Here is a 72,089-nt window from a genome sequence, read left to right as displayed (position 1 = left end):
TCCAGCCCTGCATGGCAGCAAGCTCTGGCAGTTTCTGTGGTGGCAGACCAGCTACTCCAGCTGCACAGTGGTGGAGCTGCTCCACCATCAGTGGGCTCCACCTGCTCCAGCCATATATGGTTGTAGGCTCCAGCAGCTTCTCCAACAGCAGCAGCATCTCTGGTGAGTCACCATCATTTTGGGGGATGGGGGCTCAGGGAGCCTGGCAGGGGTGGGTGGGCAGTAAACCCTCGTATTTAATGGATTTAAGAACATAAGAACATAAGAACATAAGAATGGCCATACTGGGTCAGACCAAAGGTCCATCAAGCCCAGCATCCCATCTGCCGACGGTGGCCAATGCCAGGTGCCCCAGAGAGGAGAACAGAAGACAAGTGATTTATCTCCTGCCATCCATCTCCTGCCCTTGTTATGAAGGCTAGGGCACCATACTTTATCCCTGGCTAATAGCCATTTATGGACCTGACCTGCAAAAATTTATCAAGCTCTTTTTTAAACCCTAATAGAGTCCTGGCCTTCACAGCCTCCTCGGGCAAGGAGTTCCACAGGTTGACTGTGCGCTGTGTGAAGAAAAATTTCCTTTTATTAGTTTTGAACCTACTACCCATCAATTTCATTTGGTGTCCCCTAGTTCTTGTATTATGGGAAAAGGTAAATAATTTTTCTATATTCACTTTCTCCACACCATTCATGATTTTATATACCTCTATCATATCGCCCCTCAATCGCCTCTTTTCCAAACTGAAAAGTCCCAGTCTCTCTAGCCTCTCCCCATATGGGACCCTTTCCAAGCCCCTAATCATCTTAGTCGCCCTTTTCTGAACCTTTTCTAATGCCAATATATCTTTTTTGAGGTGAGGAGACCACATCTGCACGCAGTACTCGAGATGTGGGCGTACCATAGTTTTATATAGGGGAAGTATGATATCTTTTGTCTTATTATCGATCCCTTTTTTAATAATTCCTAACATCCTATTTGCCTTACTAACTGCCGCTGCACACTGCGTGGATGTCTTCAGAGAACTATCCACTATAACTCCAAGATCCCTTTCCTGATCTGTCGTAGCTAAATTTGACCCCATCATGTAGTACGTGTAATTTGGGTTATTTTTTCCAACATGCATTACCTTACACTTACCCACATTAAATTTCATTTGCCATTTTGCTGCCCAATTACTCAGTTTGCTGAGATCTTTTTGTAGTTCTTCACAATCCCTTTTGCTTTTGACTGTCCTGAACAACTTGGTGTCATCTGCAAACTTTGCCACCTCACTGCTTACCTCATTTTCTAGATCATTGATGAACAAGTTGAACAGGATCGGTCCCAGGACTGAGCCCTGGGGAACACCACTAGTTACCCCCCTCCATTGTGAAAATTTACCATTTATTCCAACCCTTTGTTTTCTGTCTTTTAACCAATTCCCGATCCATGAAAGGACCTTTCCTCCTATCCCATGACCACCTAATTTACATAAAAGCCTTTGGTGTGGGACCGTGTCAAAGGCTTTCTGGAAATCTAGGTATATTATGTCCACTGGGTGCCCCTTGTCCGCATGTTTATTAACCCCTTCAAAGAATTCTAATAGATTAGACAGACACGACTTCCCTCTGCAGAAACCATGCTGACTTTTGCCCAACAATTCGTGCTCTTCTATGTGCCTTGCAATTTTACTCAGATTTCAGATTGAATGGAGATCCCTCCCCACATTAGTCCATTAAATTGAGGGTTTACTGTACACAAAGATGCCACAAGATGATCTCATTCAACTGCATTAACTAGTCTGCCCCCAAAACAATAGCAGCCGGGGAGATTGCCAGCCAGGGACAGGAAAAGCCGCCATCTTCAAGATCACCCTTCCTTTTCCCCCCACAAGAAGCAATGCCTATTCCGCTAAACTCTTTCAAATGAACAGAAAATGAAGTGAAGGGCTCTGAACATGCTTCTGGCTTTGTTGCTTATGTAGTTGCAGGGAAATATGCACAAATTGGGCCATAACTGAAAGCTGAAAGAGAACATGAATGGTCAGTCACATGCCAGATTACAGACAAATGTCTGCTGTTGACAGAGAAGCACTGTACCTACACAAAAGAAATGTCAACATTTTTTCTGGAGTTTATTTATCTTATGTTACCGATTTCATACAGTTAACTAACAGCATGATTTATTTTATGTCAACTGAAATGGTAGTAAGTTCCAAACAGATACCTGTAGAGTCTGCAGCATGATGTGTTCCCCAATTCAACCCTCTCCTAGTCCTGGAGTAGCTTCACGTTAGTGGAGAGAAAATATCACCCTTGGGTTAAAGCAGTGGCTAGTTCAGAGAAATGTCTACCCATTGTGGCAGATCAGGGGAGGAACAGTGAATCCATAAACGTGGAACAAAGTGGGGACTTTACACAGAATTTGGGTGGAACTTCCCTCTTCCATTTACTGGGATCTCTCGTCAAATCTGTGGTCACATACACTAATGCAAAACTAACCGGAGTCAGTGGGTTTGCATCATGGCAACTAAAAACAGAATTTGGCCCTCTAATTCTGTAAGTAGGCAGTATGTACAAAATTAAAGATTTAATTTACAATTCCAAGTTGGTAAATTCCTGTGCTTTAAAGGAAATGAGGAACGTGAAATGGTCAGAGTGTGGGAGCAGCCATTCTACGTGCCACGTTGTTCCAAAGAACCTGTGTAATTTCAGAAAACAAAACCTTGTGGGACTTAATGCCCCTTACAGTAGCATGAACTTCTGCTCTGTCTCTTCAGTCCCACTCAGGGAAGTAGAAATTTGCCTTATGACACCATGACTGTGGAACAAACTCTACAAAGGAGACTGAGGGATGGAAAGCAACACTGAGATGCAAACGAGTGTCTCTCTGCCCCAACCTCTCCTAGCTAGAGACAAAACAAACCAGCAGTCATGTAACACTTTAGAGACTAACAAAATAATTTATTAGGTTATGAGCTTTCATGGGGCAAACCCACTTCATCAGATCTGGAAATCTTATGAAATTTAATTGCTGTACTGGAAATGTTGTATCTCCAGATCTGAGGAAGTGGGTCTGCCCCACAAAAACTCATCACCTAATACATTATTTTGGTAGTCTTTTAGGTGCTACATGTGTGCTGGTTTGCTTTGTTAGACTACAAACTAACACAGCTACCTCTTGTTACTAGGTAGAGACAATATTTCTTGACGAATGATGGGCTGACTGGTCACTATGGCCATGTCTACACTGGCCCCCGCTTCCAGAAGGGGCATGGTAATGAGTGCAAGGGAATATGCAACATGTTATGCTTAAACGAAGCACACAAGCTCTTTTATGGGGAAAAGGCAGCACACTTCATATACTGTGAATACAACAGGAGCATATGCTTTTCAGTCATTTACAGACACCATGCACACAGCCCCTGAAGCCCAGAATCTGGCTCAATCTAGTGGCCAGCTAGATAGATCACAGACGGGGAGCAGGGCCTTGTCAGTCACAGTCCGATGGTCTCCTGGAGTTGGTGGCAAGACGAACCCAAAGTCCCATGGCAAAGCACCTGCTTTTATAATCCTTTTTGTCTGTTGAAGTCTACAGATTTTGCTGTCAGTCCATAATGGGTGTGTTGTCGTTTTGATATCAGTCATTCCCAAAACATCTCTGAAAGGCTCATCCTTAATCAATTGTCTTTAGGGATGCCTGCTCCATGCTTTAGAGTCATCAGTCTGCCAATCTGAACACTTCTTGTACTGATGATTCTTTTCTGACGCCGTTAGGTCTGTCTTCACCCATGCTTTGTCCCTCCTTTCTTGGCCATCTGGCCACCTTCACACCTTTATCTCAACACAGACACACCACTTTCACATACAAACAAAAATGTTGCAAGGACTTTCAAAGAAAAGCATTGTACCACAGTATCTCATATTGGGCAAAGCAAAGGGCGTTGTAAATCAAGCAATTAAGACCTCAGCCTTCAACAGTCCTTTAATCTCATTAACAGATACAATATTAAAACTCTGTCTCTTTACTTAATAAACTTACTAAACTAAACAAAGAGGCATATATTCAATTAAAGAACTTAATTAATAAAAGTAATAAGCTGCGAAATGTGTTGATGTTACTTTACATTGCTACATTATTGAATCTAAAATACGAACATAAAGAGAATAAAACTTTCAACTCTAACAAAATAAGGCACGGATTAAAATATCTCATGCCTCATTTGCATATTCCCATGAGATCTCACTTCCGGAAGATTCCTTTCTGGAAGCAAAAGCTGCCATGTAGGTGAGGTTCCTTTGGAAGGAAACGGGAGTTTGTGGAATAAGGGGTCTTCCGGAAGGGGGTTTCCTTTGGAAGGACCCCCATTTCCTTCTGAAGGAAGCCCGTCTACCTGGCAGCTTCTGCTTCCAGAAGGGGATCTTCCAGAAATGAGATCTTGCAGCAATATGCAAATGAAGCACAAGATATTTTAATCTGCACCTCATTTGCATCTTCTGCTGTACTCATTACCATGCCCCTTCCAGAAAGGGAGGGGGGGCAGTGTAGATGCAGACCATGATTCTTGTCTCTTAAACGTTATTCTTGATCCTCCTCTTAAAAGAAGAATGTTGGATTGCCCATGGATTTTTGTGTTTACCTAGAAGTACCTTGTTTCCTTCTCATGAGTTTTTCTGCAGGAGGGGAGCCTGACACCTTTCCTGTCACATGAGCACAAAATGCATTTAGTAAACATAAAATATCTATGGGTTTTGACAGCTATGCAACAAATCTGGCTTTACTTAGAAACAGATTTTCAACTGTGCAATCAAATCTTCAGAAAGCAAGTTAGTCAATCAAACAGGAAACAAAATAAGATAATATTTTCTTAAACAAGCTGAATTTTGTATTACAATGCGTAATATTCCGTATATGTTCCTTTTCTTTTAAAGCTTTTATGTAGTTACATGTATTTTTGTGAGAGTCCTGGGTCACACAATCTGACTAGTCTTCCTGCATTTGGATAGTCCTTTGGTCGAGCAACACTCTGAAACCTGTCCAATCTAGACAATTCCAGCACAACAGATTTCTGTAAAGAGATAGACATTGAAATGCAAATAAAGGCAGTTTAATAAGACATTTCCCGCTGTTTCCCCTCTTAAAACAGGCTGGTTATATTTATAGGTTAAATTACATTTCCATAAATAAATTTTAAGTAGTAGTTTCTGTATTTGTGAACACTAGCCATCTGGAGTGTCTGGAGCTCATTTTGATACAAATTATAAAAGATATGGATCATGTGTGCACAGGAGTTCAAACCATGTTAGAGCTAATAGATGTATGGTATGATAAAAAGGGTTTATCACTATGTTTTATCACTATGAATTTGAGACAGCTGTATTGTTCATCACTGGGGAGACAAAAAAAAAAGGGGCGGGGGGGTTAATTAAAACCTTGAGACCATATCATGTGTCACAATCTTAACAGAAAAAAAATCCTATTTAAAAAAAATGTTTTAAAGAATAATTTTAAAAGTTTCCCTTGGTGCGAGTTCTTCTATATAGTCAGACCAGAGGGAAAGGGATTAAGAAACAGTTTTTAAAGCACCAAAAATTGCTCAACTATGTAAAAACTATCATAAATATAAGAACAAATATTCTGACATCCTGGAAAATTTCAGGAATTTAAAAAAGTGCAGTGGGCCCAGTGGAAAGCTAGAGGCCACCTTTTCTAATGGTAGAAAACCTCCCATTTCTATCCTTTCAAAGCTCTGAGATATTGCGCCTTAAATCTAGACCTGGTTGTGGAGTGAATTTTGCCTGTTGTTGACCTTAGGCTGGTGTAATTTTACAGAGGAAATTCTATACTTGGGCAAAGAAGAAACATTTATCCGATAGAGGCTGGGTTTCTTCCTTTTAAGTGTCTTTCTGAAGTGCTTCAAATGTGTGGAATGTTAGATTATGTCCTGCCAAGATGGATTATTGGTAAGGTCCTACCAAATTCATGGTCATAGGATTTTAAAATTCATGATTTTCATGGTTTCAGGTATTTAAATCTGAAATGTCTTGGTTTTGTAACTGTAGAAGTTCTGACCCAAGATGGGGAAATGGGTGGGTGCCAGGGTTATTGTAGGGAGGTCATTGCTGGCAACAGCCCTGCCTTCAGTGCTGGACAGGGGATCTGATGGCCACAATGGACCACTGAGCAAGATGAAAGGGAAGTTGCATGCTCCTGGAACGGGAAGGGCTGAGGGCAGCTGGCCCTCAGCACTTTCCAGACTGTGATGCTGCCACCCACAGCCCTGCCTGGAGCATGCCATGAGGCATTGCCACCTCTCCAGACAGCCCCAGGAGCTACATGAAGTTCTGTGGCAATGCTCCAGCAGTGATTTAAAGGGCTCAGGGTACCACTGCAGCGGCAGCAGCCAGAGGCTTGGCACTTGTCAGTGGGCCTGGGACTGGATGGCTAGAGCGGGGCAGTTGCTGGCTGGGAACCCAGTTCTAAAGAGAGTGCCCTCACCAGCAGCAGCATAGAATTGAAGATGGCATGGTACAGTACTGCCACCCGTACTTCTGTGCAGCGGCTGCTTTCAGAGTTGGGCCCTCAGCCAGCAGCTGCTACCCTCTGGCTGCCCATTGCTACCTTTATTTCTGCACTGCTGCTGTCAGTGCCAGTGGGGCTGATAGCCACTGCTGGCCCTGGGGCAAGGTGGGAGGGGGACCCAGATCTGTGCCCCCAGAAAGGGTGGAGCCAAGGGTGAAAGGGGCAGGGCCTAGGGCAGTCAGCTCTTAGCGCCACCCTGGTGCCAGCACTGGCTTTCCCCCCGGTTCCAGCCGCGTGGAGTGATGGAGCAGTGCTGCTGTGGTTTTGGCCTTCGCCGCTTCCAAAGTAGCAGCAGTGGAAGCAAGAGCTCCAGGCCTCTCTGAAACACCAAGCCCCAGGGAAAATGACTCCCTTTCCCTTCTCCCCTCTCCCCCAGTTGACGGGCCTGGTCAGTTCTGTTGCCAGAGCTGAGCACTGGACCAGCAGCCACCATTTTCTGGTCTCCCAGATCTAAAGGCAGCACAGAAGTAAGGGTGGCAGTGTCACAACCCGCCCCTCACAGTAAGCGTGAAACCCTCCAGGACCTCTTTTTGCGTTGGGCTCCCCAGTGTGAGAAATGCTGGCTTCCCTTGTGAAAGAATGGAAGCACACAAAGGACCAGATTTCAAGGTGGAGACCAAACTTCATGGTCCATGATGTGTTTTTTCCCACCTGAGACTTTGGTAAGGACCTAATTATTGGGCCAAGCGTAAGCCCAATGGTGGTTAAAACTTCATGAGAAAAGCAGTCTCTCTCAAAGTGCCACAATTTCACACGATACTTTGGTGACATGTGGAACATGGTTTCGCAAAACAATGCTACAGAACAGATTTTACCTGCCCCCGTCAGGGTTAGGTAAATTAGTTCAGCACTCAGATAGCAAGAACTGTTTTAAAATACTGTTTAAACTCTAGAGGAAAGGCAAGGTTATTCTTCTATCATTTTCCCTTTTTGTGGGCAGCCTTTGAAAAACTAATTTCAGACAATGCTTAAATAAGAATACAGATGTCTGAAAAAATGGACTTCATTGGATGCTTGCAAAATTTTTGTACCAACAAAACATATTCCATCTGGGAATTACATGAAATTTATGCCTAAGTGAAAGAAAAACTCTTCCAGAATTCCAACTCTTTGAGTGAGCATTCACACCCTAATTTCTTGCATTGATGACAACAGATTTCACTATACAGCAAAATAAATATCTGACGTCCTTAAGGACAGTAGTGGGAACCTTTTGGCTGGCAGCAACCCAGCTCCCTTTTATGTTAATTGTACTTTGCACCTACTCTAAAGGCCTGATCCTTTCTGGGATTTCTGTCCGATTTAACAATGTTTTTCAGAGGTTCAAACATATATATACAATTATACATAAATGATGTGTATGTGGAGTGTCTAATAGAAAACAATTAGATAGATGAGATTTTCTGAACGTGTTATTTTTCTTAACTTTAAAAGATTCTTTAAAGTAAACTCTTCCACTTGTGATTCTGTTTTTCTTTTAATTTGATAGAGTCCTATATGGATACAAAATTAGTATCCACATTCATATCTGTGAAATTAACCCACAGATATCGGTATCCACCTCCACAGCACATCCCCACATCTGCAGGGTTCTAGATACAAAATTTGTAACCACATCTGCATCAGTGTCTGCATCTATATCCACAAAAATGAGCTGTGGGTATCTGCCTCCACATCTGCAGATGTGGCTACCTGTGGATATTAAGTGGATATCTGCGGATTTCCAAGGGTCTACTTTTTGGCTGACTCTGTTATAAAGAGCTGTGCCTATTTAACTTGCATAGTATTTTCCACACAGACAGACCCCAAATTGCTTGTCCATACAAATCACTTCACTACATTACTTAACTAGACATCTACAGGGCAGGAACAGATGGGGTAATAATATTATTTATGTAGAATTTTTATTGACAGTTGCTGAATCCTTACATTGTTTTAAATAATCATTTACTAATGACTCAGTAGTTAGAGCAAGGGAATGTAAATTATGGTTTACTCTCCATTCTGCAAATGGCTTTCTTTGCATTGGAAAAAGATTTAAATTCTCCGTGCCTCAGTTTGTTTTAATAAGTATAATACGTAGCTTCACAAGCATACCCGGGAAATTCTGTGTTACTGGCTTTAAAGCATTTTGGGATCCTTAGATAAAAGGTGCTGTGTAAGAGTTAAATATTAGCAGCCCTATTGTTATCACTAATATTAGCTGTTTAACAATGCATAACAACACCCCAACATGTTAAGACAGAAAGTGTAGGTGAACATTTATATTTGACACTTTAAGGGAGTAGTAACAGAAAGGTAGCTGCGTTAGTCTGTACTCCAACAAAACAGCAGAAATGTAGCACTTTAAAGACTAACAAAATGATTTATTTGGTGATGAGGTGGGTCTGTCCCACGAAAGCTCATCACCGAATAAATCATTTGTTAGTTTTTGAAGTGCTACTTTTCAGCTGTTTTGTTTTACTTCAAGGGAGATTTAGCTAAACCATAAATAGTGAGTCAGTCTGGATGTACCCATAGAATACTAAGAGCTTTAGGTTTACAGCACCCATTTTAGATTTGTATCCTACCATCACTGAAAAGTTCAGCATGACTGTGGAAACAAAGTTTGATACTAACAGAGAGGGAGCCCTGCTAGTTTATACAATATCAAAACAAAAAAAGTTTGATACTGTGTAACTCCAAACAAATCAGTAAATTATGCTGGCACAAAACAAGTATAATATGGGTTGTTAGGCATTTGTGTTTCACATAATTTAAAAATTCCCCTCATTTCAGAATATCAGCAAAATAGAATTAGTGTAGGATGTTAATAGTTTCCATAGCAGCAGGTGAATATTGCTTCATTGCTTTTGGTCTTCTAGTTTTTCTATCAGAAGGCTGGATTACGCAATCATTACTCACTGTTTAGACAATTCTTATATGGTAATCCCATTGTCTTTATCAACAGGTGAAATTTAACCATGTGTAGAAGGCTCACACAAGGATGATACCCTCAAAATGGGGCTTACACAATCTAGCCTGGACTGCACAGTGGTATGAGATTTCTGAGGCAAAACCACAGAAGTTAGAGATGTAAGCCTTTAACACAGAAAACATTTTTCAAATGAATGCAAGTCTAGCCACGTACACCTATATAGCGTTATGACACCTTGTTTTCAAGCATCAATTTGTAAGACTATATGAGACATTTCCTGTGTGCTTGAAATAGTTTATACATACAGGAAATTGCCTGCCAGATATATCTGGAGAAGTGTTGTCCTCTTCATAATCCACATAAGGAAAATGGCGCTTTTGATTGCCAAACTGGTTATGCTGAGAAGACTGGAAGCTGAAAGAACTATCTTTTGTTGGAATCGGTCTTCCTGATGGCTGTTGTGGTCTATAGCAAAATTAAATTAAGAGAATTTAAAAATATTTTCCATGCCTAATCAAAATATAAATAATTGTAAATGATCACACAGTATTTGTATGTGCTGTGTTAAAACAGTCATCATAAGCTTTTTTATTTTTGGCATTTCATTTCGTTCTTAGGTCACATTCCCGCCAACTCTTAAGCAAATAAGTACATTTATGGATGTAAGCAGGGCCGTTGGACTGTAAGCTTTTTGGAGAAGGGACAACATCTATCATATCTATCATATCATTTGGCACCCACCAAAATGAGGTTAAAATTACAGTTTTGGCCTGTGGATACTACCATAATATATGTTGGCGTGGACAATCTGTAGCTCACAAGCTCTTTTACAGTTAAAGTGTGGCTCACAAACCCCCCGCCGCACCCCAGTCAAGTAGGTAAAGAAGGGAGGGAGAAGCTTGGAGCCTCTGCCCTGTGGCAGGGTGGTAAGGCTATGGGCTTCTTCCAGAGACAATTGCTGCTAAAACACTCCCCAGAGCCGGACTGCAAAAATGCTCCAGCCATAGATGTCCCATAGGCCATGAGTTTGGGAACCCTGCATTATTCCAATTCGTGAGGAGAGAGACACTCTCAGGTTTCAAGGCAGGTGCCAACCCTGGCTGCGTAGGAGTAAATAGGAAACTTCCTTTTTGGACAGGTTTTTCCAAAACTGTGTACTATGGTTGGATTTTTTTTTTTTTAAATTCTGAAATATTTGGTATTGGCTACCATTGGAAATAGGGTATTCGACTCGACTGACTAATGATTTGATGGCAATTCCTAAATAATAAAGTCATATAGTGATTTTTAAACCCTCTAAGCCCAGGACCAAGACTGGAGGTAAAAGGGGAAAAGAAGATCTGACAAAAGTACAGCATACCCGACACCTTCTGCTTCACCTGATGACTGTAATTGCTCCAAATTTTGACGTGGCATGTGAACTACTGGCATTTTAATATTCTCTCTGGTCCTGTCATCCTGTGTAAGAAAGATAGGAAGGAAAGGCTCTACACAGCACAAGAGCACGTTTGTAAAACTAACTCGTCAGTTTAACACTGACAGTAATGACAATGCAGGTTTGCCATATGCTGCTTCTTGACAGGAATGCTGCAGGACTAGCATGGCAATAACACCACACCATAGAGGTATATTCATGTACATTAGGAGAGCGAAAAAGTAAATGAATAGGAAAATGCACCACTTAGCAACCTGAACTGACTCTTGTTAGAGGTCATCTTGAGGTGTACTGGCAGCTGATAGCATGGAACCTCACTACTGCTATCCACGCAGTACCTGTTCTGTAAATAAACCGAGGACATTAGACCCCAGAGCTACTTTTCACAAGCACTGTAGTCACACCTGCTGGATTAATTGCTCTTTGACTGCTGGCTTGTTTCCTCCTCTACCTACACTGGATGCAAGGCAGCATCAGGTACTGGGTGAATGAAGACAAATTGAGATTTTAAGCCTTGGTAGCTTGATTTACTGGCCTACAAAATGTATATACTTCTAGAAGTACCATTCACCAGTCCATTGAAGCATCACAACATCACATCCAATTTCCACTTGAACTGGGAGACTGTGACACAAGCTAGATGGCAAATATTACACTTTTTACCTTAGCCAACTGTGAATGAGAAACAGCTCCCAAGTTCTCCGCCACCTCAGAAACAAACACAGAGTTCTGTGACTCAAGTCTTCTTTGTCTTGCCTGTTTCCTAAATTTAAAAACAAAGCATGACGTGGAGTGCGTTCATGAACATGTTGTTTATGAAAAACTTCGGTCCTCCTCTTCTTCCATCTACCTTTACAATATTAACTCAAAAACCCCTCTTTATAACAACCCTCAGCTGCATAGCTTTGTATGTACCATGCCAACTAATCATGAGAAAAGTGTATTCAGTGGCCAAGGGTGTAACTAAAAACACTTGCTGAACTAAGTTGCAGATGTTGGGCCAAATTTTCATTTGCGTTCGTGCAACCTCACAGACGGGGCTGCAGAGGGTTAACTGAGGCCACAATAGCCCACTGTGCTGTGGAGTTACAGAATGTTGCATTAAGGCAAATCTCATCTCACTCCCCTCTTCTCCCACTTTCAGGACCTAGAACGGTCTCCCATCTTCTGTCTTAAGCTTCACAGATGCTCATTCTCATCACACTTCCTCATTCTCCCAAGTCAGCTCTACATTACCTCCTTTCCCTCAGCTTGTGGTTTCTCTTATCTCCCCTATATTAGAAATTCATCAGAGCAGATAACCTCTACAGTTTATAAAGCAGTGTGCGGGTCAGCAGCAATATACATGTAATAAGTAATATGGACCACATGCACTATGGGATCATATCACATGAAGTGTATAATTTATTTTTCCAACCCTCCTATTATCTGACATGCAGCCCACTTTCCCCCTTTGCTGTGCTTGCAGGTGTCTCCTGTATTGCATAGTTATCCACAGCAGGTTTTATTTTCTCTCACTGAAGTGGTGCAGCACTAACTGCCTACAAATTTGCTTTAACAATTTATAGTATTTTCTTTTCAGTGCAGGATAGGTAAGGCTTTTTTGGACTGACTTTTCCCACATCTCCTGAGGCCAGGGCTCCTGTACTGTAGTTTGCAAATATTCTGAGGATCTTCTGCAATGGGCTGTATTGCTCTGTAGTTTGGCATGGCAGCCATATAACAATTTTAGCTCTTGCATGTTATTGTGAGATTGTGTATTGCTATGGTTTGGGATGCAAATACATCTTAGTGACAGCAGGCATGGGCTGTCCCCATTTCCTCAAGGAAAATATGCCCCTCATTCTTTACGTGAGATGTGGGGGTTCTCACAGACAGTGCACTAAGTGTCGGAATGTGTACAGGTCACAAGCAGCTGCTCAAAGTGCCAGAGATGGGAAATAATAATGCTTATTTATCAAGATACAAATCAAATTTTCTCCTTAGTCTATTTGAGGTTGAAGAAAGGCAGCCAAGCCTTACAAGCATACTGTCATAAGTCAGGCAGGACAAATATCACAGACTCAGTTTGCCCTAGAGCGAGTCAGTGAAAGGACGTTAAAGAGCTTGCATTGTCAGTCCTGGGGAAGGGAGACAAAGTCCTTGTTCAACTCAAAGTAACTATGTTATGTACAATGTTGAATAACTATTAAATATTTTGAGTAGGTCTGTTGACTAATCACAGTCAACTAATTCAAAACAATTCCATTTGATTAAAATAATTATGCTTTATTGTAGTTTTCACCACAAAGTTATAAACTTTATTATCAATATTTTAGATGTTTTTCTACATTTTCAAATATATTGATTTCAATTAAAAACCAGAACACAAAGTGTACCATGCTCAACTTCATACTAATTTTATTATAAATATTTCCTGTAGAGAGATAAAATATTATTTTTTAATTCAGCTCACACAAGTACAGTAGCACTACTTCTTTATCACAAAAGCCTAACTTACAAATGTAGTTTTTTACATAATTTCACTCAAAAATAAAAAAATGCAAGCCTACTCAGCCCTACTTCTTGATCAGACAAAAAATGTCTCTAAGCTAGGGGGTCAGGCTGTACACTGGAGGGTAGGGATAGGGTGCACAGTGACCTAGGCTGATTGGGAGATTGGGCCAAATAAATTTGATGAGGTTCAACAAGGAGAAGTGCAGAGTCCTGCACTTGGGACAAAAGAATCCCAAACACTGTTACAGAATGGGGATCGACTGACTAAGTAGCAGTGCAGCAGAACAGAAACTGGGGGTTATAGTGGATGAGAGGCTGGATATGAGTCAACAGTGTGCCCTTGTAGCCACCAAGGCTAATGGCATATTGGGGTGCATTGGGACAAGCATTTCCAGCAGATCTAGAGACATTAATTATTCTCCTCTACTCGGCACTGGTGAGGCAGTGTCTGGAGTATTTTATCCAGTTCTGGGCCCCCCAGTAGAGAAAGGATGTGGACACATTGGAGCAGGTTCAGTGGAGGGCAAAAAAAACAAGTAAGGGGCTGGAGCACATGACCTGTGAGGAGACACTGAGAAATTTGGGCTTATTTAGTTTGCAGAACAGAAGACTGAGGGGCAATTTGATAGCAGCCTTCAATTTCCTGAAAGAGATCGCTAAAGAGGATGGAGTGAGAGTGTTCTCATTGGTGTCAGATAGCAGAACCAGGAGCAACGGTCTGAAATTACAGAAGGAGAGGTGTTGGTTGGATATTAGGAAAAACTACATCACCAGGAGGATGGTGAAGCACTGGAACGCAGTGCCTACGGAGGTGGTAGAATCTCCATCCCTGGAGGTTTTTAAGTTCTGGCTTGACATAGCCCTGGCTGGGATGATTTAGTTGGGATCGATCCTGCTTTAGGCAACGGCTGGACTCGATGACTTCCTGAGGTCCCTTCCAGCCCTGTGTTTCTGTGATGCTATGATTTATGGGAGATAATGCTGCCTGCTTCTTATTTACAATGTCAACTGAAAATGAGAACAGGCATTCACATGGCATTGTTAAGCTGCTGTTGCAATGTATTTGTGTGTCAGATATGCTAAACAGTCATATGTCCCTTCCTGCTTCATGGCAGAAGATATTTTTCTATGCTAAAGATCATTGAAAAAAATGTATTAATTAAACTTGTTACTGAACTCCTTGCGGGGAGAACTATGTTTTCTGCTCTCTGATTTTACCTACATTCTGCCATATATTTCATGTTATGGCAATCTCAGATGGTGGCACACCACTTTTTAAAATTTAAGAACACATGATAAATAGGTCGCATTACAGTAGTTGTGTGAGAACTGAAAAATACTACAATTTTTTTGAGTGCAAACATTTGTAATGAAAATAATATAGTGTACCTGTACACTTTGTATTCTGTATTGTCATTGAAATAAATATATTTAAAAATGTAGAAAACATCTAAAATATTGATGGCATTCTATTATTAACAGTGCAATTAAAACTGAGATTAATCACAATTTTAAAAACTCTTGCAATATATCACAATTCATTTAAGTACCACAGATGGCATATAAAATCCAAATGTCGAGATTTTGTTTTCACTTCAACACAAAGTTTGGGCAGTTCTTCCACGCTGTTCTTTTGAGTTGTTTTGTAAAGAATGATGATCCTCTGAAGTCATTCAATATAACTAGGAAATAAGTCGTTAATTATTTCTAGATTAATTTCTTTGATCAGCAAAAATTAATTATGTTACAAAACCTTACCTTGCTCTTTCAAAACTTTTATTTGACTTGCTCTTACAGTAGTAGATACACTGAATTATTATACCAACTAAGAAAGCCAGTGCCACTGCGGGAAGTACAGTTACTAAAATCAAGTCCAAAGTATTCCAGAGTTGTTTACATTTGTGGCCCATGTACCAGTAATCTCCCCATCGGCCTCGGTAGTAAGGACATCTGCCAATTTTTAAAAAAAAGTTTCTTAAAGGAACATTATTCTAATTAAAAAAAAACTTTTGATAATTCAGAAAAAGAAAACATTGTATTCTGTTACTGGGTGAAGTATGTCAGGGATCCAGAGAGCCATAATCTTTATGAAGCATTACCTACCTAAGTTTTATCCTGCTGTCTATTGCTATCATATCTGTGCACTTTCCATGGAAAATCAACTCTTCTGCCTTCACAGGGTAAAAGCCCTGCTTGGGCGTAGAGCAGACTTTTACATTTTTAAATTAATTTCCTTTTTTTTAAAAAGCTGGTTTATTTCAGAGTTTTATTTGCTATTTGCAAATTCTTCAGTAGGAGGTATATCCGTGAGATGAATGTCCTGCTTGTGGTAGCAAGGCCTTTCTGAAGAGTGTGCAGCATTTTATAATGAAAGTCAGACTCTGGATTTGCCTAATGTTCCCTGGAAGTTTTTTCTCTAGATAGATCCTCTCCACCAAGAGTGCTTTGCTTAGCCATACTTTTCAAAGTGGATTTGTATTTTGTATTATAAGTATCTATTTTCACCATGTAATAATCATATAGGCTGCATCAACACTAGAGAGTTTTGTAGGCAACACTGGGGTTTTGTAAACAAAACTTGCTGAGCGTCTACACAAAAAATTCATTTTGTCACCAGAAACTGTCGACAAAAAATCTGTGCAGATGCTCTGGAGGGCCCTTTTGTTGACAGCAGGGATCAAAAGCTTGATCTGCTTCCATGTGTAGATGTGATCTGCTGACAGAAGTTTTGTCGGAACATCTCTTCTGACAGTAACTTCTGTAGACAGATGCTTCAAGCGTAGACATAGCCACACGGTGTTGTTGTAGCCATGCTAGTACTAAGACATTAAAGAGACAAAGTGGGTGATGCAATATCTTTTACTGGACCAACTGCTGTTGGTGAGAAAAAAACAAACTTTGGAGCATACACAGAGCTCATCTTCAAGCAGAAGAAACATAAAATGTCACAGCTAAATAAAACGCGGAACAGACTGCTTAGCATACGTAGTTAACACATAGTTTACATATTTACCACTTATGCTAAACAATCTGTTCCACCTGGTGGGTCTTCCACCCTGTCTAACATCACATAGTCCTGCCACTGGCTCCATACAGGCAAACACTTGTACTTACTGTGATTTACAGTTCTTCATAGTTATAAAATTATTAACACCTCTCCTAAACAAGCAGAAATTTTGTACTGTTCATGACCAAGTTGTTAATTTTACTACAGTATCTCAGAAAGTTAAGACTGAACACGTGGCATTTGAAAGTTGGAGGTCAAGATTTTTAAATATATGAAATTAGGCTGCTATATGTACATTTGGGCTCCTAAATCAGTGGCCTAATTTTCAAAAATTCTGACCACTCAGCAACTTTGACTGAACCCAATGGCTGCTCTACACTTTTGGAAAATCCAACGTGTTGGTGGACCCTAAATGTGGATGTAGGTGCCTATTTTTTAAAGCTTTTGCCTTCAAATTCTACTATTTTTGAAATAGCCAGGTAGGGGGGAAAAAGCATCTTAAATTGTACCTAAACAGATTTTGGTCAAGCTTGGAAAAAAACCCTCCTTTGGATTGATATAAAACAAAAACATATTTGCAACAATTATTAGCATGAGAAAATGGAGTTATAATGGCCCATGTGTAACTTTAACTGTAAAGGTTATGGCTTACACACATTAACAGTGGCACCTGATTCTGATTCATGTAAACTGTCATCTGTGCCTAAATAGCACCCAAAAGAAGACAGGGGTTCACCTTTATGGATCGCATTACAGGGTCCCCCTTTACTTTATTAGCAATAATATATTGTATATGCCTCATTTACATTGTAAATTCAAAATACTTACTTGCAAAAAGGTTTGTTGTCTTTACACCCACAAGCAATATCATTTGGACAGAAGCCTTCTGTGTTACCCAAGCAATTTCCAAAGTCAGCAATGCCAGTGCAATTGGCTGTAAATTAAAAGACAAACACACTCAACATTTAGGCTGTGTCGACATTACACACAAATCTCAAAAGGGGGAACAACAAAAATCTAAATCGAAACAAGGGATTTCAAAACAATGTGGCTGCACACACAAAGTGGATCCCCGTACTGGTCTGCTATTTCAAAAGAGCCCCCTCGTCTTTTGAAAAGGAGCGTCCACACAGCAACACGAGCTCTTTTCGAAGAGCAAGCCAGGAAACACCACGCATGGGGTCATATGGCTGATAAGTCCTTCTGGGTCCCACAACCAGTGGCTCCCTTAAAGGGCCCCTCCCAAACACACCCACCTTACACACACAGAACACTGCAGAGCAGCAAACACACTGTGGGAACTGTGCTCTGGGAAAGCTGCTGGACATGGAGCAGCAGCAGCTGCCCAAGGCTGACATCTCCACTGTCACCAGGCCTCTGATGGTGGAAGCCCTGTGGCCCACTAACCCCACTACCAGGGTCCTGAAGGCCCTGGCCACAGGGCAACAGCCACATCCCATTCCCTGTCCCTTTTGGCACCTCTGGAGCCACCCCAGCAGTGGGGACTGGTGGGAGTGGCTGGTACTGGGCCAGTGGGACAACAAAATGTGGCTCCAGAACTTCCAAACGTCGAGGCAGACATTCATGGAGCTGTGCCAGTGGCTCACACCTGCCCTGCAGCACATGGACACCCACATGTGGCCTGCACTCCCAGTCGAGAAATGCATGGGGATCGCACTGTGGAAGCTGGCCATCCTGGGTAGCCTCTGTTTGGTGGGACACCAATTCATGGTGGGCAAGGTCACCTTTGGAGCCATCCTCCAGGAGGTAAGCCAGGCCGGGGCCCCACACACCATGGGAATGGGGGAGCGGGCCCCTGGGCAGGGAAGCCTTGCAGGGGAGGGTGGGGGGGTCCCTGAAGGGGTGGGGGACCCAGCAGGGGAGGGGCATGGAGGGCCACAGGGCTCCCTGATGCGCAGGCCCACATGTCAAAGCCCCACCTCATACAGGTTGTCCAGATGATCAATTGTGTGATCCCATGGAGGGCCATCTGCTTCAGGGACCTGGATGACGCCACAGAGGGATTCACAGCATCGGGTTTCCCAACTGCTTTGGTGCCCTTGATGGCACCCACATAACGATCTGTGCCCTGGACCACAGTGCAGGCCGCACCATAAACTGCAAGGGGTACCACTTAGTGGTGCTGCAAGCCCTCATTGACACCCGGGGCCGGTTCAGCAACACCAGCGTGGGCTGGTCTGGGTGAGCTCACAATGCCTGGGTATTCTGGAATGCCTGGCTGGGGTGCTGCATGGAGGAGGGCACGTACGTCCCTGCCCAGGAGCTCCCCATGGGGGACACCAAGATGTCACCATGCATGGTGGCTGAATGGGCATACCCATTGCAGCCATAGCTTATGCACCCCTACACAAGGCACATCACCGCCAGCCAGGACGCTTTTAACCTCCACCTCAACCATGCGTGCAATACTGTGGAGTGGGCCTTTGGACACCTAAAGGGCCGCTTCTGATGCCTCAACACGTGGCTGGACGGTCAGCCTGCCCAGCTTCCCCAGGGTGATCGCAGCCTGTTGTGCTCTGTACAAAATAGTGGAGGACAAGCACGAACACTTCATGTGGGGTGGGCTGCAGACGGCGGCCCCGGGTACAAGCAGCTGCCTGTGGCTCCATGCCACCAGGCACACAGGGATGGGGTTAGGGTCCGGGATGCCCTCTGGGAGGACTTTGACTGGGAGCCCCATTGACCCTCCCCCGGCTCCCTCCGGCCCACACCCACCCTGCATCATGGCCCGCGCACACACAGAGGACACCGGGGTGCACAACACAACGGTTTACTGAACATCACTTAACCAATACGTATGTAAATAAAGCTCACATGAACAAAAAGTGGTGTGGGGGTCATCGTAACTGGGAGATAGATATGGGGGGTAGCCAGGAAGAACTGTATACAAGGGGTGGGAGCACACCCCTGTAGATGGGGCCACAGGCACTTGCGGTCCTAGTCCTCCATGGGGGTGGAGGGGCAGGACCCTCAGCATCTGCAGGGGCCCCTGCTGCCACAGGTGCAGGGGCCCCGTTGGGGCTGGGATGGGGCTGGGACAACAGGGAGGTAGATTCGGGCAGGGGCTGGGGGCACCGCTGTGGCAGCGGGGCTGGGAATGGCAGGGGATTGGTGTGTAGGGAGGGGCAGGGGGTAGGATCCCCCTGGGTTGCACTGGCAATGAGCCAGCAGCCCAGTGAGACCCAGGTAGCTGGGGAGAGGGTGGCTGGGATAAGGGCAGTGAGTTCAGGGGCAGTAGGGGTGGGGAAGGGGGTGGAAGTGGAGACAGAGGGTGAGGTGGCAGGGGAAGCATGTGGGGCTTTACCCCAGACCTCCCTCCACCCGTTCCTGTCCTCCTGCTGCATCTGGAGCCACTCCCAGATGATGGCCCTCTTCTCCCAGATGGCAGCAGTGTGGGCCGCTGCAGCCTCCTCTGGGTCAAAGCAACGGCGATGGCAGGGCAGCGGCCTGGGCAGCGGTGACAGGGGTTCCCCAGCCCCTTTGGAAGGCAGGGCTGGTGTGCTGGTGGCCTGGATGGGACTGGTCTGGCCCTTGGAGGATGAGGCTGTGGAGACACAAGGGGAGAGGGACCACCCATCAGTGCTGCTGCCCAGCCCTGGGACACCCCCCCCACACTCCCCTGACCATTCTCTGACACAGTGTCTGCTCACCTGATTGGGGGGATCCAGTGTGGCTGCTGGGGCTGCATTCATGGGGTGCCCACTGGCAGTCTGGCCCCCACATCCCTTCCTGTTTGGGAGGGTCAGGGTGCTGTCCAGGGGGCACAGGTGATGGATGCCGCCTCGCCTGGGTCTGGGACATGTCCGGGGGATGCAGGTCAGGGCACCCCCCCTCACAGTGCCCGATCCACCCGTTACCTACCTGGGCTCCGGAGAACAGATATGGGACACCGGTCTTGAGGGAGCCTGGCTGGAGATGCTGGAGCTGACTCTGGTGACAAGGGGGCCTTCATCCTCTGAGCTGATCCCTGGATCCACCACCCCAGTCTGGCCTGATGGTCCTGGCCAGTTGCGTAACTCTGCATCGGGGCCCAAGTCAGGGCTGGCTGTGTCAACCAAGGCTACTGGCTTAGGGGTGTCCTTTGGGCCAAGGAACTGGTCCAGCGTGTGGTAGTGAAGGCACCTTGGGGTGGCCCCTGCCCCCGATCACCTCCAGGCATCCCTGGCCCAGCTATAGGTCTGCCTCAGCTCCTTTACTTTTGAGCGCACTGGATCAGCTGTGCGCCTGGGGTGATCCCGCTTCCGCAGCCTTAGCGACAGCCGTTCGAAGGCCACTGCATTTTGGGGCTGCCCTGTGGTGTGCAACAGCATGTTCTCCTCTGCCCAGAGGCCACGTAGATCTTTAATCTCAGCCTCTCTCCAGGAGAGGCACCTTCTCTTCTGGCCTTAGCTTGCCTCCAGCGTCACCACAGGCTGGGAGGAGGAGGCCTCCTGGGGGACCCTGGGTATGCAGGGCCTCGCCAACCGGCTGGTGGGCTGAGTGGCAGTGGTGTCTGTGCTGCGGGAGCGTGTGCCAGGCACAGCTTGTGCTCCTGAGGCTCTGGGCATGCTCTCAGCTTCCTGCACAGGGTATCCAGGGCCGTTCAGCTTTAAGAGATTGGCCCCGGAGGCCACAGAGCCCCACTGGGGCTTGCTAGAGCGTCTCTGCACTCCTTGCGGCCGCTGTCATGGAGGACCTGTTATTTCAATACAGCATCCCAGAGCATCTACACATGCCCTATTTTTGAAATTCAATTTCAAAAGGGGCCGCTCTTCCTGAAATTGGATGGGAAGAGCGATTTTGAAATTCGCACCCCTTTTCGCCAAAAACAATTTTGAAATAGGCCATTATGAGTGTGGATGCTCCAAGGCTTCTTTTGAAATCGGGCCGCCTTTTGAAATTAATTTAGAGACATGGGGCTAGTGCAGACGCACCCTTAAAGTGTAAGGTAATGCAGATGAACATGCTGCATATTTGTCTGCATCCAAAACTCATCATTTGTGTGAAATAATCTTTGAAGCAGAAATCCTATCTCCCAGTGAATAAGGACTACTGTCTGACGGGTCTGAGACACTCTGAAGCCTCATTATTTTCTCCTTTGAAACATAAATCTCTACCCTCAAAAGTTATTTTACCTTCTAATTCATTTGCTGTACCCATCAAAGGTAAGCATTATGATTTAATAGCTGAACATTGCCACAACCAAATTTCTCTCAACATGTATTGGAGGGGTAGTGGTGTTAGTCTGTATCTGCAGAAACAACAAGAAGTCCTGTGGCACCTTAGAGACTAACAGGTATTTTGGAGCATAAGCTTTTGTGGGCCAACACCTGTTTTATCAAAGCGGGTCTTGGCCCATGAAAGCTTATACTCCAAAATACCTGTTGGTCTATGTTGCCACAGGACTTCTTGTTCTCTCAACATGGTCGTTTAAATCTTGTTAGACAACTGAAATCATGAGGCCTTTCAAACATGTTAGATGTATTTAGTATGCAGTTGCAATGCCTGGATTTTATCAGCTGTCAGCCAAAACTCTAACAGAAAACATTTTGTAATAAATATAAAAAAATCTGATCCTCTGACTATATACTCAGTGGCAGGAAGTGATGTCACAACAAGACTGACTACTTAGGGTACATCTTGACTGCAGAAGTAGCGGTGTCATGAGCTATCACCCTCATTGCCACACAGGCCCTCCCTCTTGTTAACGCTGGGGATTAGCTTGAGACGAACACCCAGGTCCATTATCTGCAGACTGACACTTTTTTCTGTTCTGGCCCCTGGCACCTCTCTGAATTCCCAGAACTGCAGCCTCCTTCTGGTGACTCAGCCCTCAGACTATTTCATCATCCTGGTTTCCTGCAGAGGTGCCCCCCATTGGAGGGGAGGAGGCCACTTCCTCATGGCCACAGCAGCTTCTGTGCCCTTACCCAAGGCACTAGGCTGCTCAGTCCCAGCAGCCAGCCAGGAGCTCCCAGTCAGTTCCCCAGTCTCTGCTAGAAGCTGCTCTTTCCAAGGTGCTTGGTTCATTCCACCCTCCAGGGAAACAGACTTTATTCCCTGGGATCCTAGCAACAAATGACTCTGCCCCACAGCTCCTTTTCAGCTGAGCCTGCCAGACCTGATGGGTTGTTCCCTACAACTCTTCCCTGTTGGGCTGTGCTTCATGCAGCCTCTCTGGGCCACTCAAAGGACTCACCTCCATGGCTCCTTCTGGGTCAGGGCACAATTACACTAATCTATGTCTGTGTGGGGTAGGCACTTGGGCTTTTACCCCACACTTGGGCTTTTACCCCAAGTTATTATTTCAAGGTGTGAACCACTTCATGTCTGGCCAAGCATGGTGCAGTGCACTGACCCACACAGCCTAGCATGTCCATCAATCCATTTCTGGCACGCAGACGTCTGAAAACCCTTTCTACATTCCTAAATCAATCAGGAGACTAGTAGGGGAACTCAGGCATGCCCTCTCCACTTGGCTCCTGCTCAGACCCTTGAGCTAGGAAAGCAGAATAAAGATTCTTTGACTCTGACCTCCCCTCTTCTGGAGGTCTGCTCACACTGTCAGTCAGTTTGTCCCCTTCTGGTCTGCTGGTTCTGGACAGCTCTGTAGAAGCTTGGTGGCAACAGTTCCCTTCTCCAGCCTGCTCACTCTTCTGGTAAGCCACATGCCCCTCTGCTTCCCAGCCCTTTTATCCTCCGAGCTGTTGTAAGGCTTCCACTCAGCAGTGGCCAGAAGTACACATATTAACCCTGGGCCAGAGTGGGGTACATAAACCTCATAACACAGGGATATTAGCAGTCTTCACCAACTGCGGGTGAAGCACGCATTAATCAGCTACAACAACAGTGGTCTAACAAACCTCCATCACCCCACCACCAATCATTGGTGTAACACACTTGAACGTCTTCAGTCCGGCAACCCTGGAAAACAGGGTAAACTCAGTGATTAAAGACTGTTCCAGGACAGGGAAGGCACTGCAGGGTCAGGGCATAGGGGGATGATGGTAGGACTCTTACCTGGCACCCTGCTCCCTGGGGCATGCCTGGCTTGCTGCTACCAGGCATTGTCCTCTGCTGGTATGGAAGTGGCAGGTAAAAGCCTCAGGCAAAATCCATTGCTGCGCTGCCACTACCTCAGGTCGAGGTGGGGGTGGGAGGGGCGGGGGGGTGCGTGGAGCGTCTGGACAGAAGGGGAGCAGCAGTGCCTAAAACTGCTCTCTTCTTCCCCTGCTAGGGACCATACCACAGGTGTTCCCAGACTGGGGAACACCTGGAGTACAGAGGTTCAACTGTACCATCTGGTTAGCCAGCAGTCTGTAGCAGTCTTGTAGCTGACTGGGACAGCCTGCTTCCAGTGCCAAGAACAACCCACTTTTGGAGTGGTAGGGATGCCCCCATCTGTGTGCTCTGGCTATAAAGTGTCAGGGCAAACTCCTATTATAGCTCCATGAAGGTGTCCTTCCTTATGCAAAAGTTCTAGAGCCACTTCTGGTCATCCCCGTATGCATGACAAGATAGTCCCAACACTCTGTGAATCTTAGAAGACTAGGACTGGGAGAGACCTATGGAAGTCATGTAGTCCAGCCCCTAGCTCAAAGCAGGACCAACCCCAACTAAATCACCCCAGTGTCATCAGCTGCAAATTTTTCCACCTTACTATCACCAGCTATTAAGCTTGCATTAGATGTCTCTGCTCCACCACGTCTGCATGATCTCCTAACAAAAACCTGCTGCCTTCTTCTCAGTCAACAAGTCCTAGCTGAAATGCCTTCTCTCTGCATCCAGTTGGAGAAATAGGAGTTGCATTGATGCATGCAGATAGAACAGGTACTGCTCCTGAGCTGGAGAATCTGCTGGAATGGTGGCTGCGGACAGAATAAGGACCATATAGAAGTGGAAGTACTTTAATTTATTGCATTAGTGGGCTAAGAACACGCATGAAGGTGAGCCCAGAGAGAATACAACGCCTCTCACAATACACTGGCAAAAACTGAGCATTTAACCTGGGGTTGTGCAGTGCCAGTGTGGACATGGATACCTAGGTATTAATTGTCACATAGCAGTGTGGACACATCATGTCCAGACTTCCCAAACCTTGCTATTCAGGTCAACTGCAGTGAAGACATATCCTTAGATTCCAGTCTCCATGTATCCAATAAAAACATTCATCCCATTGCTTTAGGGAGAGTATGAAGGAAATTAGGAAAGGGACATAAAATATCATGGGGAGAGGCAAAGGAAAGGCAGGGCTCTGTATCAAAGTACAATTCTTTCATCAGATCAGAAATTTATCATCAAAGATCACAGAGAAGAGCAGGATGTAATTTGGGAGCATTTGAATTACAAGGAGAAGACTAATACTGTTTCTACAGCAAACTTATATGAGCTCACAGCACAAACAGAGGCTACTGGTAGAGAACAGAAAAAGCTAAAATTATATGCTGGATTTTTTTCTTCAGAGATCCCATGAGAGTTAAACAAGCTAACAAACACACTGATTTGCAATTCCATTAGCGTGTCAATAGAGGTGAGTTGGGTTCCCTTTAAAATCAAATGTATAAGTACTTTGCTAGACTGGGTACCATGAGTGCTTTTTTGTGCCAGTACTTGGTAGTACTGAGTACCTGCACCTCAGCAGCCCCAGGTGCAGGATTGGCTGAGGGTGGGGAGCTGGCTGAGTACCAGCTCTTTCCTTCCAAAAAAGGCACTGGGTACTTTAGTACTGAGAATTTTTATAAGACTTAGGCCAATATCAGTGCATAAATAATAACTTCCTTTTGGGAGGCCAGAGGGCCAAATAGCATAGGTACACCACTGCCTTCTTGCAGAGTAGAAGAAGCTCAGATCACAGTTATCTTTACCAGGAAAATAAAAACTGTAATTGCTTTATGCCATTTACTATTAGGAAGCAATTCAATAATTATTTGTAGCAATGATGAATAAAAATAATTCTTTTAATTAAAAATAATTGTTAAAATGATTCTCTCCAACATTACACTTTAAAGGAATGTTGACATTGCAATATCACTTAACTACTCATGCTTAATAAACTTTCTCCAAAAACGTGATTTTCATGGTGTAAACCCTGAACACTTTCCCTCTTCAAATTATTTTATCTTCCATTTTAATTAGGATTCTGCACATTTTATAGTGAAATATTAAATATAAAAATATAAATATGACTGGCCAACTGAAGTCTATCTGATTCATGGGGAAAAAGGTATAGTTTAACTGTAGTGCACATAATTGTAAACTTTGTTGACAAGCCCAGAAAGAAGCAAGTAAAGTCGAATAAGGCTATGCCTACATTGCAGACTTTATAGCAGCACAGCTGTACCACTACCACTGTAAAGCTTCCTGTTTAGCCACTCTCCCAACAACAAAAATAAACCATCCCTTATGAATGGCAGTAGTTATCTCAGAGAGAGATAGTCTCCTGTCACTGCACTGTCCCTGCTGGTTCTCTTTTTGACAAAATTTTTATCAGTTAGTGATGCATTTTTTCCACGCTTCTGACCAGCAAAAATTTTACCAATAAAAGTGCCAGGATAGCCATATCCTTAGATAGTCTCACATGCCCACTTTTCCACAGATCATCATCTTGGCATTGCAGAAAACTCTAGAATGTCTAATAAAAGCACATCAACATCATTAGTTATTATGAAAGCATTTTTACATCTTCTCTTTTTTCCTATTTAAACATCATTTCTACAAGCACAAGAGAAGATTATTGTCCACTGGGACAAGGTTTGAATAAATAAGCAAGACATTACTTTAAAACATCATTTTTCTGTATTGCAAAGAAGCCCAAATATTTCTTACGTTCTGAAGCCTGTTCAGTCAGAAAAACATTCAACAATAACACAATGAGAGGTAAGAAGTCGCTGAAATTGGCCATTATGAAGCTGTTATAGTCACAGATGACTTAAATTCTTCTCCTTGATTAGCTGAGCAGCTGTTAACAGAAACAGGTATATCTTTTGCTTTTGTCATAGCACATTAAAGATCTTGGATTTTGAACTGGGTTTATAGCATAATTCCCTGCAAATAATTACTAATTAACCTGCCTGTTGTACCGTAATAACATTTTATCTAGCATATACATCTTCTATGGTGACCAAATATAACTATAAAAGTCTCTGCTACTAGCCCTTTCTTTCTGAACTCTTGTAAGCCGTGTCTACACGTGCCAGCTACTTCGAAGTAGCCGCGCCAACTTCGAAATAGCGCCCGCCACGTCTACACATGGCAAACGCTATTTCGAAGTTGAAATCGACATAAGGTGGCGAGACGTCGAAGTCGCTACCCTCATGAGGAGATGGGAATAGCGCCCTACTTCGACGTTCAACGTCGAAGTAGGGAACGTGTAGCCGATCTGCGTCCCGCAACATCGAAATAGCAGGGTCCGCCATGGCGGCCATCAGCTGAGGGGTTGAGAGACGCTCTCTCCAGCCCCTGCGGGGCTCTATGGTCACCGTATGCAGCAGCCCTCAGCCCAGGGCTTCTGGCTGCTGCTGCTGCAGCTGGGGATCCATGCTGCATGCACAGGGTCTGCAACCAGTTGTCGGCTCTGTGGATCTTGTGCTGTTTAGTGCAAGTGTGTCTGGGAGGGGCCCTTTAAGGGAGTGGCTTGCTGTTGAGTCCACCCTGTGACCCTGTCTGCAGCTGTTCCTGGCACCCTTATTTCGATGTGGGCCGCTTTGGTGTGTAGATGCTCCCCTGCAGCACCTACTTCGATGTAGTGCTGCCCAACGTCGACGTTGAATGTCGATGGCACCAGCCCTGGAGGACGTGTAGACGTTATTCATCGAAATACGCTATTTCGATGTAGCATGCACGTGTAGACATAGCTGTAGTAAAAATCACATTAGTGGCATAAAGGGTTAAAGAGATTCCTTACCCCGCTTGAAGCAGGGGACTGGACTAGATGACCTCCTGAGGTCCCTTCCAGCCCTATGATTCTATGATTATGAACATTCATTTGTTTAGCTCTGTTTCTTCCTATCATGCAGCCTTTCAAAACAATTTAATTTTCTGACGATCAAAATACTGCAGGCTCCCTATATTTATGTGTGTGAAATTTAATGGCCCGTGATAAGCAGGAGATCAGAGTAGGTTATCTAATGGTCCCTTCTGGCCTTAAACATACAAAATCTATGAAACTGAAGCCTTATTAATAGTATGAATATAAAGCATTTCATAAGTAAACATTTTTAGAATTAACAAAAACAGATATAATGACTGTAGAAAAAAATCCTCCCTTTTTCCTGTTTGGCACAACTATCTTGTAACAAAGTTATCAAATAGGACAAAACAAAAAGGAAAGACAAAAATGTCAAATCTAAATATTCAGTAACACGTGTGTCCAATATTTAAATTTTATAATTAATGTCTGAATGCCAAAAATGCATCTTACTTCCCTGACAAAAAGGGACCAAAAAGTCAGTAATATTTCATTCAGACAGTGGAATTAGTTGCTTTGAAAGGCACTGACTCTGAGAAGTGTGGAGGATATAGTGGACAGTTCTGCTGTGATGGGGTTCCATCATTGCAGTGGAGTGACAGATGGAATGCACATCCATATCCTGGCACCAGATCACTTTGCCACAGACTACAAAAACCACAAGGGGTACTTTTCCATGGTGTTGCAGTTGTTGGTGATCACATTGGCTGTCTCACCAACAGCAGTGTGGGATGGTTGGGAAAGGTGCGTGATGATCTGTTCAGAAAGCTGCAGAATGGAACTTTCTTCCCAGACATGAAATCACCATTGGAGATGTGGAGAGGGTGGTTCTGGGTGATCCAGCTTACCCCTTGCTTCCTTGTCTCATGAAGCCATACACAGGTAGCTTGGACCACAGTAAGAAACAGTTCAATTACAGGCTCAGCAAGTGCAGAATGGTAGTAGAATGTGCCTTTGGATGTTTAAAAAACAGGTTCTGGAGCCTCTTGACGTGGTTAGACCTCATTGAAGGCAACATTCCCCTCGTGGTAGCAGCCTGAGTAGCAGAGTGAAATATGCTAATGAGGCAGGGATGCAAACAGGCTCCAGAACCTGTTTTTTAAACATCCAAAGGCACATTCTACTACCATTCTGCACTTGCTGAGCAAGGTGTGCTTCATAATTTATGGCTGTTTCTACACAGGTCACTTCCTATGGAAGTGGCATGCTAATACACAGAGTGAAAGATGCTAATGAGGCAGGGATGCAAATTCCCCACACTTCATTAGCATAACGTCATGTGATTTGGAGTCTGGAAGACCATTCTTCCGGACTCCAAAATGCCGCGTAGAACATGGCCCTCGGGGGCGGGGGGACTTCTGGAAGGAAGTCCTTCTTCCAGAGGCCCCTTTTTCCTGAAAATTGTTGGGAAGAAGGGGCCTTCGGAAGAAGCACATCCTTCTGGAAGCCCCCCCGGGGGCCACGCTTCTACATGGTGTTTTGAAGTCTGGAAGAACAGTCTTCCAGACTCCAAATCACATGATGTTATGCTTATGAGGTGCGGGGAACTTGCATCCACGCCTCATTAGCATCTTTTGCTCCGTGTATTAGCATGCCCCTTCTGAAGGAAGTGGCCTGTGTAGAAATGGCCTATGTGAGAGAAAAGGGGAAAATGTTGTGCCAGCCGGGAGGGCTGAGGCAAGTCATCTGCTCAGTAATTCTGAGCAGCCAGACACCAGGGCAATAAGCAGAACATAGTGAGGAGCACTGCTAATCAGGGAGGCTTTGAAAAACAGCTTTATGAATGACCAGATCGTGACATGACAGTCATGTCTGTTACACTTAAGTAGTGCCCGTGAATAATGTGTACTTGCCTCTAAAGCTTATAAACACACACACACACGCTGTGCAACACAAGAATAAAGACACTGACTTTGCAAACAATCATTTTTATTCAGGGGACACTAAAGTAGCTCATGGCAGGGGCTTTGGGGGTGGGTAAGCAAGGGCATTTTGCCATCACAGGTGAGGGAATCTCAGCCTTCTGCTCTCGGAAGAGTGCCTGGACGTGGAATGCAAGGCTACCCCTGACCTGACACCCTGCATTCTGGGTACTGATGGGGACAGGTTAGAGAACGTGGTGAGGGGGGCAGGTGGTTTAGCATTGTCTGCAGTGGAGCTCTGTGCTCCTGCACCAGGCACCACAGGAGCTCTGTTTGCTGCCTCATCAGCAACAACATCTGCTCCCGGGTCTCCAATTCATTGTCTGAGGTCTCTCGTTTTACCCTGATCAGCCTGTCTTTCCTCCAGAGTGGTTCTCCTCTATGCATTTCACTGTGCACTGTCCATGGGGCCTGCTTCCCTGTGCTCTTTGAACATGTCTTCCCACTTTCATTTTCTGCAGATTTATGCCAGTCTAACATTTGGAGGATTGTGGGGCAGAGGAAGGGGTGAGTGACGGTCAAAGAGCCCATTGTTGAGCACACTGCTATAAAGCACACATGAAAGCCAGACATTAAGGAGACACATTTGCTGTCCATGAAATAAGTTTAATGACATAAAGTATTTTATGAAAGAACCTCTGTGAAATCACAATAGGGACGTACTCTGTGCAAGAACAAATTGTGTCTTTTTTGGGTAAGTGGCTCTCTGGAGTGGGTGGGTGCCTGGGTTTGGGGGTTCTAGGCCTGGGTTTGTCTGTTTGTTTGGTGTTTGGAGTGCTGAGCTGTCTGTTTGTTTGTTTGAAAGGCCCTGTGCTCAGGCTGGCCATGTGTTCAGGCTGCGTGCCGATTGGCTGAGCAGTAGTCAGAGGGAGGGGCTCTCTCAGGTAGGCCAGAGCTCTAAAGCCCTGCTGGCAAGCGACCAGGGAGCATGCGAACAGGATGGTTGCTAACAGGAGGGAGTTTTGAGAGGGGAGTTTAGAGTGGGAGGTTAGAGGGAGCTAGTTACTACTTCAGGTGTGAGGAGCAGCATCATCCCCAACTGCTGGCTGGAGCCGAGGGACCCGCTGCAGCATGAGGAGCGGGGGAGGGGAGGGGGGGGGCGAGATCAAGGGATGTCAGTGGTGGGCAAGTGGTTTGGGGGCGACTGGTACGGCTGTGAGGATGGCAGCAGCTACGGAGGCTGCTTGCGGCATGCTGGCCAGATTGCATGGCTTCCAGGCCCAGTCCTGCGCTCCCTGCATGCACGCGCTGCACCAGATCTGTGGGACTCCAGGGACAGCCGTAGCCAGATGAAGAGTTGGTGCCTTTGGCTGGGACCCAGGGTGCAGCTGGGCTGCAAGATCGGCGCCTTCCTGGAGGACATGGGGCTGCAGCAGCATGTGGCCAGGTGCGGAGAGGCCAGGGGAAGGGGGACCTGGGGGCAACGAGAACTGATATGGGGCAGTGTGGTGCAGTCAGAAGACATGGGAGTGGATGGGGGAAAAGGGTACAGGGAGGGAGGATCTGGGGGGTGATGGTAGCCGATGAGAGGCAGAGGGGTGGGGAGGAGGGTCCTGGGGAGGCGAGGTGGTTGTCCTGGGGAGCTCTGGGGACATGTAGTCCCAGGGAGGTGCAAGAGGCAGTGGGACCATACCCACATTCTCCATGCCCCACTGCCTTGTGGGTTATCCTGGAAAGGAGCAAGTCTAAGGGAGTAAACCCTGACAGAAAATCCGGAGGAGAGTCCTAAGGTGGTTCTGTGCCAACTTCTGGCATTGACCTGGCAACTCCTCTAGCTGAGCTGGTACCAGATGTAGAGGTTATCCTCTCCTTTGGACTATATCAGTAAAGTTGAGAGGGGAACACTGGCGTCTGGGCAGCCCAGGGTCCCAATAATCGTCCAAGCTCACGCCTGGAGAGGTACTCCAGCATCGCTAACAGCGTTGAACCAACACGGGAGGTAAGAGATACCGGTTATAAGCTCTTGCTCGATTGGTGTAGAGAACGAGCACCAGGGGTTGCCTCCGATGGTGGGAGAGATCGTTGCATCTCACTGGACAGTCACCACCCACCTCAAGCGGGGCAGCCCCCAGCCAATAGGGTACTGTCCTGCCACAGATCACCTGCCTCACTGGGTGCGTGAGGCTTAAGGTTCCCAAACCTGACAAGTGACCTGAAAGCTGAGCACCAGGCAAACTAATAGGAAAATCAACAAGAAAAGGAAACCATCAAAGCTTTAAGCTTGCTTGCTGGAATGTGTGGACCACGCTGACAGGTCTGACTGAAGATCTTCAGGACATCAGCGACACCCGAAAGACCGCTGTCATCAATGAGGAACTGAAGAGGCTCCAAGCTGACATTGCTGCTCTGCAAGAGACACGTCTCGCAGATTCGGGATCTCTAAAGGAAAAGGACTACACCTTTTTCTGGCAGGGTAAAGCCTGAGAAGAACCCAGGGAGCATGGTGTTGGCTTCGCCATCAGAAACACCCTTCTACAAATAGTGGAATTAGTCATGGGTGGATCAGAAAGACTCCTTCAGGTCATACTTCAAACTTGTGCCGGTCCTGTCCACCTGATCAGCGCTTACGCCCCAACCCTGTACGCCGCACCAGAAGTAAAAGACAGGTTTTATGACATGCTTAGTGCTGCCATAGCACAAATACCTGCTCGCAAACAACTGTACATTCTGGGTGACTTCAATGCGAGAGTTGGAGCCGATCGTGACTTGTGGCCTTCCTGCTTAGGCCACTTTGGTGTGGGAAAAATGAATGAAAATGGTCAGTGTCTTCTCGAACCTTGCACGTACCACAATCTGTGCATCACAAACAAATTTTTCCAAACCAAGCCACAGCACAGAGTGTCATGGAGACACCCACGCTCAAAACACTGGCATCAACTAGAAGTGGTCATCGCTAGATGTGATAACCTCAAAAACATCCTTCTGACATGCAGCTATCATAGTGCTGACTGTGATACAGATCACTCGTTAGTTTGCTCCAAACTCGAGGTGATTCCCAAGAAGCTGCACAGCTCTAAACCAACTGGAAGGCCCTGCATCAATGGCAGAAAGACAGCTAACTCAGAGAGAGCTGAAAAGTTCAGCGCGACCCTCGAGGAGAATCTGCGCCGCAACCCTGGGGGTGCCGACGTGACATCCAGATGGCAGCATCTGAGGGGTACAATGTACAACACGGCCTTGTCGGTGTTTGGAAGAAGAGCTAGAAACACAAATGACTGGTTCAAAGCTAACTCCGATGAGATGATTCCAGCCATCGAAAAAAAGCGTGCTGCGCTCCTGGAGTACAAACGTTCGCCGAGCCAGAACACCCTGCAAGCGCTCAGAGCAGCCAGAAAAACAGTATAGCAGACGGCCAGGTGCTGTGCCAGCAACTACTGGCTCGAGCTATGCAGCAGCATCCAGACCAGTGCTGACATTGGTAACCTCACGGGAATGTACGAGAGCATCAAGAAGGCATTAGGACCCACCCAGAACAAGACGGCACCTCTGAAATCCAAATCTGGTGATGTCATCACTGACATAGCCAAACAGATGGAGCACTGGGTCAAGCACTACTCCGAGCTGTACTCACGCGAGAACATTGTGGTTGACTCAGCCCTCGATGCAGTCGAATTCCAGTAATGGACGAACTGGACCAGGAACCAACTGTGGATGAACTGAAGAAAGCCATTGACAGCATTGCAGTAGGAAAGGCCCCAGGCCAGGATGGTATGCGTCCAGATTACCACCAGAGGTAATCAAGTATGCCACAGACACCCTCCTGGAACCCCTACATGAGCTACTGTGCCTGTGCTGGAGAGCGGGAGAGGTTCCACAGGACATGCGCGACGCTAACATCATAACCTTGTATAAGAACAAAGGAGACAGAAGCGACTGCAACAATTACCATGGAGTCTCCCTCCTAAGCATCACTGGTAAACTGTTCGCTCGCGTCATCCTTGGCAGACTCCAGAAGATTGCTGAGAGGGTGTATCCTGAATCACAGTGCGAATTCCGCACAGAGAGATCTACTGTTGACATGGTCTTCTCTCTGAGGCAGCTGCAGGAGAAATGCAGGGAGCAGAGGAAGCCACTCTATATTGCCTTCATAGACATAACCAAGGCCTTTGACTTGGTCAGGAGGGATGGACTGTTCAAACTGCTCCACAAGATAGGATGTCCGCCAGGGTTACTCAAGATGATCCAGTCTTTCCACGAAGACATGAGAGGAACTGTCCAATATGACGGCACATTATCGGATGCTTTCAGCATCAGGAGCGGCGTCAAACAAGGATGCGTCCTTGCTCCAACACTGTTCGGGATCTTCTTCACACTCCTCCTTAAACACGCTTTTGGATCTTCAACAGAGGGCATCTTTCTGCACACAAGATCTGATGGGAAACTGTTTAATCTTGCAAGGCTGAAAGCTAAGTCTAAGGTGCGGGAAGTCCTCATCAGAGATATGCTGTTCGCAGATGAAGCTGCTGTCGTGTCACACAGAGAAGACCAGCTTCAGAAGCTGCTGGATCGGTTCTCCAAAGCATGCAAGGACTTTGGGCTCTCCATCAGCCTAAAGAAGACAAATGTACTTGCTCAGGACGTTGCTGTTTCTCTATCAATCAGCATTGACAACTATACGTTAGAGGTCGTCCACGAGTTCATTTACCTCGGGTCCACCATCACTGACACCCTGTCCTTGGAGACTGAGCTAAATAGGAGGATCGGTAAAGCAGCCACAACTCTGTCCAGACTCAACAAGAGAGTGTGGAATAACAACAAGCTGTACACTCACACCAAAATGCAAGTTTACAGAGCCTGCATCCTCAGCACCCTCCTTTATGGCAGCGAGACTTGGACCCTGTACGCTTGCCAGGAAAAGAGGCTGAACGTCTTCCACTTGTGCTGCCTCAGGTGCATCCTTGAAATATCGTGGAAGGACAGAGCATCTAACACTACCATCCTTGAGCAAGCTGGAATCCCAACTATGCACACCCTCCTCAGGCAGCGGCGGCTCCGCTGGCTTGGCCACGTCCACAGGATGAACAATGGAAGGATCCCAAAAGACATCCTGTATGGCGAGCTAGCCTCTGGCAAAAGACCCCCTGGACGCCCCCAGCTGCGCTACAAAGATGTTTGCAAGAGAGACCTCAGGGAAGCAGACGTCAAGCCAGACAGCTGGGAGGAGCTAGCAGACGATCGCAGGAGATGGAGGCAGGAACTATACAAGGGCCTTCAGAAGGGTGAGTTAAGGATCAGAGAGCTAGCAAAAGAGAAGCGAGCCCACAGAAAGCACAGCAAGGACCTGCCAGACACCCATGACATATGCAACAGATGCAGCAAGGACTGTCACTCTCATGTGGGTCTTCACAGTCACAGCCGATGCCGCAAATGAGGATGCCAAACGGAACTACGAAGGGTGCAATCCATAGCCTACGTAGACTGAAGGATGCTACTAATGCAGCAGGTACTACACAGAGATCTAAAGGGACCTACTTGACTCCATTTGCTTCCAGATTGAGGGCATGCTTTCAAGCCTGTGATTGCAAAAGCAGTTTGTGAAACTGTGCATACAAGTGAGTGTGTGTATATGTTTGTGGAGGGGGGTGAGGGGGGTTGGGTTAGTGGCAGTCACCATGTGCTTCTCTTTCTGTTTGCTGGGAAATTAAGTCTTTCCCTCTCCCCAGAGGCTGGTGGAAAGAAAGTGAGATGGTGGGCGGCAAGTATGGCAGTGCAGTTGTGCAATTGGGGCTTTGTGTTTCCTTTCCCCTCTCAGCCTGGAGAAGGCAGAGGGGTGGTCTGGGCATGGCAGAACAGCTTGTGCTTTCCTCCCTGCAGCTTTCGTGGAGCACATTGCCCTCCTGCTCTGTAAAAATTTCCCTTATCCTAGCAGCCAGGGGAAGGGAGAGGGTAGTCCAAGCATGGTGGAGCAGCTTGTGCTATCATATAGTAGTTTCATGTCCTTCCCCTGCTTCCTCTAGGTTGCAAAAAGAGATATTACTCTTCTTAGAATAAGAAAATTTGATAAGAAACAGATGTGGACTCCATGTATGCACAAGGCTGGTCATTATGCTGCACTGCTCTGTGGGCCATGGCTCCAGGTTACTTACTGATGGCTTGACATGGAAAAGTATCCTATTGAGGAGGTCAGAATAAGGCAGGCTTCCCCAGAAAGTTAGTGAGAAAAATTAAAGCATACCTGTCTGAGAGATTTGCAAAAAGACACCTTAACGATCTGTTCCAGGGGCCCCCAGGCTGCACCGATACAGTACCCACAATAGATCACACCCATTGGCTTAACTGACTTGTAGCATTATTAAAAATGAGAACTCACCAGAGGTGCCCTCCATGGCATCAGGGTCTAGCTGCAAAATATCCTGGGAGGAGGGGATGAGATCCAATGATACAATGTAGGAATGACTACAGCAGAAAGGGATCTGGGGTTATAGTGGCCCACAAGATAAATATGAGTCAACAGTGTGATGCTGTTGCAAAAAAAGCAAACATGATTCTGGGATGCATTAACAGCTGTGATGTGAACAAGACATGTGAAATCATTCTTCTGCTCTGCTCTGCTCAGGTTAGGCCTCAGCTGGAGTATTGTGTCCAGTTCTGGGCACCACAATCCAAGAAAGATGTGGAGAAATTTGAGAGGGTCCAGGAAAGAGCAATGAGAATGATTAAAGGTCTAGAGAATGTGACCTATGAAGAAAGGCTGAAAGAATTGGGCTTGTTTAGTTTGGAAAAGAGAAGATTAAGGGGAGACATGATAGTGATTTTCAGGTATCTAAAAGGGTGTCATAAGGAGGAGGGAGAAAACTTGTTCTTCTTGGCCTCTGAGGATAGAACAAGAGGCAATGGACTTAAACTGCAGCAAGGGAGGTTAAGGTTGGACATTAGGAAAAAGTTCCTAACTGTCAGGGTGGTCAAACAGTAGAATAAATTGCCAAGGAGATTGTGGAATCTCCATCACTGGAGATATTTAAGAACAGGTTAGATAGATGTCTATCAGGGATGGTTTAGACAGTACTTGGTTCTGCCATTGGGGTTTGTTCCTCTCATTCTCCCTTCCAGTCCTAGTGTTCTGTGATTCTACGAAAAAGTTCCTGGTTGTCAGTGAAATCAGCTGCTCCATTTGCCTGCTGACCATTGTCCTCCTCATCCTCTTCCTCAATCACGTCCTCCTTGTTGTTGCCAAAGGCTACCTGAGGAATATCTTTAGAAGTGTCCATAGACCGTTTGGGGACAGTGGTTGGGTCACTCCCTAGAATTCCATGTAGCTGCTTATAGAAGTGGCATGTTTGTGGTGATTACCCAGAATGTTTGTATGCTTCCTTTGTGTTATGTTATGCCTCCCTGAGCTCTTTATTTTCATGTGGCACTGCTGGACATTTCTGGTGTGCAATATTTACTCTACGCCCTGTGAGATCTTGGAGTATATGTCTGCATTTCTTTTGCTGCTTCATAGTTTTCCCAACAGAGATCTGCCCTCCCAGCAATGATATTCTAGATCTCTGTGCTGGAACTTGTCTGTGACCCTGGGAATTCATTGTCAGATGTGCTGCTGAGATGTGCTGCCTGCTCTGCTCACCATGTTGGCCAAACAGGAAATGACATTCAAATTTTCCATGGCTGCTTCCTGCAAACCTGGAGAACAGCAGATCCAAAAGTGATGGCCAGAGTGGTCACATTGGGACACATCCAGAAGGTTAAGAATGTCAAATTTCACAGCACTTTGTCTGCACAACCCAAAGGTTGGCCATGCAAGGTCGAATTGGCATTATTCCTCGATCCAGGAGTACAAAAGTTAACCTTAGGAACCCATAAAATCAACAGAATGGACCCTGTAGTAAGGTCAAATTTAAAAGGAATCAGTCCTAAGTCACCTAAATTTGAACTAATTTCCCATTGTAGACCAAGCCTGAAATAATGTTGTGGCCTAGTTCTATCAAGATAGTCTGATCTCAGTTAGCTATATAGCTAAAGCAAAGCCACTTATTGAGAAATATATGCACTATCATGCTGTCAGGCCAACAACGGCTTCCAAACATTTTCTCACTTGGAGCTTAGGAATGCTGAGGAAGTTTCATGTAACTTTACTGAAAGGAAGAGGGCTAGCTCTTTAAGTCCAATTGATCTCTGTTTTATGTAGTACCCAATGGAAATGAAGGTGGTTTTACTTTACTTTGAAATATATTCCTTCCAGTCTTGTGTTGGCTTAGGGTCATTTTGCTCCCCCAGAACAACTTTAAGCAGCACAAGGTTGTTCTTACAAGTACCTTAATGTAATGGTCCTTAAAGAACCTTTCTGGACACTAAACATTGCTTAAGTATAATAGCACTCCATGTATACCTCTTTCTCCTGGCAATACCTTAGTTTGGTTACAAAACATGTTCATGGCATGTTCAAACTTCTGTTATGATTTCTATGACAGACAGTATTTGCATTTTGATTTTATCACCACTTCTCCCAACATTTAAAATGAAACACCTCCATTTTTACTTTCTAAAGCAGTTGCTATTGTCCAGGTTTATACATCTTCAATTGTATTTCTGTAAGGAGGTATTTACAATTCCATGTTCTTTGCCCAAAAGTTTCCAGCAAGATTAGCTGATCATTCTTACAGTACAGCAATTTACCCTGAACTTTGTTCTTTCTGTAAATGAGGAAATAACTTCATATTTATTACAGACTGAACTGTAGTTTTCTTCAGATAAGGATTTATTATTGTATCAGCACAAAGTTACTTAAAGAGAATGTTTTCTATGAATAAATAGGGCCAAATTTTGGTCACAATCACTTCAGATGGAATAAACAAGGACCTTGCTCTTCGAATACATCTTTCATCCCATACGTTCATAGAAATATTTATCCAGTACTGAAACGTAGCCATGGTTTTAGCAGCAACCAAAGACTCTATGGTGGTCTGATGGAATCACAACACAAATGGGAATTTGACTGGATGTTTTGTAGACTGAGTTTGTTTTCTAAATTTATCAAATTAAGTCTCTCTAGAAGAAGAAAAATAGTTGATGGTGTAAATATCAGAAATACTTTAGCCAGATGATATAATCTGCTGTAACCAGGAAAGAAGGATTTTACTCATTTATCCAAACTTGGTAGAGACCCTTTGGTAGGCTGAAAAAACTCTTTAAGGGCAAAGTCCCATAATTAAAAAAAAGTTATAGAGATGTGCAAACTGCAGCAAGCTAAAAAAAACTGCACAGAGATTCATGGAAGATGTATACTTGGTTTGAAACAGAAAATACAGGAAAACAAGCAGAGAACTTTAAGACGGAAAAAAGCTAACTGCCTAATTATACTGCAGTAAGGAAAGACAGCTGTTGCATTGCCTTTATTGTCCATTTCCTCTTCGCACCTTCTGGCCAGCCACACTTCCCCCCTTCCATATGTACCCTCCTTTCTGAGCATTAGTGAATCATTTTGCACACCGAAGACTTCTGCTGCTCCCCCTCTCATGCCTAATACTTCCAACATATTGACATGGCTTCCAATTCTCTTATCTTTTGACAGAGTCCATCCATCTCCTACCCAAAGAAATGATAGGAGAACGCTGGGGACAGATCTCCGGTCTCTGCTTCCGGGCAGAGAACACAGAGCTGGTACAGTGGAAAGCAACTGCTCCACAAAAGTCAGCTGAGTTTAGGTCTCCTTCGTCTTTTTCTTTTTTCACTCTCAATGTCTGATTGCAGTAATCCAAACAGGCTGCTATGCCATGAATCTGAAGCAGGGGAAAGGTACACATTGTGATGCTGTTTCCCATTGTGACTCCGATCTGCTCAGCAGCTGCTGGTTTAAAAGAAAATTGTAGGTCACAAGGATAAGTAGGGGTAGCATGTAACTAAGGCAGAGGCAACGAGTGGAGGCTGAATTACCACTTTAGAGAAGGAAAGAGAGAGGAGGAGGAGAGGAGGAAGAAACATTTGTTTCTTCCCTTCCCCAAAGAGCTTTTTGAAATGGTGAACAAGAAAGAAGATCTTCTAAACGGTGGCCCAGCAGTGCTCCATCTCCCTCACTGGAAGTAATCAGTCCTCTGCTTCTGGCTCCTGGTTCCCACTGGCCTGGCCTTGGCGCTGGCGCCATGAGCTGTTTCAGAATTCGCCCAGCAGAGCCCCAGGACTGCTCTGAAATCCTGCGCCTCATCAAAGTAAGAGAGAGACAATGGCATGTGTGGACATATTTTCCCCAGTGTCTTTCCAAGTTTCCTTTTTTAAAGCCTACTACTATTTCCTCTGCTAGGCATAAACCTCAGTGAGTGTCTTTATGAATGAGCGCTCTTAAAGTGCTGGTAACACTCCTACAAGGCAAGTGACCTGTTAAGACTGAGGGAAAAAAATCACACTATAATCATGGAGCTACCAAGATATACAGCCTCATGCTAAACTTCACCATACACTCACACGTCTGTTCATTACATCCTATCCCTTACAGTGAGTAGTATATCTTTACACTGTCAAACTGTTTGCTTGTCTCTAGACACCTAGCACACTGTTAGTGCTGTATGCATTCTCTAATCAATTAAGAATAAAGAATGGGAAGAAGTTCAGTTTTTCCTGATTATGTCAGCAGTAGATGACATTTGCTTATGTTTATATGGAAGTTTGTTGAAATGTAAGTTGGCCTGTAAATATATTTCCTAAAAATAGCCTCAGTGATGGTTGGGCGCAGTCTGGTAAAATATGAGTGAAGAAAAGTGAGATAATTTAGAAAAGCAAAAGTTTTGGCCTAAACCTCGGTCATGTTGTAAACACATTTTGGTTCCAACTGCTTTTTACAAGTATTTTAGACAAAATATTGTTTGGAACAATGCTATTTCTTAGCATATTTAGTTACATAACCACTCTAAGCACATCATGTCATTTTAGAATGTGAGTGTAAATACAGTGTAGGGTTTGCTTAACTATTTCATTTTAAATAAAGGTTTTAATTTTATCACTCATGTTATCAGTCACAGTCCTCCACTAAATTATGTTTTCCTTAATCATTCTAGAGGCTTGAACCTTGAAGAATTCAGTTTGATTTTATTCCTTATTTTTAAATTACTAATTAGGAAAACATAAATCAAATGTTACACATGAGAATCACCATGTAACAGCCTCCCAAGGTAAGTAATAGAAACCTTATCATTTGGCATTTTAAAATGCAGCTAGATAAAGACCTTTGGATGGAATTAATTTCTTCCAGAATGACCTGTACAAACCCCTCTCTGCTGTCAACGTCCTGTGTTAATCCAGTGTGGGGATCACCTCTCTGTCCTCTGCATACCATGCAAACAGGCTTCTTGACAGCTCTAAACATACTGGAACAGAGAAGCAGTCTGGGCTTTTGGCATGCCTCTTGGATACACACTTATGTGAATCAGCAGACAGGACCAAACACTAAGTGCTAGCAGATCGAACTGCAGCTCTGAGTCTCATGTGCTGGAGGTTATGACAGATTTCATGTCCTCAATCTCAAACTAAGCTTCCCCCCAAAAAAACTTTACTCACCTTCTGCATTGTTTCTTCAAGACTATACAATATACTCATTTTAATTCAGAGCTAGAATTCTTTTGACTGCCTTTCCTAAGAAAGACACACACACACACAGACACACACACGCACACAGGTTTACCAACGCTGCAATAATATTTATCAGATAAAGTATTGCCCTTAAAAATATGTTCCACTTCCTACTTATTTGCTCCCTTTTCTTTTTGAATACTCCTGAACACATTTATTATGCCTGTGCTGCCCAACAAATTTCCCTTCAATTCATTCTCTGTGTCTTATTTCATGACACCGGCATTACTTCTCATATATGGTCAGAATTGCCTGCACCCTCTTCAAATACATCTTCAAAAAGTCTTTTTAATATGTTGAAAACTATGGTGTTCTTCTGACAGTCATAGTTAAATTCAAACACAACCAGTTCCCTTCTTGTTTCATATAATTTCCCATGCTTCAGATGCATATTTTCTCACCGAATTGCAAACTCTTTGGGAAGGACCTTATCTTCTTCCTCATCTGTAAAGTCTTGAGCACATTTTGGCTGATACATAATTAGTTAGTAATACTAGTATGGCTTTTAGGCATGGAGAGGTGAGTTTTGTGGCAGGTCCTGGCTGGTGCATTCAGAAGCGAGAACATGCAGACCCTCAACACCTGCTTTGTGCTCCTCTGGAAGGCTATCGTGGCTACCATAAACCACTGTGGGAAGAGCTGAGATGGGACACAACCATGTCCTTGTCTCTTCCTGACAGGTGAGTTGGCACACTGGTGGTGCAAAAACTTATCCTTCCCCATTTCAAAGATCAAAGCAACTTAAATTACAGTAACAGAGAGGAAGCCGTGCTAGTCTATACACTATCAAAACAAAAAGCAGTCAAGTAGCACTTTAAAGACTAGCAAAATGGTTTATTAGGTGAGCTTTCGTGGGACAGACACACTTCTTCAGACCATAGCCAGACCAGAACAGACTCAATATTTAAGGCACAGAGAACCAAAAACAGTAAGCAAGGAGGACAAATCAGAAAAAGATAATCAAGGTGAGCAAAACAGAGAGTGGAGGAGTTGGGGGGAAGGTCAAGAATTAGATTGAGCCAAGAACACCACTGGTCATCACCTATAGCCCCCAACTCAGACCACTGCAACGAATTATTAAAGACCTACAACCTATCCTTAATCAGGATGCCACACTCCAGAAGGCCCTGGGTGACATGCCTGTTCTCTCCTACAGACAACCTCCCAACCTCATGAGGATCCTCACTAACAGGCACAGGCTATACCCCAGGAACAAAGCCCACTGCCAGCTTTGTCCACATATCTTCTCTGGAAATACCATCACTGAACCTAATCAGGTTACTCACAGAATCACAGGCACTTTCTCATGCTCCTCTACTAACATCGTATGTGCTATCATGTGCCAACAATGCCCATATGCTTTGTATATTGGACAGACTTCTAACTCCCTTAGACAAAGGGTCAATGGGCACAAAACAGACATCAAAACATTCCAGATCCACAAACCAGTTACTCAACATTTTAATGGAATGGGGCATTCTGTCAGTGACCTAAAGGTATGTGTGTTACTGAAAAGGAATTATCGCACCGTTTTGGAAAGGGAAACAGCCGAGCTGGCTTTTATATTCAAATTCGGCACATTAACACATGGTTTAAATTGTGATGGGAACTTTCTGAGTCACTATAGGGGCTTGTCTGCGTACTTGGCTCAGTCTAATTCTTGACCTTCCCCCGCACCCCTTCACTCTCTGATTTGCTCACCTTGATTATCTTTTTCTGATTTGTCCTCCTTGCTTACTGTTTTTGGTTCTCTGTGCCTTAAATATTGAGTCTGTTCTGGTCTGGCTATGGTCTGAAGAAGTGGGTCTGTCCCATGAAAGCTCACCTAATAAACAATTTTGCTAGTCTTTAAAGTGCTACTTGACTGCTTTTTGTTTTAAATTACAGTGTGTGACATCCCAGAACCAGAGCTGGAGTCAGGTAGAATTTTCAGAGTGACAACCTACTGCGCAATAGCCCAAGTATAATCCACACAATCTGGCCAGTGGCTACAGCCACAATCTGGCCCCTACTAGTTTTATCCTTATCAGGTCTTTAAAGATATCCTCTTTTCTAGAGCTGTTGTATCCAAAACTTACATCTAGGGAAAAATACTGACCTTGTTCCCATACTGGGGTCCTGCAGTTGCTGTTTCAACTTCCTGTATTTATTCCCTGCCTTCTCTTTCTACTTTTTGACTGCATCTCACTTGCAAGCTAGGGAGGGTACTACATGAAGGGTTAGTAAGGTTAACATGCACAGTAGTGATATAGTAATCCTCTGGGCAGGAAATAATGCCTAGATACCTGTAGGCTAAGTTAATATGCTCTTACAGCTGTTGGAATAGTATTAAAGACTATATCAAGTTGCTGCAAGTGCTACAGCAATCCTTTCTGCAGGTAATATGTTCATAACCTGTACAAAAGGATCATTCCTCAATGGTCCAGGAAAAGAGTTTTCTAATTAATTTTGAAATTCAGGTCTTCTGCAGGGATAGCTAAAATGCTGCCATCTTCTTAAGTTAATTTCACTAATATGGCTTCAGTTTTCTGGAAGATACGGAGCCAGCCTTAAAAGCAGCTATTTTTCATTATCATTTGTAGAGTTCTGCTGATGTGACAAAAAGTGTACTATATGCTTCACAAAATACTTGGGAATGTTCTTTCTAATAATAAACAAAAAAGCAGCTTGGAGTTGGAGCAGATTAGTGGAAACTGGGACTCCTGTGTTCTGTTTTAGTTGTATTACAGATTCACTACATGACCCTGGGAAGGTAACAACTACTCCTTGCTTCCATTTACCTGAAGCATATGTGTTGTGAAGCACCTTTAGTCAAAGGGACATCACAACTTTAAAAAAAGCCAAAGTTTTTACCACCTAAATGTCATTCAAATGACAGCTACAGTTACTATAAAACTGACTAATATTCTCTGTTTTCCATGTAAAGTATAATCAGTATCACTATTTGTTACATCTTGTTCTCATTTAAACAAAAAAGCAGTCCAGTAGCAGTTTAAAGACTAACAAAATAATTTATTAGGTGATGAGCTTTCATGGGACAGACCCACTTCTTCAGATCATAGCCTTACCAGAACAGACTCAATATTTAAGGCAGAGAGACCAAAAATAGTAATCAAGGTTAACAAATCAGAAAAAGTATTATCAAGGGTGAGCAAATCAGAGAGCAGAGGGGCATCATGTGCTAACAAAGCCTACATGCTTTGTATATTGGACAGACTTCAAACTCCCTTAGACAAAGAATTGATGGGCATAAAACAGACATAAAAACACTCCTGATTCACAAACCTGTCAGCCAGCACTTTAATGGAGTGGGCCATTCTGTTAATGACCTGAAAGTCTGGGTTTTACTGAAAAGGAACTTTAGCAGCTGTTTGGAAAGAAAGGCTGCTGAACTATCTTTTATATTCAAATTCGACACATTAACATGTGGTTTGAACTGGAATGGCGATTTTCTAGTTCATTATAGGGGCTCTTTTACATACTTTGCTTTATCCAATTCTTGACTTCCCCGCCTCCTCCTTCTGCCCCTCTGCTCTCTGATTTGCTCACCTTGATAATAATTTTTCTGATTTGTCAACCTTGATTGCTATTTTTGGCTCTCTGTGCCTTAAATATTGAGTCTGTTCTGGTATGGCTATGATCTGAAGAAGTGGGTCTGTCCCATGAAAGCTCACCTAATAAATTATTTTGTTAGTCTTTAAAGTGCTACTGGACCGCCTTTTTGTTTTGATAATATATGGACTAACACAGCTATCTCTCTGTTACTAGTTCTCATTTGTTTTTGTCTTTCAAATAAAGGAGATTTTATTTAACAATAAAATAATCACAAAAATTGGAAGGACGATTTGAGATGGAATAGTCTATGAACCTACTTCTCTTTTTAAAGTTGACTAGGTTTCAAGCTGACAGCCTTTAATCATGAAAATTGCTTTGCTAGTCTCTGATAAAAAGGTGCTATGTAAGTATGAAAGTATTATTATAGTTAGATTGTGCTCAGTTTAGAAGATAATATGATGCACGTTCTTCTAGTTTCCATAGTGAATTAAACCATACAAGATACAGATCAGCAATTTCTGCCTACCTCACTTGCAGAGCTCATTGCAGAAATGGGGCCTAAGGTAGCATTTTGCATCAAAGTTTAGAACAAATAGTACTTTGTAAAAAAACACAACGACTGATGAAACCTCAGACTCCAATTTCTTCATCCCTCAGGAACTTGCTGCATATGAAAATATGCCAAATGCAGTAAAAGTAACAGAAAAAGGTAAGATTTTAAACTTGTATTTTTACTTTAAATAAACACACCTTACATTAGATTATAAAGTAAAACAGTGTTATGAAAACTAGAATTACGAACTGATTGGTGAGCCACATACGTCATTTTGAACTGGAAGTATGCAGACAGATAGCAGCAGAGACAAAAAAATAGGGTAGACAGTACTGCATTAAACTCCTTAAAAAAAAAGGGAAGTTTAAAAATGATTTGGCAAAGTAAGGAAACTGTTCTATGATAATTTCATTTAAATTAAGATGGATAAAAGCATTTTTTTTCTTCTGTGTAGCAAAGTTTCAAAGCTGTATTAAGTCAATGTTCAGTTGTAAACACTTGAAAGAATAATCCTAATATTTTATTCAGAGTTATGAACATTTCAGACTTACAAACAATTTCACTTCCCAAGGTGTTCATAACTCTGAAGCTGTACTGTATATTTTTGAAAGGGTATGATGCATATTGCTGTCAGAGGCAATGTGTTATAGTAGTTTTAGAGCATAAATTCCCATTTCTGCCACTGGCTTACTGACACTTGCAAGTTATACTTAGGCTACGTCTACATGGGCTGCGTCTGTTGACAGAAGTTACTGTCGACAGAGAAACCTCAGCAGTACTACTGTAGACAGATTGCATCTACACATAAAGCAGATCGAAACAGCAATCTGCTCTATTGACAGAGAGCAGCCAGACTGCCTTGCCCTCTCTCAATAGAATGGCTGACTGGAAACTCTGCAAACAGGTCTGCCCGGGGAAGCGGAAGCCCTGTCGACGGAGCTGGCTACACAGGCACTCTGTCGACAGAGATGCTAGTTCTGATCAGCAACAGGAATAACACTGCTGACTGACAAGCTGAGTTTTGTCAACAAACTCTCGACAGAGTGCTTTAGCCATGTAGGTGCTTGGTGCGTTTTGTCGACAAAAGGTCTGTTCTGATTATAGAAGCTGCCCATGTAGACACGGCTTAGATTATGTCTACGCTACCGCCTATATTGGCGAAACTTGTGTGCACAGAGGTGTGAATATTTCACCCCACTTGAGCTGTTACCTGGTTTTTTCAGAACTTCAGAGGTGTAAGGAATAAATTGACAGGAACTCTGATCAAGAAGTAATGCAAGTAAGCATGCTTTTGTCTAACACTACACACAGACATAAGCAATAGATTTAGAACACCTCAAATATTTACCTAATACATTACATCAGGCTCCACTTTTCATCCCTGCACTTTAGCAGCTCCCCCGTCCCCCTGCCTAAACCCATCTAATGTAATCCAAACAGGTGGAAATTTTGGTTATGTTCATTAAAAATTCTGCCTTTTGGCATGTGTGAGAAAATAAGTATGTAGATTGTAAAAACTGAATACATAGAATATGGCAACTTAACTCACACCAGCGTAAGCTGTAGTGTGCACAGGACTTCATTTGCAAATACTTCTCCCTCTGAAACCACCAAATATCAGGGATGATTTGATTTGTCAACAGAAAAGCTCTTTTCTAGCTGCATATAGTGGCTACGCAGAAAAACTTACAGCAGTGCAGCTGCATTGGTAAAGCTGTGCTGCAGTAAGCTCCTTAGTTTAGATATAACCTTAGAGTTACAGAATCTGTCTCCTAGGGTGTGTCTACACTTGCATTCCTCTTTTGAAAGATGCATGCAAATGGGGTGAATCAAAAGTGCAAATGAGGTATACATTTGCACATTTGGTGCCTCATTTGCATATTCTAGTTTGGAAAGAGCTTCTTTTGAAAGAAGAAAGCCAGTGTAGCTGCCGCTGTTTTGAAAGTAAACCCATCTTCAAAAGTAACAGAGATAGCCATGTTAGTGTGTATACTATCAAAACAAAAAAGCAGTCAAGTAGCACTTTAAAGACCAAAAAAAATGTTTTTAGGTGGTGGGGCAGACCCACTTCTTCAGACCATAGCGGGAAGAAGTATTTTTTCGAAGATGGGGTTTACTTTCGAAAGAGCAGCGTCTACACTGGCTTTCGTATTTCAAAAGAAGCTCTTTACAAATTAGAATATGCAAACGAGGGGCAAAATATGCAAATTTATACCTAATTTGCATTTTCAATTTACCTCATTTGCATACTTCTTTCAAAAGAGGAATGCAAGTGTAGATGCACCCCTAACCTGTTATAAGAGAAAAACACTTACCTCATTACCTCTTCAGCTGCAAGGCTATGGCCACACTTGGCCAAAACTTCAAAATGGCCCTTTTAAAGATTACTAATGGGCACTGAATTGAATATTCAGTGCCTTATTAGCATTAGGACGCTTCCAGCCGTGGCACTTTGAAAGTGCTGCTTTCGAACATGCATGGCTCAGTGCGGCTACACGGGGGTCCTTTTCAAAAGGACCCTGCACATTTCAAAATCCCCTTATTCCTCTCAGCTGAAGGGAATAAGGGGATTTCAAAATGTATGGGGTCCTTGCAAAAAGGACCCCTGCGTAGCCACATTAAGCCACGTGCATTTGAAAGCGGCGCTTTTGAAGCGCTGTGGCTGGAAGCATCCTAATGCTAATGAGGCGCTGAATGTTGAATTCAGCACCTCATTAGTAATCTTTGAAATGGCCATTTCGAAGTTTTGGCCAAGTGTGGCCACAGCCCAAGAGTCTTAAAAGTGTTGCATAATGTGAAATATTATTATTCCTTTCATGTACTTTTCTATTTGCAATTAGCTTTCTTTCCCTTGTCCTGCATCCTGAGAGAATGGTAAATATATTTATAAAAAGTTGCATGCTAACATTTAAAACACAGAAATTGAAGTTTTATACTGTGTGACAAATGGCTTTTTTCATCTTCCTCAGCCTAGTCATTTTTCATCCTGATTATAGAAGAGTACAACAAATTAGGGTTCTGATCTTGTAGCCTTTACTCACATGAGGAATTCTACTGAAGTCAGCAGGAATACTCACCTAAGCAGGGGCTGCAGGACCACACCCCTCAACAGAACACAGGTTTAGAAGTTGCTAACTGAAAACAATAGGTGAACTAGTTCAACTACTTTTAAAGCTTCCAGATCAGAAGTGAAGTGCAACATTTTCTATATTTAGCACTTCACTACCCAAAACCATGGCCCTTTAACATTCCTTTGGAGCAATGTAGAGGTAGAATAGCAATTGGTTATCATGGATCAGATCCCGTGAAGTCAACAGAAAGAATCGTATTTCCTTCAACAGGTTTTGGATCAGGTCTTGTGGAAGGGCCATGCAGGTCAGCTGGAAGTGATAGTTTCTCACATGTACGTTTTGGTAGTCCTATAGTAGATACATTTTCCCCCAAATAGTGTCTTTATTTTTTCTTTTGTTTTACACTTTTTCTCAATCAGTATCACTTACAGATTACTGCAAATACAATCTAGTGCAACCCAGGCCCTTAAATAGCTTTTATTTTCACACTGCCATACCTATTTCTTCTTCCTCTCATTCCAGGATACCACTTCTGAGCACTACATGCTTCCTTTTAGAAAAGGCTGATGGGCTCTAATTGCATAATCACAAATAGCCATTTCCAAGTACTCTTTCAAATGGAGAGCTACTTAAACATAGACCTATTTACTATTTTTAATGTGGTAAGCCTGCCGTTAGCAGATAGGTTTTAATTTTATTTTTAGATTTGCTTGAAGATGGCTTTGGAGAACATCCTTTCTACTACTGTCTAATAGCAGAAGTGCCAAAGGAGGGACAAACAGGAAGTAAGTTTAACACATTACAAATATTATCTATTAATTGCTTCAAGCAATCCCTGATTACACAAAGAACTACATATGGGATAACAATACTGAGGAGGGTGAAGCAGTCCCCATGGATACAGGCTGAATTATCTTTTCTAAAAGGTGCTCTCCACAGATCATCCCTGAAGCACACTGCTGATGTCAGCCACAAAGTATATTCCACTTTGTTGGTTTTTGGAGTGTGTCAAGAGTACCAGATTGTGGTATTAATTCCATCTATGTGATCAAATGGTAATAGAGAATAGACTATTGCTAGTTAGGCAAATACATTTCATCTGAAACCTTTTATGAAGAATCCCTTCATGTAGAACCTCAAGATAATTTTGCAAAATGCTTTTGATAGTACATTCTGCCTTCTTGAATACACCTTAGTATCTACCAGTAAGTATCTGTACTGGTAATGTTTCCTTCCTAATACCTCCAAATGTTACAAGTGTCTTCTCTGTGAAAAATACACAGGACTTAAAATCCTGCAGTTAGGAATGCATGTCTTCAATACTATTAAAACAAATATTGGCTTTGTGTTGCTTGTTTGGGCTGAAAATCTATGTCAGCTGCATTTTAACTTAGTTTAGTACACAGGAATTTTCACTGGCAATTACCTGCGTTTATATCAAAATTTTGCTTTAAAAGGCTGAAGTACAACTATAAAGAGTCATATTGATATTATACTTTATATTAGCTAGCTAGTTATTTCAATTTTTATGCTCTTTGTTTTCAGGTAGTTGCACAGTAGGCTATGCTATGTATTACTTTACATATGACCCCTGGATTGGCAAGTTACTTTACCTGGAAGACTTCTATGTCATGGAACCTTATAGAGGTAAACAAATAAACAAGCCTGTTAACAAACCTCATTCTAATTAAAAATATGAAATAATTACTCCTTTACTGTTCCAGTATGAGTCAGTTTCCAGCTCTTTTCAGACTTCATAGTAATATAGTTCTATAAAGAAATATCCTGCAAGTTTCATAACGGAAGAAAGCTTTGTCTACTGAACTTTGGACTAAAAGACTTTGTCTACTGAAACAATCTACTTGACCGCTATTACTTGTATATTCTGCTCATGATTTTGAGAACTCTTCCAAGAAATTATGTTGCATAATTTTGAAATGGTATAAGGTAAAGTTAATATTATTTTCTACTGTTAGTGAAATGAATATATTGTAATTTCTAAGAATAATCATGTTTAATAGTAACTTTTAATGTCTTTCTATTTCATTAAATAAAAGGATCAACAGTTTGACTTTCAACAGAAGTGATATTGACACAATACATAAAATTTACTTTTTTGTCTTTCAAATAAAGGAGATTTTGTTTAACAATAAAATAAAATAAAAATGAAATTGTAAAATCACGAAAACTGGAAGAGCAATGAAGGGTCCTGTGGCACCTTATAGACTAACAGAAAAATTTTGAGCATGGAAGGAGGATTTGAGATGGAATAGTCTATGAACCTACTTCTCTTTTTAAAGTTGACTAGGTTTCAAGCTGACAGCCTTTAATCATGAAAATTACTTTGCTAGTCTCTGATAAAAAGGTGATGGCTAGTGGTGTTCTGTTGGTCTCTCTCTTGGGCTTGCCACTAGCCATCACCTACAGTCCTCAGCTAAAACCTCTACAGCACATCATCAGGGATTTACAACCCATCCTGGACAATGATCCCCCACTTTCACAGGCCTTGGGAGGCAGACCAGTCCTTGCCCACAGACAACCTGCCAACCTGAAGCAAATCATAACCAGCAACTATACACTGCACCACAGTCACTCTAACTCAGGGACCCATCCATGCAACAAAACTTGTTGTCAGCTCTGCCCACATATCCACACCAGCAACACCATTACAGGACCTAACCAGATCAGCCACACCATCGTGGGTTCATTCAGCTGCACATCTACCAATATAATTTAAGCCATCATGTGCCAGCAATGCCCCTCTGCTATATACATTGGACAAACTGGACAGTCTGTACGTAAAAGAATAAACGCACACAAACCAGATATCAGAAATGGCAATATACAAAAACCCATAGGAGAGCACTTCAATCTCCCAGGCCACACAGTAGCAGACTTAAAAGTAGCTATCCTACAGCAAAAAAATTTAAGACCAGACTCCAAAGAGAAATTGCTGAGCTACAATTCATCTGCAAATTCGACACCCTCAGCTCAGGATTAAACAAAGACTGTGAATGGCTGGCTAAATACAAAAGCAGCTTCCCCTCCCTTGGTGTTCACACCTCCAGATCAACTGCTGGTAGTAAGCCTCATCCTTCCTGACTGAGCTAACCTTGTTAACCCCACCCTTGCTCTGGCTTATTTATACCTGGCTCTGCAGATTTCCATTACCAGCATCTGATGAAGTGACTCTGTGCTCACGAAAGTTCAGGCTCAAAACTTTTCTGTTAGTCTATAAGGTGTCACAGGACACTTTGTTGCTGTTAATGATTGTGGAATGCACCTTGAGATGTTAGTAAGCAAGGTTCAGATGTTTATTGACCCGTTTGGAGGTTTGTGAAGCTAATGTCCCCACCAATATTACAGAGTGCACTATTTTGCACAACATATGTGCATCAAGGTGGTAGACTTTCTTGTCTATGTGGAATTCTGAAGCACAGGCAATAGGCAGGGCTTACTTGTAGCCATCTACACTGTCATCCACCAGTAGCCATGCTCAGGCTGCAGCAACAAGAGACGCTTTAAGAAACAGCTTTATGACTGATCTGTAGTGCACGTTACCTATTTGTGTCTCTGCCATAATGCCAATAAATCATACAGTGCTGTAATGAATTAATGCTCTTAGTTGATGGGAGGGGGTTAGGTTGCAGTGAAAAGAATGCATTTGGCAGGCAGCTGTGCATTCAGCACCCCTCCTCCGCATCCTGCCCAGTGCCCTCAGCTGCATGTCTGCCATGGACCAGGGAGATTCACTGCCCAGTTGTGCCTTCAGCAGCACTCCCCCACCCACTTGTTTTGATTTGTGTCCCCCCCTACTCCTGCAGGACAAAAAAAAAAATCACACTGAGCTCAAAGGAATGAATTTATTTGGGGGTCAGGAGAGGTTTAAGTGGCTGGGAAAAGAAGCTTGTTCAAGGGTGCTTGAAGAGCCTTTTGCAGTGGTCGTTGGGGCTGGAGTGGCAGGGTACCTTTGCCCTCCTTCCCTGCATGTGGGGATCGTGATGATGGAGGGTGAGCGTCCTCACCTCAGGGGACTCTGGCCAGCGAGTATCAGCTTACGCACTGCTGGATTGGGAATCCCTCTGCAGCTGCAGCAGGGAGCCCAAGATCTCCATCTGCTCAGTAACGGCCATTATGAGCTTTGCCACGACCTCAGTCTGCTTTGCCACAGCCTTATTCATCTTTGACAATTGCTGATGCTGGAAGTCAAGCACTCTCCTGTTAAAGTTTACTTGACTTTCACGCCATTCAGCTGTACTGTGATGCAACTGAGCAGCGTCCTTTGTCAGGTTCTTGCCTCAAAGTTTTCCATGTGCTGCAGGATCAGATCTTTGCATTTCTTGTGTCTTCTGGTTTTCTGTGCAATGCTGGAAAAAGGAAGGTCAAAATTAAGATACAATTCACATAATGTGCTTTGAAGCACAATGAACGAGTCTTTGTGTGTACTATCACTGAAAGTATACCTTTGAAGGACATATGGTTTATTACGGATGGGACAGTAAGCATGCATTTGACAATACCTCATTTATCTAGCACATTGCTTTGTGGACATGGTAAGTTACATGCAATTGTCCTCCTTTGGTGTGAATGGGAAGGTTTGCAAAGCAGGGGCAGCCACCAGGTGTCCTGACTGGGTGTTCTGTGGCAGTGAAAAATGAATGGCTGCATATGGGGGTTCAATGCACAATAAAAATAATGTAAAGAAAAAAAAATCCAAAGAAAGGCTGGAGGTAAAGGGAGATGGGAGGGGAAAAGCACAGCAGAGGAATCTCCCATGTGGTGTGGGAAAAGACTCCTGAAAACAAATGGTGCTTGGAGAGGAACATGGGAGGGAAAAGCCCAGCAGAACCCAGCAGCTGCATGGTGCTGGAAGTCCTGCAAAATCAAAAGAAATGGTAAGGGAAAGGGGATTGCAAGCAAAAATGCTCAGCAGAGCCCAGCAGCCGTGGGGGTCCAGCAAAATGCAAATAAATGCTGGTGCAAAGGGACATGGCATGGGAAAAGCGCAGCAGAGCCCGGCAGTGGGAGAGTCCTAAAAAATGAAACGAAAAGAAACGCTGGAAAAGAAATCCTTGGGGAAGGGGACAGGGAATGGGAAAAGCACAGCAAAGCCTGACAACCCATGGCATCGGGGGGTCCTGCAAAATGCAAAGAAATGGTGGAAAAGAAATGCTGAAGGAAGGGGACATGGGATGGGAAAAACACAGCAGAGCTCAGCAGCAATGTGGCATGGGGGAGTCATAATAAATGAAAAGAAACGCTGGTTGGAAAGGGACGTGGGGGATGGAACCCCCAAAGAGCCTGCAACCCTCATTCTGGGGTGGGCAACGAGTGCCTGCCAGCAGCTGAAGGCCAATGTAAAGGAGCAGGAAGCATGTTTAAAAAACAAAACAAAACAATACAAAAAAAAAAAGCCAGATGTGAATTCCTGTGCTTCCGCAGGTTGCCAAAGAGGACATCACTTTCCTATAACTAACAAATATGGAGAAAGAACAGCTATTCCTGCTGTGTGACCAAAAGCCTGGAAAATTTGCTAAAATGCTGTGTGGTGCCATGACACCAGATCACTATCTGGTTGCCTGGCATGGCACGGTGTGCTACCATGGAAGCCGCAACCAGTCAGGCCTGCTCAAGAATCTCATGAAAAAAATATGAGTGTGCCTGGATGAGGCCTTCGAGGAGATGTCCAAAAGGCAGAAGCACTCCATCCCAAGAAACATTAACACGATGTTCTGAGGGGCACAGAAGCACAGCTAGTAAACCTGTACCTGTGCAAAACCCTATCACTATACCCACCCTCAACCTGCTTCTAACATGCAGAATAAAGACTCACTTGAACTGCTTGCTCCAGAGGGCTTGGGGACTGGCATGGAGGTAACTGGCATTGAGGGGACTGCAGTGGAGGGTCCCAGTGTGGAGAGAAACACCGTGGAGGGGGGACCAGTTGCAGGCTGATGGTGAAGAGCTCTGTGCTGTCTGGAACAACTTCCTCTGTCCCCTGCTCATTGTTCCCTTCCTCCTCCCCATTGCCCTCTTTCTCTGGGCCACCCTGCTCCTCTGGGCTCACCCCGAACTCCCTGGCAGGGCCTCCAGAAGTGTTGTAATTCAGTCCAGGCTCCATTGTGGGGTCGCTCCCCATCAGCATTTGGAGCTGTTGATAATAGCAGCAGGTCCGTGGACCCGTCCCTGACCGCTGGTTGGCTTCCCAGACTTTTTGATAGACCTGACGGAGTTCTTTAACCTTCACCTGGCACTGCATAGAGTCCTGGGAGTAACTTTGGGTGGCCATCTTGTGCGCCATCTGATCATCTCTACCCTGAGCGGTGATGATTGCAGGGCTACTGATAATTGCTATCCATGCAGTGTGATGGCTACCGATGCAGTGCGACGCAATGAGCAAAGAGATTTTTTCATAATGGACGCCCTTTATATGTGCAGGGCTGGGCTGCTAAATTGCAATTCAAATTTTCATTCAAATTCAAATTCAATCCAAACTTTGTGGACTTACTTTGACCTTCTTCCTGCACACCTGACAGCAGTGCACACCGATACGGCCATACTTGGAGGGTCACAGCATAGGTTTTTGGGATACATACGGGACACTTCTGGAGAAGAACAAATTTGAATTCAGGACATGGTGCTTCCACACTAGCCTTGATTTGAGATTTTAAATACAAAATAGATGCTACAGCCATCCCGTAATATCGATATTCTGTAATCGGCCTTATGGCTCAATAAATCAAATTAACAGAATTATGTACGAAGACAATTACATTTTAATAACGAGCTAAAGTCTTGGAATTTGAATTTATCTTATAGTGTAGATACAGCCTCAGTCTGCTCTTTTGACATTTTTGGAATTGGATCTGCATCTTTTCTGGAAAAAAATTTAAATGATTAATTGAATAGTAGAATGAGAAGACCTGAGAAGAACGTGTGAAACAAAATTTTAAAATGATTTTGAGCAAGATCCCATTTAAGTGTACAGACTTAGACTGTTCATCTGCAACAATTTCAGAGCCATCCATTGGTACTTTTAACAGCGGTGCAGCAACTAAACACTTTTTCAGACAGCAAAGTATCTGTAGCAAGAAAAAGATTTCAGTCAGCCACTAAAAGCACCATCATACATGGGTTTGTAGTAGGAATTAGCAAATTCAAACAAGACACCATATATGGAAAGACTGGTCAGTTCCTTTATGAAACAAATTCTCTTTTTTCATTGTAAACTATATACACCTTCATTGACATGGTTGAGTCCTTACACGCCATCTGGTGGAACAGAATGGAGGAAGGTTACTAGAAATAATGTATGAATAGTGACAGAGCAGTAGCTGTGTTAGTCTGTATTCTAACAAAACATGACTGCGGTTTGTTTTGTTAGAAATAATACATGAGAAGGAACTTGAACAATGTGCAAAAATACTGAGGGAAATTTGCCAGTTTATGCCTTGATAGCTACATCTACACGTGAAGTTACATCGAAGTAGCCTATTTCGATGTGGAGACATCGAAATAGGCTATTTCGATGAATAACGTCTACACGTCCTCCAGGGCTGGCAACGTCGATGTTCAACATCGACGTTGCGCAGCACCACATCGAAATAGGCGCAGCGAAGGAACATCTACACGCCAAAGTAGCACACATTGAAATAAGGGTGCCAGGAACAGCTGCAGACAGGGTCACAGGGCGGACTCAACAGCAAGCCGCTCCCTTAAAGGGCCCCTCCCAGACACACTTGCACTAAACAGCACAAGATCCACAGAGCCGACAACTGGTTGCAGACCCTGTGCATGCAGCACGGACCCCCAGCTGCAGCAGCAGCAGCAGCAGCAGCAGCAGCAGCAGCAGCAGCAGCAGCCAGAAGCCCTGGGCTAAGGGCTGCTGCACACGGTGACCATAGATCCCCGCAGGGGCTGGAGAGAGAGAGTCTCTCAACCCCTCAGCTGATGGCCACCATGGAGGACCCCGCAATTTCGATGTTGCGGGACGTGCAACGACTACATGTTCCCTACTTCAACGTTGAACGTCGAAGTAGGGCGCTATTCCCATCCCCTCATGGGGTTAGCGACTTCGACGTCTCGCCGCCTAACATCGATGTTAACATCGAAATAGCGCCCAACACGTGTAGCCGTGACGGGCGCTATTTCGAAGTTAGTGCCGCTACTTCGAAGTAGCGTGCACGTGTAGACACACCTGATGGGTGGTAAAATGTACAGTAAATTCTTTCATATCTGGCATTCTATCATCCAGAACTCTCAAATAACTGGCATTTTAACTATAAGTAAATTTTAGTTCTGTTTTCCATAGGAACAGTATAGTGAAAGTAAATACAAATGAATACAGCAAATACAGTATAAGCACACAGTGTACAATACTATCAAAACAAAAAAGCAGTCAAGTAGCACTTTAAAGACTAACAAAATAATTTATTAGGTGAGCTTTCGTGGGACAGGCCCACTTCTTCAGATCATAGCCATACCAAAACAGGCTCAATATTTAAGGCACAGAGAACCAAAAACAGTAATCAAGGTAGACAAATCAGAAAGAAATATCAAGGTGAGCAAATCAGAGAGTAGAGGGTTGTGGGGGGGAGTGTAGCTGGACAAAATCTCCCCACTACAGACCAGCTTTCGCCTCCCCTCTAAGGTGCCTCAGAGCACACAGGGCACTGAACAGCAGTTAAACAGCACAGTCTTTGATGTCTCTCACTGAGGCCCAGATGTGCTGGCTCATCGTGACCCTGAGAAACAGAAAAACACAGATAGAGGGCTAGCAGGCTAACTGTCAATAAGGGGGACCTCAGGAAATCACCCCAGCTGGCATTGATGGATTTGATGCCCACACAGCCATCCCAGAAGAGGAAATCTCCGCCCCTGCAAAAGAATGTCCTGTACTCCCAAATTGCTTATCTCCTGTCTTAAAAGTGCAAATTAAGTAAGAATTGCCCTTGTAAAAACTGGCGTCACAAAAGACAGATCAGTACGATCTGGCACCATAGATAAGAAAGAGAATACGTAACTGTTAGCCGGTGGCCAGGTAATGAGCAGTGAGGTACTCCCCTGGGTCCTAAACAACCCAGTTTTTTACTGTTAGAGCAGGCAGCTCCTAGCACACTCACCCACGGCCAGGCTGTAGTAACCAAACGGTTAAAGTTCTTTTGTTGTGCCGGCTGTGTTGCAGTGACAAAAGGGTTAACAAAATGGTTAGGCTCAGAGCTTAACTAGTTACAAGTTTATTTAAGCTACAGTTATAAGCGTGCGGTTACAAAAGGCTATTGTTTACTTCTTATATGCTAGCAAAGTACAGGTGTTAACAGGTTACGTTACAATCCAATACAAAGATATCTGTTACCATCTAACACAATGATATCTTGATACTAGTTACAGAGCTCTAATTCTTTAGCTGTGCACAAAAAAAAGTCAGAGACCTAGCATGGGTGTATCTTACCCTCTCTGCGTCTCTCGATACCAGCGTAGCCAAGCCGGATCGGTCACTCAATTCCGCGGAAAGACGAATACGAGGTTGGGCGTCCCCAGCTGTGGACCTCGGGAGGCAATCACCTGACCCGACCAGCAGGTAGTTGGTGGAGATGCACTCAAAGTTAGAGTTATGCTGGACTCATCTTTTATACCCCTTTTGGGTTATGTATTCTCTTTCTTATCTATGGTGCCAGATCATACTGGTCTGTCTTTGTGACGCCAGTTTGTTACAAGGGCATTTCTACTTAGTTTGCACTTGTAAGACAAGAGATAAGCAATTTAGGAGTACAGGACATTCTTTTGTGCGGGCGGGGCACGTCCCCTTCTGGGTGATTGTGTGTGTGCATCATATTGATCAATGCCAGCTGGGGTGATTTCTTGAGGGTTCCCCCCGCCTCATGTTGACAGTCTGGCCTGTTAGCCTTCTAGCTGTACTTTCTGCTTCTCAGGGTCACGATAAGTTAGCATATCTGGGCCTCAATGAGGGCATCAAAGACTGTGCTGTCAGCAGCCATTTCTGTGCCCTGTGTGCTCCTCAGTGGGGGGGGGGGCAACGAGCAAGCTGGCTTGTAAGGGGGAGACTCTGTCTGGCTACATTCCACCCCCTGATGCACCACACTACATCCCAGAACGCAAGGTGGTGGTGATGCCAGCACCTTTTGCCCTCCTTGGGGGAAGTCTAAAAGTGCCCAATGATCCAATCAGTATGTGGGGAATCGCGGAACTGGCTAGGATGACTTGTCAGCTCCATGTATCGGATTTGCGTGGAGGAGATAGCCACATCAGTCAGTCTCCTAACAATGCACAGTGTTATGCAAAACACAACTACTATGATAAGAACAATCAAAATAGTGGTTACAATAGAATGCAGGAATGGAGTAAGAGAAAATTCTAATTGTTGAGCTAACCATTTTAACCATGGGATCTTTCCATTCTTAGTTACAGCATGTAAGATTTTAACTGCATCTTTGATGGCAGATACATCCTGTTTAATCTGTTCTGAGTGTTTACCTAAAAGCAGTAAGATTGGTTAATTACAGCACAAACTCTTCCTTGTTGGGCCAGGACTACATACTTTGAGACCCACCCATCACTTGCTGACACTCAGACAGAGAACAATTAGACAGGAAGGCAGATGGGAATTATGGTCTAATCCAGAGAGTTCAAACCGGTTACTTCTACCCACACCAGCTTGGCTAGGAGGACGGGATGGAAGGGCCCAGCTTAACCTTGGAGCTTCCTCGCACGCGATGGCTTCCACTCCAAGGAATTACAAGCAAGACACTCAGTTCCACCCTCCCAGCACCCGGGACAACAAGGTTGTCAGGGACTCAAATCCCAGCAAGCCTCATCCCGTTACAGGGTACAATAACAAAACCAGAACCAGAACTTCCCACCAATCATTCAGGTTCAGAGGGACAAACTTAATTCCCAATGTGGTAGAGGAGTTCAGCAGGGTACACATCCAGCAATCCGTGGCACCAGCGGTGGAGACGATGGACTGGATGGCATTCCTGAGGGGATGCTTAGGCATGGCAAAGGTCAGCGAGGTTGTCAGGAAGATGACGAGGAGTTGAGGTGCCATGCTGTCAGCTGGGTTGAAGGTAGCTACAACACAACTAGGCCTGTAGCAATTACTGTCTGGCTGGCTACAGTACTACTGGCTACTGTCTGTCTGGCTACAGTAACCTAAGGGGGTATAAAGGTGGGCCCAGCAGAACTGTAACTCTGAGTGCATCTCCACCAACTACCTGCTGGTGGGGTCAGGTGATTGCCTCCCGAGGTCCGCAACTGGGGACGCCCAACCTTGTATTCGTCTTTCCGCGGAATTGAGTGACCGATCTGGCTTGGCTACGCTGGTATCGAGAGACGCAAGAAGGGTAAGATATACCCATGCTAAGGTCTCCTTTTTGGTGCACACAGTTAAAGATTTAGAGCTCTGTAACTAGATGTCGTTGTATTAAGATATCATTGTGTTAGATGATAACAGATAACTTTGTGTTGGATTGTAACGTAACCTCTTAACACCTGTACTTTGCTAGCATATAAGAAGTAGACAATAGCCTTTTGTAACCGCACGCTTATAACTGTAGCTTAAATAAACTTGTAACTAGTTAAGATCTAAGCCTGACTGCTGTCACTCTTTGTCACTGCAACACAGCCGGCACAATAAAAAGAACTTTAACTGTTTGGTTACCACAGCCTGGCCATAGGCGAGAGTGCTAGGAGCTCCCTGCTCCAGCAGTAAAAAACCGGGTTGTTTAGGACCCAGGGGAATCCATCAGCCTGGCTTGTCGCTGCCCGCAGCGACGAGCTCCGTGCCCTCGCAGTTAAAGACTCGGATGGTAACAAGGGCTTAGTTGGTACCTCACTGTACATTACCTGGCCACCGGCTAACAGTGAGTCAAGAATTAGATTAAGCCAAGAATGCAAAAGAGCCCCTATAATAACCCAGAAAGTTCACATCCCAGTTCAAACCATGTGTTAATGTGTCGAATTTGAATATAAAAAGAGCTCAGCAGCCTCTCTTTGAAGAGTGTTGTGAAAATTCCTCTTCAGTAAAACACAGACTTTTTAGTCATTAACAGAACATCCCACTCCATTATCCCTCCTCTACTTAAGGTACATTCATGACATCTTTATGATTTGGACCCATGGTATAGAGACTCTAGAAGAATTGCACGGAGACTTTAACAATCTGCACCCCACTATCAAGTTATGCCTCGATTACTCCATGTGAGAGATACATTTCCTGCACACTATAGTACAAATGAATGATGGCCTGATTGGTACCACACTCTACCGGAAACCCACTGATCGCTATACTTACTTACATGCTTCTAGCTTCCATCCTGCACACGTAACTAGATCCATTGTTTACAGTAAAGCCCTTAGGTACAATCGCATTTGCTCTGATCCTACTGACAGAGACCAAAAACTACAAGATCTTTATCAAATATTCATAAACCTGAAGTACCCATCAGGAGAAATAAAAAAACAAATCCACAAGGCCAGACAAATACCCAGGGACCAGCTACTCCACGTTAGGCCCAAAAAAGGCAAGAACAGCACACCACTGGTCATCACCTACAGCCCTCAAGTCCAGCCACTTGCATTATTAAAGACCTACAACCTATCCTTAATCAGGATGCCACACTCCAGAAGGCCCTAGGTGACAGGCCTGTTCTCTCCTACAGACCACGTCCCAACCTTATGAGGATTCTCACCAGCAACCACAGTCTATTTCACAGGAATACCGATCCTGGAACTTACCTTGCAACAAGACCTGTTGCCAACTTTGTCCACATACCTGTTCTGGACATACCATCAAGGGACCTAACCAGGTTATTCACAGAATCAATGGCACATTCTCATGTTCCTCAACTAACATCATACATGCCATCATGTGCCAACAATGCCCTGATGCTTTGTATATTGGACAGACTTTAAACTCTCTTAGGCACAGAGTTCATGGGCACAAAACAGACATCAAAACACTCCGCATCCACAAACCTGTTGGCCAGCATTTTAATGGAGTGGGACATTCTGTTAATGATTTAAAAGTCTGCGTTTTACTGAAGAGGATTTTCACAAGACTCTTCAAAGAGAGGCTGCTGAACTCTCTTTTATATTCAAATTTGACACATTAACACATGGTTTGAACCGAGATGTGAATTTTCTGGGTAATTGTAGGGGCTCTTTTGCATTCTTGGCTTAATCTAATTCTTGACTTCCCCCCACCTCTACCCCTCTACTGATTTGCTCACCTTGATATTTCTTTCTGATTTGTCAACCTTGATTACTATTTTTGTTTCTCTGTGCCTTAAATATTGAGTCTGTTCTGGTACGGCTATGATCCGGAGAAGTGGGTCTGTCCCTCGAAAGCTGACCTAATAAGTCATTTTGTTAGTCTTTAAAGTGCTACTTGACTGCTTTTTTGTTTTGATAGTATATAAACTAGCACAGCTTTCTCTTTGTTACTGTACAATACTACTGTTGTTGGTAAATGAAGTGCTCTACATACATCTTTGTTTGCTTTTTAATATCTAATCTTGTTTTTCTTTAGTGTTATGCATTGATGGATCTACCTCTCCGTTATGCAGAATATTTGAATATTCAGCAACCTCCTGGTCCTCGGGCTGCCAGATATGAAAGAGTTTACTGTACACAATGATCCAGTAATGTGTGTTTGTAAGACAACAGAAGATGAGGTTGCATATCTTGCAGAAATAATACATACACCAGGAAATGGTCACAGAACAGAATATTTATAAGTGACAGTGAAATCTGTAATAAACTATGGACAAAAAAATTCAACTGTCACATGCTGAATTTTGTCACAGCCAATGCTGCAAAACTGGCAAAGATGAGAGGATACTTAGAAGAAGAAATGGAAGTATGTGCCTTATCAACATATGGCTGCAGTGCCCATTTGATACATCTTTCAGTCAAAAACTTAAGTACATCTTCTCCAGGAAGTAAAAAAAAGAGTTGCTGAAGTCACAAAATACTTCTGAAAGAAACCATTTTGCTTCAGCTTCACAGGAGAGAGAAAGATCCAAATGAATTCTCTCTCAAAATTTTCAGTGGAATTCTGTTGTTCATTGTTTTGAACAATTTATTAAAATTTGGCCTATTCTTATAAAATTTTGTGAAGAAAAACTTGATTAAAATAGATGGAAGTATCCCATCTAACATTGGATTGAAGAGGATGTTGGAGGACGTGATCAGTGTACAGCTCATCTAACCTCTTACAGTCCCTGGCCAGAGTGAGAAATGCATCAAACTGAGCACCTTCCCCTTGCTCCCCGGCAAGGGGGCACAGCAATGCCTCGGAACAAATCTCGGGTGGGGGGAGCGTCGGCTCCCTCCCCTCCCTAAAGGGCATCTAGAGGGGTGGGAGGGTTGAGGCTTGGGCAGTCCTGGGGGCACACATGCCCTCAGCCACCCCTTTTCACCTGTCTGGTGATTAAAACAAAAAAGCAGTAAAGTAGCACTTTAAAGACTAACTAATTTATTAGGTGAGTTTCGTGGGACAGACCTACTTCTTCAGACCATAGCCAGACCAGAACAGACTCAATATTTAAGGCACAGAGAACCAAAAATAGTAATCAAGGTTAACAAATCAGAAAAAAACCACCCTTGATTACTATTTTTGGTTCTCTATGCTTTAAATATTGAGTCTGTTCTGGTATGGCTATGGTCTGAAGAACTGGGTCTATCCCACGAAAGCTCACCTAATAAATTATTTTGTTAATCTTTAAAGTGCTACTTGACTGCTTTTTTGTTTTGATAGTATGGCTATGTCTACACTAGCCAAAAACTTCGAAATGGCCATGCAAATGGCCATTTTGAAGTTTACTAATGAAGCGCTGAAATACATATTCAGCGCCTCATTAGCATGTGGGTGGCTGTGGCGCTTCGAAATTGACGTGGCTCACCCAGATGGGGATCCTTTTCGAAAGGACCCCACCTACTTCGAAGTCCCCTTATTCCCATCTGCTCGTATGAATAAGGGGACTTCGAAGTAGGTGGGGTCCTTTTGAAAAGGAGCCCCGTCTGGACGAGCCGTGCCAATTTCGAAGTGCCACGGCCGCCCGCATGCTAATGAGGTGCTGAATATGTATTTCAGCGCTTCATTAGTAAACTTCGAAATGGCCATTTGCATGGCCATTTTGAAGTTTTTGGATAGTGTAGACACGGCCTATATAGACTAGCTCGGCTTTCTCTCTGTTACTAATCAACATGTCTGGTGAGTGTCTCTCTTTTCTGTTTGGTTTTATTGGGAATCAATCCCACGCTAGGCACATCTCATTTTCTTGGCACAACCAAACCCTGCATTGCTTGAAGTTATGATAAAAGGAAGCTATACACCGAATTTGGTGGGTGTAGCTCTTACTGTTTAGATGGAGTTCTTGAACAAAAGACAGACAGATTCTCAAATATATATTAGATTTGCTAAAGTAAGAAGAATCAAGTTATTTAAAATAATTACACACTGTATATCCTCTTAGATGTAAAATTCTGTACTAAGTTTAAAATTAACATGTTTTAGTGATCCTATTTGCGCCATTAAGAAATATGTGAACACGTATCAATGGGAAACCTGATCTAAATAAATTATTTTTTCTTTGTGACTTAAATTGATTTAACTAAATCTGGCCTGTATTTTGTATTAAAATAGTAATTCCATTATCTTTCTATATACAAGTTAATTTAACTTCCAATTAAATATTTTAAATGCTTCTCTACTCTTCTGGATTTTTTTGGGGAAAAAATGCTTTTTATATAAAGTTGAGATAAGAGGGCTTGTCCCTTGAAATAACTCCAGCTCTGCAAAGAGTTCTGCTGCGCCCCCACCCTGCCCCCAGTCAAAAATGAAAGCGTGTGAACAAAGCACAGCTGTTATCAACTTCTGCGAATGCTCCTTTTGCAGTGCTGTGGCTGTAAATGTGAACGCTCCATTTCACAGTGCTGTGGCTGTGTGAATATGATTTTTCAATTTTACTTATTTCAACCTTGGGATGTTGAAAAAGATATGGTTGAGAAACACTTGTACTGTTGACACATCCTAATTGTCCAACTACAAGTCATTAAAATATATCTTGCTTCGAAACTGTGTGAGTGTACTGATATTTTTCATGTTTGACTTATTAAACAGGCTTGGGCATTGGCTCGGAAATCTTAAAGAGATTAAGCCAGGTATGTATAATTTAAAACAAAGACTTACAAACGCTGCATATTTTAATGGTAATTTCCCTCATTTTATGACCTAAGAGAGTATAAGATTTTGATTGATAAATTCACTGGACAGTGGGATTACTATTTATGATGAATTACTGTAACACAAACATGTAGACTTGTTTTCATATAGATTTCTTCGCCTGCCAGTGCAAGTCTGCTCTCTGAAAAATTTTCTCAAATGATTTTTTGTTTGGTCTAGTGGTAAATGGATGCAGAAGTTCTAAAGCAACAGGACTTTTACAGGGAAATTTTCCTCTTACTTCATAGGCTTTCACAGTTCAAGACAATCCTGATAGTTTGCTCATACTTCCTTACGCTCAATTTCATATGTTCACATGCCCCGTTGTATCTCTTTAGGAACACACTAAACAATTCTTCACTGGCCTTCATACTTACTTTCAAATAGTTAAGGGGAAAATATTGGCCCCTGCAGGCAGCAGAGCTTGTGTGATTATATTGGAATAGAAGAAGTTTTCCAAGGCATCTCCATTTATTGTGTTCCAAGGACCTAGGCTCCAAAACAAGAGGGTGCTTAGGCAGAGCAGGTGCAGCCTTTATATTGGTTTAATACTGTGGTCCCTAACCTGGGATCCAGGCAGTCTATGGAAAAAATAAAAGATAAAATGATGGTAGAAAATGAGTTTTAAATAAATTGCAAAGTTACAATCTATTATTATTTTTAAATTAAATATCCTCCAATAATGTTATTAATTGCATTCTGAAAACCTACTTTGTGGTTTCTTTTTTCATTTAACGACGTGTTCATAGAAGCTAGAATTGGCTTTTATGGGGGTCTGTGAACGGTTTTGGGAGGTGATTGGGGGTCCATACTGGTGAAAAGGTTGGGAACCACTGCTTCAGTAGACTGGGGTACGTGCCAAGGCTTATGTTGGGATATGTCTACTGTAGCCTGGAACAAGTCTCCAGCCTGAGTACACATGCTTGTACTAGTGGGGCTTGCACTAAAGTCCTAAAATAGTTGTATTGAGCTACGTCTACACTTAGGAAAAACTTCAAAATGGCCATGCTAATGGCCAAATCAAAGAATATTAATGAGGTGCTGAAATGAATATGCAGCACCTCATTAGCATGCTGCCAGCTGTGGCACTTTGAAAGTGCCACGTTTAGCTCACACATGGTTCATTTACATGGGTGTCCTTTTTGAAAGGACCCTGCAAATGTCAAAATCCCCTTATTCCTATCAGCTGATTTCAATTTTGACATTTGCAGGGTCCTTCTGAAAAGCACCCCCGTGTAGACGAGCTGTGCGTGAGTGAAACGCAGCACTTTTGAAGTGCTGTGGCTGGCAGCGTGCTAATGAGGCACTGAATAGTCATTTCAGTGCCTCATTCGTATTCTTCAATTTGGCCATTAGCATGGCCATTTCAAAGTTTTTCCTAAGTGTAGACACTGCCTTGGTGTTGCATCACCAGTGGGGGGCTTTGGCTAACCACCAGAGCTCAAATGACTAGCCTGCGCCTTCATCAGTATTGACACATCTTCACAGTTATTTTTATCACACACAAGCCCTGCTAATACAAACCTAGCTATCCATACTGGAAGGCTTGCTGCCAGCTGTTGCGTAAACATATACTTGGTGTCACCATCCCTGGCTCCCTGAGAATCCCATCTGCTAATCCCATGTAGCAGGATTTTCCAGAGTTTCCAAGAATTGGACAACAGACAAATTGCGCAGACTTTTCCCCACCGCACTTTAATGAAGAGCGATCCAAACTAGCAGATTACTGGCTTTTTGGTCCTTTGAATATCATGATGCCAAAAGAGGGGAAGGCATCTCCGCACAGAATTTTGGCTCACACTGTTGGTATGTTCTTGAGTTCATCACTCTACCATGTGCCAAAAGGGACTAGCTTGTTGGAGAACACAAACTGCTCTGACATCTGTTGGGTGTGCAGTGACCTTTTGCAATAGTTCCACTGCTCCTTTTCAGAGATTGTGCTATTTGAAGATGAGTATCCAAACCAGTACTGGGGAAGGCACCCCAAAACAATGATTTGTCAATAACACAGAATATTTACTTTCCAACAGATAGCGATCAAAACAAACTGTAGCTGCATGCACTTCCTTGTAGTCATTTGGAACAAGCCATCTATAGAGTACTACGTAAGACGTGGAGCATTAGACCTGTCCACGGAAGAGGGCTGGCATCTCTTCAGATTTGACAAAGAGAATCTTCTCAGAATGGCATCTGAAGAATGAAAGGAGTTCCGACTCACCATTCCGAGACTAATGAGGGATTCAATTATTATTCTGCAGTCAGTTTGTCCTGCTTTCGGTTTTGTGCAATGCTACCTTTGCTGATTACCCTCCATAGCATCAGTTTGTTAACATAATTAATCAAGTTATGTAGCCTCTCTGTTTATGACTAGCAGTCGTTATTACTATTGGGAACTATGACAGTTACTGAAGTTTCTTTCATCATATAACAGGCCTCTATCGAGAAGACCCCATGTTTTATTCCCCTTTACATTTACAAATAGATGCATATGTTAACATGTTACTGTACTGTATGCATTGCATCACAAGTGTATTTTTATTTAAAATAATCTTGCTTGCTACAAAAAGAAGTCTTAAGTCACCAACCTGTTCCATGATATGACTATCAGTATGATGAACATCTGTGTCCTCATCTTGCAGGCAACTAGCAGCCAAAAAGTATTACCCATTTTTGGATTTTTCAATATCTTTTAAAATATTCCTAGGTGTTTTTTTAATTAAGTTTTGTAGAGAAAAGGCAATCTGTAATCATTTGTTTTAGTGCCACACTTTTCCATAATCAAAAGGATGAAGAAATAAATGATGGTTAACTGTGGAGAATCTAAATGCAGATTTTTTTCCTTGCAAACAAATTATTTGATTCACAGTAAACTTTTTTGTGTGTGGTATGTGGTTCATGGCGACAGACACACACGATTCCCAGTGACACTAATTGATATCTTGTGTCAAAATCACTGATCACTTTAAAAATTTACCTCTGAGCTTCACATAGAAAATTGCACTGTGTTTCTAGCACACTTCTAATCTGTTATTTCCTTCAGTTAGGTGAGATTCAATTTCAGGAGAACGCGACTATGTAACCTGTATTGTCCCACTGGTGTAGACCCTTGGGCTACAGTTACGCAAGCACCATCTGTTGACAACTGTTTGTTGGAAGTAATTTTCTGAGAAAACATGTCAACAGAGTGCATTCACACACAAAAGGGGATTGGAAGAGTGATTCATTGTTGACAAAGTGGAGAGACGTCCTGGCTGCTTTCTTGACAGAATGGGGCCCTAGAAGCCAATCAAACAGGTTGGTGTGGCTGACAAGCTCTTCTGGGAGCTCCAGCCAGGTGTGCCCTTAAAAGGCTCTCTCCCCCCAGGCTGGCCTGTGCCTACCCAAGCTGAACCTTTTGGACCCCTGTGAGGTACAGACAGGCTGGTGTAGGGCTTGCACGCTGCCCTTGAGGGCCCACACAGTGCAGCGAAGGCATGGACCACAAGCAGCGCGTGGTTCTCACCAACCAGCAGCTGTTCCAAGCACTGCTCACCCCAGTGTTGGCCCTTGTTCACTATGTTTGTGTGGACCTGTCGGACCCTGCAGACACTGACACTTCTCCCATCCCAGTGCCCCACCTGCCCTCTGCCCCCCTCCGCGTGCCACGGCAGGTGTGAAGATACAACACTAGTGTGGAATGGTGGGAGTGGGACGACCACCAGTGGGTCCAGATCTTCAGGATGAGAAGGGAGACCTTCCAGGAACTCGCACCTGGCTCACCCCTGCACTACTCCAACGGGACGCCTGCATGCGGCCAACCAGCCCCCTCGAGAAGCAGTTGGCCGTCATGTTGTAGATGCAGGTCACCCTGGACAGTTACCAGTCTGTAGCGAACCAATTAGGGGTGGGGAAGTCCACCATCTGGGTCATCCTCAGGCAGGTAAGCCACTCTTGGGTTTCAGTCATGGCTGGGGGATGAGGGGTAGGGGGAAAGATGGGCTCCCTCCCAAGGGGTACCCCCCAGGAGGTGGAGGAGCAGGGAAGTGGGGGAGCAGGGAAGTCGTCCCCACGGGGCTGTGCCATCCCAGCCCCACAGAGACCTGCTGCCGAGGAGGGGCGCTGCACATGGTAGGCTTTTGGGGAGCTAAGGAGGCACAGAGGGGATAGGAGAGGGCAGGGCTGCCCCCCATATGTGCATTCAGTCTCCTCCTCTTCCAGGTGGTGAGGGCTATCAACACGATCCTGCTGAGGAGGTGCGTCCAAGTCACTGACCTGGACGCAGTTGTGGCTGGCTTCAAAACCCTAGGATTCCTGAACTGGTTCAGGGCAAAAATGAGACCCACATACACACCCGTGCCCCAGAACACAGTGTGGTGCAGTACATCAGTTGCAAAGGGTACTCTTAGGCATCCTGGTGGACCACTGTGGTCAGTTCACCAATGTCTACATCAGGTGGTTGGGCTGGGCACACAATGCCAAGGTCTTCCAGAACTCCAGCCTGTGCCGAAGCATGGATGTGGGCACCTGTGTCTCACAGCGTGACATGGCCACTGGGGATGTCCATGGCCATGTGCATGGTGGGGGATACAGCATACCCCCTCATGCCATGGCTAATGCACCCATACATCAGCCACCTGGACCACAGCAAGGAGCTCTTCAAAGCCTGCCTTAATTGGGTGCGTTACCAGGTTGAGTGTGCCTTCTGGTGTCTGAAGGGGAGGTTCTGCTGCCTTTTCACCGGCCTGGACATGGGGGAGACCCACATCCCCAAAGTGGTGGCTGCAAGCTGTGCCCTCTACAACCTTGAGGTGGATAAGGGGGATGACCCCATGACCCCTCTCTTCACCCACTCGTCGCTCCATGACCACTTCCCAAGAATGAAGGACACAGGAACGGGGAAAAAGAATAAATTCTTTAACTTTATAAATAGAAAAACATGCGCCAAATGACTATTATGAAAACAAGAACTATTTACAAACTGCAACTTGTAATGTGTGTAAATTTGGGGGGATGCAGGGGACTTGGGACAGGGATGGGGGGGACATCTGAACTTGGAGGGGCTTGGAACACGAGATGGAGGGCTGTGAGCCTCTTGGGGCAGCACCAGCCACAGGATCCCCTCCTGCTGCAGGTTCGATGTCCCCGTTGGGGCTGCATTGGGGTTGGGAGCACAGGGAGGTATGGGGTTCGCAGGGCCGGGGTGGCAGGGGAAGATCAGGGGTCACCAGCCATGGCTATTGGCCACTGCAGGACCTGCAGCACAGCCTCAGGCATGGGGACTGGAGGGGCTGGGGGACAGAGGCAGGGAGTGAAGGGAGGCAGGTGCAGGAGAGGGAGACTGGGACAGTGGAAGCAGCAGGGAGGGCTATGCCTGGGTGAGTGTGGCCTCTCACAGGGTCCACATGTACCAGAGCTCAGCCATCATCTGACCCCAAGCCCGCTCAGACCACTCCAATGGCCACTCCTGCAGCTGGTTCTGCCTTGTCATGGTGGCCACTTACAGGTGGAGTGCCTCATCCCCCATGAAGAGGTGTGCCCATTGTGTAGGGGCCCAGACATGTCCGTGATGGTGGGGTGCTGGCTAGCTCTTGGTGGCAGACAGGCATGCTTGGTCCTGGCAAGATGGTGGTGCTGGCCTGGCCCTCCAAGGGTGCAGCTGCATGGAAGAGAAGGAGGGAGGATGAATCATTCCTATCACACAGACCCAAGGCCCTGCCCCTTCACTCCCCACCAACACATGGGCTTTGGCTGTCCCATGGGCACAGCCATGTGTGCCCTGCACAGCAGGCCCTGCTACATGGTGACCCCATGGGGCCTCAGGGACCAGCCTGACTGCTGCACCAGCCCCCCAACCCCACCACAGGAGTAACTCCCCAGGGGGATGTCCACCCACAGAGGGGTCCCTGCCTAAGTGGCAGGTAAGCTGGGCACAGCCTGGACCACCCCAGCCTCCCCCCCCACACACACATGGCCCACTGCGCTGTCTACAGAAGCAGGTGCTGCCTGCCGCTGTGCCTGCTTGCTGGGGACACACTCCTCAGTGGCATCTGTGGGGTCAGGCCATGGTCCATGTGGCTGATCCCTCCCAGACATGGCAGAGGCAGGTGGGGTGCCCGGGGCCCTGTGGCCTTTGTGGCCTGCCATGGGGCTGACAGTGGTTGGTGACTGTGCTGGAGGTTGTCTACTAGGTCTTAGTGGAACACACTGTCAAACTACTGGTTGCACATGCCATGCCTCCAGCTTGGGGTCCAGCCTGGGCTGGCCTGGTGGGTCATGTGCTGGGCCCCATGTGCGCCCACCCCTTACGCCCTGGAGTGAGAGACCCACGGGGTACTCACCTGACAGTCCCCTGAAGAGGTCTAGAGATGTCCAGCGTGTCACCTTGTTGGAGGACCCCTGAGTCCAGGGCAATGGTGAGGGTTCCCTGGCTGGACTCGAGCTCCATGTCTGGCTTGGGCTGTGCTCCTTGCAGCATCCCTCGCTGCTCTGCTGGCAGTTGGATGGCCTCCTCCACTGTGTTGCAGGCTGTTGTGCACTGGGCGCTGTCTTCACCACTTGGAGCTGATGGAGCTGGGCTTAGTAGGGGCAGGTTGCTGTCCCTGCTCCCAACCTGCAACGTACATCCCAGGCCCACGTGTACCCATAGCAGCTCTTTGACCTTTGCCTACAGCTGCTCCAGGGTGTGGATGGAACGTCCTCGGTCGGGAAGGGCTGCACCAAGGCAGGCATACCCTAGGGCATCATACCTCCTTGCTGAGGGGATGTAGGACACTGTTTCCGAATTTTATTTGGCCACGGAACCCTTTTGAACTCAAAAGAAATTTGCAGAACACCATTCCCAGGCTCTACCTCCCTTCAGTCCCCTAAACCCAATCCCTGTCTCCAGGCTTTACCCACCCTCAGCCTCCAGATCTGGCCCCCATCCCGAAGCTTTGTCCCTCATCCCGCAAACCTGCGTCCCCATCCCCAGACTTAACCCCTCTCAGTCCAAAACCTGCTCCCCCCCCATCGCCAGGCTTAACCCCTCTCAGCCCCAAGCCCACCTCCTCATAACCAGCATTAACCCTCTTAAAACTAGCTCCTGGGACTAAACCATCCATGGCACTGTCTGGGGAGCATGTGCTGGGTAGCCACATATGCCCAGCAGAAGGAAGGGTGGCGTGGAGGTGTTCTACTGCAGGGGTGATCTGAGCCACACCCACCAGAGGGGTGTGGACCCTAAGGGTGAGGGGCTCTCTGCAGCTCCCTGCCCTGCCACCACTGAAATAATGGAACTAAATTCAGCTGGTTTAATGGCTGGATCCCTCCTGCTGCTGTGCTGGTCATTAAACCAATTAAATTTAGTTCTATTGTTTCAGCAACAGGGGAGGGAGCTGGAGGGGATCAGCTATCACAATGCAATTTTCTTGCAGAACCTTATTTTCACTTTGTGGAATCCTGGGGTTCCACGGAACACCACTGGGGAAACACTGGTCTAGGAGGATGTTCTCCTTGGTCCACAGGCTGAGCAGGTCCTCCAGCTCCAGCCTGGTCTGGGAGTGGCGGCCCTGGCATTTGCTGCCACAGGCTGGGTACAGGGACCCCTCTGACTGCTACCTTGAGGGTTCTGGAGGGGTCTTGAGGTTCCTACCTTTCGGCCATGGGCCCTCTGCACCAGCTGTAAAGTGTGCTGGGCAGACAGTGAGCATGCTGCTGCTTGCATGCACTCAGCTTCCTGCCAGGGCGTTTCTGGGGCCCACTGCAGTTTTAAGAGCCACATGGGCTGAGAGCATAGAGCTGTGATTGCTGTGGACAGGGTTATCCCTGCTAACCAGCTGGCTG

The 72,089-nt window shown here is 44.6% G+C and overlaps 1 protein-coding gene across 1 annotated transcript; it reads left to right on the top strand.

Annotated features, from left to right (window-relative positions):
• Positions 1–39,384: 39,384 nt before the first annotated feature.
• Positions 39,385–66,490, top strand: SATL1 (spermidine/spermine N1-acetyl transferase like 1). The gene is made up of 6 exons (XM_075007872.1): positions 39,385–39,450; positions 45,077–45,128; positions 48,748–48,832; positions 49,593–49,690; positions 64,188–64,228; positions 66,320–66,490. The coding sequence occupies exons 1-6, from the start codon at positions 39,385–39,387 to the stop codon at positions 66,488–66,490; spliced, it is 513 nt and encodes a 170-aa protein (XP_074863973.1).
• Positions 66,491–72,089: the final 5,599 nt, after the last annotated feature.

This window comes from Carettochelys insculpta, chromosome 13 (genome assembly GCF_033958435.1).
Source record: "Carettochelys insculpta isolate YL-2023 chromosome 13, ASM3395843v1, whole genome shotgun sequence".
NCBI lineage: Eukaryota > Metazoa > Chordata > Testudines > Carettochelyidae > Carettochelys > Carettochelys insculpta.
Note: the sequence above shows the minus strand (reverse complement) of the source record. Positions and strands in the feature narration are given on the sequence as shown.

What these genes read in the sequence shown, in the direction of transcription:
- SATL1 (XM_075007872.1), top strand. Translation starts at nt 39,385, where the DNA reads ATGAGCTGTTTCAGAATTCGCCCAGCAGAGCCCCAGGACTGCTCTGAA. An exon ending in GAGGGACAAACAGGAAGTAA is followed by an intron (nt 48,833 to 49,592) that starts GTTTAACACATT and finishes GTTTTCAGGTAG; the next exon opens with TTGCACAGTAGGCTATGCTA. An exon ending in TGTCATGGAACCTTATAGAG is followed by an intron (nt 49,691 to 64,187) that starts GTAAACAAATAA and finishes CTTATTAAACAG; the next exon opens with GCTTGGGCATTGGCTCGGAA.